The sequence below is a fragment of the Choloepus didactylus genome, chromosome 10 (assembly GCF_015220235.1).
Source record: "Choloepus didactylus isolate mChoDid1 chromosome 10, mChoDid1.pri, whole genome shotgun sequence".
Lineage (NCBI taxonomy): Eukaryota > Metazoa > Chordata > Mammalia > Pilosa > Megalonychidae > Choloepus > Choloepus didactylus.
In genome coordinates, this window is record NC_051316.1 from 22,962,800 (window position 1) to 23,034,888 (window position 72,089).

The following is a 72,089-nucleotide window of genomic DNA, read 5'->3' on the forward strand; positions in this document are numbered from 1 at the left end:
AGCAGAAAGGATTTGTGGAAACTCCTATTGTCTGATGGCTTTGACCTCTGCATGCTTCATGCAAAGCCAACAGAATTTTTGCAAGATCTTTATGGACGGAGCCATTGCCGGTCTGGACTGGAGGAGACAGACAAGGAACAAACTGAAGGAAAAATCTCTCCAAAGACAGAGCCATGGAGGTTGAGGTCTGGAGTCAAGAGGTCTCGGGCTGGGAGAGCAGAGCAGCCCACATGCATGGAAAGGGTGAGTTTGCCCTGGAGGTCGAGGGCGGGCTTTCCGCCTCGATGCTCTGGAAGAGTTTTGCCACCTCAGGTCCCAAAGAGGTTGGAGCACATTCCCAGGGAATTGGGGAGAGCCTGGCTGCCACCACACTGTTCTGAAGGGGTTGAGCGTGTGCCCCGGAGATGGAAGGGAATCCGGGAGCTGCCCTGATGTTTGAGGAGGGTGGGGCCGAGAAGGTGGTCTCCCCAATGTGTGGATATGTTGGAGCACTCACCCAAGCATTTGGAGAGGAAACAGCTGCCAAAAAGGCCCTTGGGAAGGGTTAGGCTCCCACTCTCTCAAGCCCCAAGGATGCAATGTTGTTCTGTAAATGACTCTCAGACTTTGAAATCTAATGGAGTTTGTCCTGCGGGTTTTAGGAACTGTTTTGGTCCTGTTAACCCTGCTTTCCTTACTCTTTCTCCTTATGGCAATGGGAATGTTTATCCTATGAATGTCCCTCCTTTGTATATTGGAAGCATATAACTTGTTCTAAGTCCACAGATCCAAAGCTAAAGGAAAAGTATGCCTTAGGACTGACCACGCCTATATTTGATTTTGATGGGATCTTGTACTTAACTTTTGTTACTGAAATGATTTAAGTTTTTGTGATATTGTGATGGGATGAATGTATTTTGTATTTGGAAAGAATATGTTTTCCTGGGGTCCAGGGGGTGGAATGTGCCGGTTTGAATGTATTATGTCCCCCAGAAAAAAGCCATATTCTTTGGTGCAATCTTGTGGGGCAGACATAATAGTGGGGATTAAGTTGGAACGTTTGAATTAGGTTGTTTGCATGGAGATGCGCCCCACCCAACTGTGGACGATAACTGATGGGATATTTCTGTGGAGGCGTGGCCCCACCCATTCGGGGTGGGCCTTGATCAGTGGAGCCATATAAATGAGCTGGCTCAAGGAGAGGAAAGAGAGTGCAGCTGTGAGTGACGTTTTGAAGAGGAGCAAGCTTGCTAGAGAGGAACGTCCTGGGAGAAAGCCATTTTGAAACCAGAACCTTGGAGCAGACGCCAGCCACGTGCCTTCCCAGCTAACAGAGGTTTTCCGGACGCCATTGGCCATCCTCCAGTGAAGGTACCTGATTACTGATGTGTTACCTTGGACACTTTATGGCCTTAAGACTGTAACTGTATAGCCAAATAAACCCCCTTTTTATAAAAGCCAATCCATCTCTGGTGTTTTGCATTCCGCAGCATTAGCAAACTAGAACAGATGGAAAAAGGATAACCATAAATCCTACAGTGAATTAAAGTGAAGGACCTAAAAGGTCAGAGAAAACTACTGAGAGATGCCATGTTGGCTTGGCTTTGAAGGCTGAGTATCACGTGACTGCACTACTCATTTATTTCTAAACGTGTGATCAATGTTAACATTATATACTTTAACATGTGTCAAATTCCTGACATGACCTAGGAAACATCTCAGAAAAGATCACAACCAGGTAATCTTAATAAGTTTTGGCAAACAAAATTCTTACTTAATGGACAGTTTTAAAGTAATAATAGATATTTATTGAACATCTTTTGGGAAGGTCTGTGGTGTAAGTAAATTAACAATTATCATCCCATTTTAACCTTATCAAAAAATATGTATTAGGTATTGTACTGTTCTGGGTTTGGGTCCTGACATCACCTGTTGGGCCTCATCCATAGCTTCTTGAATAAAGAAAGGGGATAATAATGCAAACTACCCTCTGGGGTATTGTGTGCATTCAATGAAATAATGGGTAAGAAGCACTTAGCACAGGACTGGCACTTAGCATGCATTCAGTAAATGTTAGCTATTGCTATTTTTCTAGCTCATAGCATTATTGTGCTGTATTCCTCAATTTAAATTGCACAGGCTTAAATACCAATAATGAGATAAACCAACATTGGGTGCCTTTTGAAGCGATGCACTGAGGACAAAATGTCACTTCTGTGGGATTCTTGCCAAAATCATGTAACCTAAATCTAATCCTGAAGAAACATCAAAGAAAACCAAATTGAAGGACATTTCACAAAAACAAAACACATAACCTGTACTATTCAAAAATGTCAATTATTAAAGAAAAGGAAAGGGCCAGGAACTGCTTCACATTAAAGAGCACTAAAGGCACATGACAACTAAAGGCAGCATGTAATACTGGATTGAGGCCAGAGTAGGGGTGGACAGGATTAGCATAAAGGACATTATGGAACAATTAATGAAATGTGAATATGGACTGTCGATTACATAAAGAAGTATCGTATCATCTGAAAGATCCTGATTCTAGTAATTGTAACAAGGAACAACTTTGTTTTTAGGGGTTATCATGTTTATAATTCACTCTCAAATGCTTCAGAAAAAAACTATATAGAAATACAGAATAATAATCAAATGAGACAAAATGTTAACAGTTAGTAAATCTGGGTAAAGGGTGGATCAGAGTTCTTTGTATATTTTTGCAGCTTTTTGCACATTTAAAATTCTCTTGAAATAAAAAAAGTTTTTTTAAAATTAAAACAAAATGAAAACCATGCAATTTTAAAAAAAATCTGCTATTCATATAAGAAGTAACGAAGTTTGCTAACTCAGTGTTCATTAACTCCTTTTAACTCTCTTTTGGTATTGATTTCAATGTTCCAGGAAAAGTTTTAAATCTATTATCATTTTGAAAAAATGACAAAGGGGGCTGCTTCCAATTTTCTAGTTATCTTTTGAATAATTTAGCCTCTACACCAAAGTGAATATTCTTCTCTATAATTTTTTAAAGTTCTAAAAGGATGTCTCAAAAAGTAAGATAATACATTGGGGGTCTGTTTTACCATTGTTGTTGATTTGTCATTATCTTTAATGGGACATCAGTGAGTTTATTTGCCTTATTATGCTTATTCCTTAGTGTACTTCTAGTGATTATATCATTCTTTGAAGACTTATATTTGTGTCTCTTCAACAATTGTGAAATTAGGTGTTGTGCTTGAATGCGCTAAATGAATAAAATCTATCATGAGCTCTCTAGAAAGTAATCAGCCAAGAAGTTAACAAAATTCACACTCTTTAATAGTATGTTTTAAGATATGATAAACCCTTTCCAAATAAATAATCAAACACAATTTGTTTTGCTTTTAAAATTAAAGATTTTTAAAGAAATATTTTATAGAATAGAATGTTAGAATATATAAGCACTTTTTAACACTCAACAGTTGTTTAATAAGTAGATTTAATTTCATTGTAAGGCTTTAGGATCATTTAAATTCTGTCTTCTATCTTCTAATTCATATCCTCTTCAAATAAGTAGCATTTAATTAATTCAGAACAATTATACAAACGGTATTCTTATCTAAGGAACTGTTAAATAACTATTTGCTAACATTTGTATGCTTTGTCCACATCCAAATCCCTGTGTTCTGGGCTGTGGGGAATTCTATTTCTAGATGACTTTTCCAGTGAAAAACAGCCATTGACATCATGGTGGCCATGCCAGGTAAATGAGCCTCACAGTCCTCTACTCCAGGAAATGTCACTAACTGAAAGCCCCAACTGTTATGCTCCGAAATTCAAATTTTGTTGCATTTGTGCTGCTGCCGGCCAGTGTGGTGGGGCTACTAGGGCAGACCCGTTTTGGGGAGACACAGTACTCCTTTGTCAGCTGGCTCTGTCCCAAGGACTTCCCCATGTCTAGGATGTTTTTATGATGTCTTCTTTTCTGCTTCACTTGGGGTCAGCCTTGCATTGCAGTGTGACAGCTCTCCCAGCCTTTTCCTATTTCCTATGACACTGAGATTTTCTCTCCTGAAATCCATGCCAATTTAATTCTGTCTTGGCATTGCTTCTCAGACAACCCAGAGTAACACAAAAGTAAATAAAATATTCTTGCACTTGAAATTGGAAGATAATTTTTTTCAGATGTTACTCAACTGAGAATAACACTATATGTTTACAAAAATATTTGTCATAATAGTACATCATTAATTTTTTAATGTATTTATTTAGAAACATGGCTATCTTTAGCTTTAAGTCATTGATATGGAATAGCTAATTTCCTTATATTTTGTATGCCTGAGGCTTTGAGCAGTATTTTGGCTACTTGAATTCCTTAATAAAATTGCTCCTCTGTCTAATATCCACAAGTTTGGTTGTGCTACCTTACCCGAATTCCCTTCTGCAGAATGAAGAAATTTATTCAATATGGAAAAATTTGCTTGGAAAATACTGGTTGAATTTATTAGGAAGTTGGGGTTGGCCTTTTACTTATAGTTTCTAGCACTTTTTTGGTACTCGTAAAAGCCTAAGCATGCTTTTGTTTGTGTTTAAGAAAGCTGATTTAACAACTCCTGACTTAAAAAGTACCCCAAATACACTGACGTTTTGTCCACAGTGAGGCTTATTCACTGCCATCCTTTTTCTTGGCAGTAAGATGAGACTCTGGACCAGTTGCTGTCACTTTGTGACCAAGATAAGGGACTATCCAGCCTTCTGTTTCTTTTTTATCTTCCTTCTTTATCCTCTGTGATCACACACAGGCGGTACTCTTTATTCTTCCTTTTGTGTACCCTCATATATGTCAGCTGTGTCCATCTAAATTAAAACCTTCAGTAAAACGCCAATTTGGGTTTTTTCCTCCTCTCTACCTAACTTTTCTCTATATATCTCAAGAGAATCTCATCTTTCCCCCCTCTGCTTGCTTTCTTCTGTTTGTGAAGTTAATAAAATAAAAGACTCAATCACAGCTTTTCAGTGTTAACTGTTGTTACATAAGAGTCATCATATCATAGAAAAAAAAATCCATCCATTTAGAAAGGTCATTAGACATAATAGAGAATTTTGACATCATCTCTGGACTTAAAATTGTTTTCAGAAGACACTTTGACCATTTACCAAATTTTGCCTCTATTATAGTCAGGATAAAGTAGGCTATGTTTCAGTAACAAATAAGCCCTGAATCTCAATGACTTAGCAACATTAAGGTCTATATTTTTCACTCAAAATTCTTTTGGGGTGTAGGGGATGGACAATCTTTTATATTTTTTGTGGGCATCTAAGTGATGCCACTTTTCTCGAGGTCAATTTAGTCTTAACAGGAGTTATCTGGGTGTTAGTGTTGTGAGCCAGTATCTGTTTTCTTTTTAATCATGTGTTACATATTTTTTTTTCACAAAAACTAATAATTGTTGACAAGTAAGTAAAAATATAAGGAAATACATTCTAGTGACTGTAAAACTGTCTTTATAAAATATATGCATATGTACCCGATTATGCAAGAAAGAGTTAGCAGGCCTGGGCTCACAAATCCTGCATGTAACCACTATTGAAAACTCCTACCTGCAGGCTTCTATTCTCTTTATTTCTCTAAACTGGTCCTTTTGGCTTATGAGGAAATCTCCATTCAAAACACAGAATAACCTTTTCTAAATTTTACCAATTAAAAATTATAAAATTGTAGATTTTGGGGTAAAAATACATCTAAAATAAAACAGTAAATAAAAACAGAAAGCTATAACACTCTAAGTATAAAAGTCCTTATTTCTATAATTTATAATCTATCAAAGTGAAAGACAAGGTCAAATTAAACATGTTATATCCTAAAGATTGTTATGTACTTGGGAATTAATAAAGCAATTAATTCACTTTGAGGACAAATTTAACCTGTTTTCTAAATTTGGGACTCCAGTTTATTAGGAGTCACATATAATCTTAAATCCTATTAATACTCTCATCTAGAAGATGGTTGATCCAGAATTTAAATCTGGCAGAGCTATTTTTAAAAATTCTGTCACATCATAAAATCAGTGTTACTGTTTATAGATTCTATATATTGCTGGTCTGCAGATGAATCTTGATCCAAATGTTTGAATTCATTTTTTTTTCACTTTGTAGTTTAAAGACTCATTCATTTTATACACGCAGTTATTTTTATGTTTCCGTAGTTGATCCCGCTCAGAAAGTGTGCAATGATGAATGCAATATTTACTTGCTACGGTGAAAGAAGCAAGAACTGACTGCTGACTTTTTATTTTATGGTTTTTAGTGTCAACATGTTAGTGTCCTTTATAATCTCCTGACACATGAGATTCATCTCTCTTCCAACCTGGTATATCCCATTAATTGTTATTTCCCCTCTTCTTATTTCAATAAGAAAAACATCCTAATTATGTCAGAGGGAAAGTGGAATGTGGTATCCTCCGAGCTTCTTGGATCTGGGTTTTGGTTCTGTCACTAACTTTTGATATTTCTTGGTTATTCCTTTTCCTTTTCACATTTTGGTTGAATTTGGTTTTCACAGAAAAATGCTTGATTGACAACCCTGAAGATGGGGGCCTCTGTTGACTCAGAAATGGAGATTCCAGAGAGTTCTTTATATTTTTTATCCCTGTACATACACCCCACCTTCCATAACACAACCCCCTCCTGGCCCTCCTGGTAAGGAACAATCTCTGAAGGATGGGAAATAAAGGGAGATGTGACAAGAACTTTACTTGTTTCCTTAGACCAAGGAAAAGGAAAATGTCCTTGAAAAGCTAATAAAGAGAAAAACAGGGCATGCTGACATAAATAATTGCTCATGTAGTGAAGACCGTGGCAAAATGCACAATTTGAATTCCTTTTCATAGACAGTAGAAAATGGACTCAAAGGTGATTGAGTGAGATGGATTGAAAGAAGGCCTTGGTGATGACTTGCTTTATTTCTCTCTTCTGGAATGTGAAACTGGGTGCTATAATTAAATATGGTCTTCAATGTTTCAAAATGTCCTAACTGTACCCAATTCGAGTTCTTTTTGGAGTTTCTTAAATCACATGTGGATTTAAGGTAATGGAAATCTAATGTTAAAATTAAGAAATAAAGTAGGTCAAAAAGCAATAATGTTATCCAAGAGAATACTTACAGATAAGACCTTGAATGAGAAAGTAATCCAAAATTCTTGACTCATTTATTATAATTTTCATAAAGAAATGAGAACTCTTTAAAAGTTATACAGAAATGAGATACTGCAAATTAAATATAAATTTTACAAGTGAGAACATTTATTTAATATATATCCACAGAGTATTCTGGGTAAATCTTAAGAATAAAATTCAATTTTGAAAATGAAAAGACTGTTTCCCCTCTAACTTGGAAAATTGGCCAAGTTTAATATCATCTCCCAATGGGATATGGTTGGATATGTAATTATCACTCCCAAATCTGTGTGACCCATAGTAAATTTTTCCTAAATCTCTTCTTTCACCTCTGCAACCTAGCTAAGGCTGCTAGTCCATCCTCCCTGTTTCCTATATTTAAAACTCCAATGTCACCTTTGACCTTGCCCCCTCTTTTCTGTTAATCATGTCTTCCGTCTCTCACAGACATTCTAACCTACATTTTCCAATGGTCAGTTCCTAATTTAAGCCCTCAAATAACTCTTTCCTGGACTATTGCAAAAAGCCTTCTCCTTTGTGGTGTCATGACACATCAGTTATAATTGCCCATGGCTGCTAGATGTGTGGTTCCGGAACCAGAATGGTATCATGTCACCATTCATTTCAAAAACTTCCACTGGTACCCTAGTACCTAGAGAATGAATGCTACTATCCTCTGCTTGACCTGGAAGGCCCTTCACAATCCAATCCCAAACACTCCACAGCCTTATTTCTTTCTACTCCCCTCAGAACACCACATCCTACATTCCAGGCGAATAGAGTCCTCAGATACCAGGCTAAAGTCGTCAGAAGTCACAGCTAGCATCACTCTTCTGCTGCTGTACCTTTTCTTCTGTGCTCTTCCTTTTGCTTAGAATGGCTTTCCCCTGATTTCCACCTACCCATCCTCTACAGCCTTCCACATACAGTCTGTCATGAAGGTTACTGTTATAATACAGACTGTGGACAAGAAAGATGTAAAATATGAACTAAAGCAATAGTTTCCAAATTAGTACCATGCTGGATTCTCATATCCAGAGATTCTGATAGAGTGCATCTGGAGTAGAGTTAAAGAAGAGACTTAAACAAATGAACAAAAACACAAAAAAACAGAAAGCTTCCTATCTTCTTTGCCAAACTTATGACAAATACCACCTGATGGGTTTGCTTAAACAATGGAATTTATTGGCTCATGGTATTGCAGAGAGGAGATGTCCAAAGTCAGGTGTCCTCCAGGTGATTCTTTCTCACCAAAGGTGGTAATATTCTGGTACTGGCTGCCAAGGATCCTTAAGTTTCTTTTGCTATATCCTTGCCTTGTGTCACATGGCGATGGCCTTTACTTTCTCTTCCTGGCTCCAGTGACTTTCTGGTTCCATTGACTTCCTGGTTCCACTCCTCCCTATGGCTGTCCATCACTCTGGCTTCCAGTTTCTTTTTCTTTATAAGGCCTCCAGCAATCTGGATTAAGACCCAACCTCATTCAGTTGGGCCATAATTTAACTAACTTTAAAAAGAACATCTTCAAGAAATCCTATTTATAATGTGTTCACAACCAAGAGAATGCAGATTAAGATTAAGACCATGTCTAAAGAGGGGTCACATAACTCAGTCTACCATGTTTCTTTAATGACTCTGTGGGCACCATCTCCAGCCTAGCTCAGATCAGACTGGTATTTGGATTACACTAGATTGAAAATAAGAGAACACTGAGAAACAGGTGTGTTTAAGTAAAAAGTTACTCATATATGGGATTTTAATGCTTGAGAGGTAACCTGGCTCATTGGAGTAAAACCTATTTTAAATGGTTAGTTGATGTAGGATATGTAAGATTATTTTAAACAGTTAGGTGACGTAGGATATTTAAGATTTTATTTGTGAAAGTCTGTAGGATTTTATTTGTGATATTCTCAAGGAAGAGCCTGCCCTGTAATAGGGTTGGCTGCCTCATTCTTCATGTGTCAAAAAGGCCCAAGTCCCTTCCTCTCCCAAATTCACTCTATCCTGTGTGGCTGCATCTCTTACGTACTTATCACTTTCCACCTTCTAGTGTGTGCTGATTATTTATCCCTAAATAGGCAGAAAGGCTCATTAAGAACCTGAGAAGCAAATGCTGATGAACTTGTCTGAGATAAAAAGCAGAAACTAAACGACTTTCTAAATAGAGTGTCAGCAATCCCAGATGATGGTCATGGTCTCCTAACTGGTCTCCCAACCCTCCAATGTCTTCCTGAGTCACTTAGAGGAAAAGCCAAAGTCTTTGCAATGGCCTGAAAGATCATCCATGACCTAGACCCTCTCAGAACTCATTTTCTACCATCTTTCACTCCCTCATTTGGTTCCAGCCACAACAGCCTGCTGCTCTTCAAATGCAACTGGTATGTTTCTGCCTCGGGGCCTTTGTGCTTGCCCTTCCCTCTGCCTGGAACACCCGATGTGTGAATGGCTGACTCCCTCACCACCTTCACATCTCTGCTCAAATGTCACTTTGTCAGGGAGGGCTTCCTTGCCCACCCCTGAGGACCCTTTTCCTTTCCTGACTTATTTTTCTCTATAGCACCTCTCCCCATCTGATGCTATATGTTTATTTGTTTAGCTACTGCTTCTCCCACCCCTCATCAGCACTCAGGCTTCTAAAGTCTTACAAAGACTCCTCTGCTCTTTTCTGAGTCCCTGTCCCCATGGGTTGGTGCTGTGCTCCTTGTGTTCAGGCAGAGCCCCTCCAGGGCTGGCACCCAGCGTGTGCTGCAGAGGAGGGAGGGAGGCTGCTTGCAGAGTGGGAAGGGAGAGTTGGCCTGGCAGTGTAGGATGGCTGTCCCCATATGCCCCTGTGTGCTCACAGCAGTTGAACCCACCTGCTCTCCCCTCTGTAATTTGGTAATTAATACCCAGCAAATAGGTATTGATTGCTGTGGGGTACCAGTTCAGTTATGTGTGCTAGAGACATGGCAGCAAACAAAACAGCTCTGTGCCCCTGACCTGTGGGTTTCACAGCAAATATTGGGGACTGAGTAGCATGTTAAATGACATCACAGTGACCCAATTATATAAATCCTGACTGTTGAAAATGACCCAATGTCTTCAACAAATAAATTGAAAGGGAAGAAAAAAGATGAAAGGGGAAGATAAAATATACTTTAGAAACACATCAACCAGTTACAATGTGATTGTGATGAACCTCACCAGGATCCTGAATTTAAATATATATATTTGTGATGGTTAATGTCATGTGTCAGCTTGGCCAGATGATGGTACCCAGTTGTCTGGTCAAGCAAGCATTGGCCTAACCATTACTGCAAGGACATTTGTGGCTGGTTAATAAACCAGAAGGCTGTTTTATTAAATCATCAGTTAATTAACTGCATTTGTGGCTGATTATATCAATGAAGGGAATGTCTTCTGCAATGAGAGAATTCAATCAGCTGGACTTAATCCAATCAGTTGAAGACTTTTTAAGGGAGAAGAGAGTGAACTTTCTTCTTCGGCCAGCCAGCCTCTCCTGGGGGTTCATCAAGGACCGTGTTTCCTTTTGCTATGCTGTATTTTCTAGAATTAATTCGTGTTTGCTGTAGACTAGAAGAAGAAACTAATGATGAAATCCATTGATTTTGATTATATTTACTTGTTGATAGTTTTTATTATTATCATCATTTGTTCAGAAAGATTTTAAAAAATTACTGCAGTTGCGTTTGGTCAGAAAACCATAAATATATATCATAAATGATATCCTGGGAGACAGGCAGCAGAGTCCTTGTGCTTGTTGGAAGAACTGAAATGGAAACCCAGGGGAACAGGGAAAACTCAGGCGATGTAGGATCTTGTGAGGTTTTCCAGTGAAATTCCTTTCTCTAACACCGTTTGGGAAATGCCTATACCCAGAGACATCAGCTCTGAAAATATATTGTGTTCTGAACATATCTTGGAAGATAGTGAACATTGAGGGACATAAATCCTTTCTAGAAATCTAAATTTGATTTCCATACATATTTAATCTTTACCAACCATCAAATAAAAATTTGCACCAGACCATATTAAACAGGCGAGGATGACTTTATTCAAGGGCTGCTATAGGAAGGGAGAGAGACTAAACTCAACTCTGCAGAAACAAAGAATGGCAGGGATTTCAGGGATGGGTGAGCTAGTGGAAAAGAACTTGAGGACATTAAGTGGGGGGTGGATCACTGGAATAGGGGAGTGGTTTACTGTGTTTTTAATTAGGGTCATTTGGTTTGGAATGTTTTATTTTGCAGTGATTAGACCACCTGTCAGGGTCAGGCGAGAGGGATATAAGGGATTCCCTGCTTAGGCTGCCGTCAGGCACCTCATTGGTTTAAGGACGAGGGTAAGAAGGAGATCAGGAACCTGTAGTCAAGGAGAAGCCTCTCTAAAGTTCAGTCAAGATAAAAGGAAGTTAATGCGGTCTTGGCCACAGCAAAAAATAATAATATGTGTATTCACGGCTAACAGCCAGGTACGTAATAGGTATACACATCCTGTAGATAAGGGACTTATATTGGAGGCAGAGACCGAAGGACATTTGAAGTATGAGCCTGCATTTTAATGACTGAGATCAGATCAGACAGAAGTGTGCATGGTTTGCTGATTTTCAGGGAAGGGAGGCGAGTTCAGTTTTGGAAGGTATCTGTTGGGTCTTGTTCTAGTTTGCTAATGCTGCCGGAATGCAAAACACCAGAAATGGACTGGCTTTTATAAAGGGGGTTTATTTGGTTACATGGTTACAGTCTTAAGGCCATAAAGTGTCTAAGGTAACACATTAGCAATCGAATACCTTTGCTGGAGGATGGCCAATGGTGTCCAGAAAACCTCTGTTAGCTGGGAAGGCACATGGCTGGCATCTGCTCCAAAGTTCTGGTTTCAAAATGGCTTTCTCCCAGGGCGTTCCTCTCTAGGCTGCAGTTCCTCAAAAATGTCACTCTTAGTTGCACTTGGGATATTTGTCCTTTCTCAGCTTCTCTGGAGCAAGAGTCTGCTTTCAATGGCTGTCTTCAAACTGTCTCTCATCTGCAGCTCCCGTGCTTTCTTCAAAGTGTCCCTCTTGGCTATAGCTCCTCTTCGAAACATCACTCATAGCTGCACTGAGTTCCCTCTGCCCGTCAGCTCATTTATATGGCTTCACTGATCAAGGCCCACCCTGAATGGGTGGGGCCACGCCTCCATGGAAATATCTCATCAGAGTTATTACCTACAGTTGGGTGGGGCACATTTCCAGGCAAATCTAATCAGCACCAAAATGTCTGCCTCACAAGACTGCATCAAAGAATATGGCTTTTTCTGGGGGACATAATACATTCAAACCAGCACAGGTCTGTTTGGTGTGGTAGTTGTTTGCACCTTGGCCCTGTTGGCAAGTGGTCAGCATCCCACAGATGAATCAGTCCCTGTGTCACTGCTGCCGCTTTGGTGTCCTTGCCCTGATGCCCATAAACTTTTCAGTGCCTCATCGACTGCCATCCAGTGAGTGGACCAGAGGGGAGGATTCATTGCAAACTCTCTTCCAAATGATCAAAGGATGGATCGGATTTGAGAACAGAAAGATCATCTTTTAACGACTGGCATTGGGGGAAGTCCCATAGTTCACCACAAGCAGTTTGAAAGACCAAATGGCACGATAACTCAGTGATATCACATGTTGCTTAATTTTTGCACTCTTTGTGATTCTTTCTTCTATGTTTCAGCCGGTCGAATTGAAATTTTTATTTCTTCCATTTGCAACTGTAGTTTCCTCAAAGACCATTATAAACACTCATTAAGCTGCAAAGATTGATAGTCATAGCCCACTTTTCCATTCCGTGAATAGCCTACCTCACTATCAAATGCCTCTTTATGTGGCCTTATTTCCCATATGAGGTACTATGCTTCAGTGCTTCCTAGAAAGGTTTATTTTCTCTATTAATATTGTGCTAACTTTGGAATAAGTTTCATTTTTCAAAAATAATTTTAGTTGACAGTACTACTGATTAGTTCATCCTATTCTTTTAGGCTTATGATTAGCACTTGATTTATGATTAATATATTTTTCCACCTCTAAACACTGCAAGGAAGAAAAACAATAAAGAAACCCTTAATATGTGGTACAATATACTTCATAAAAGTGGATTCTAGAATCCTGGTATAGCATTCATCACTCATGGCAAGTTAGAGGGATATAAACTGTATGCAGCAGGAGCATTCCACAAATAATAAATAGAAGGAAAATAAAAGCCCTACAAATCTTGCCAAACTGTCTTAATTCACTAGATCTTTGCACGGTATCCTAAATCACTTTTTAAATTCTTGCTTTAAGAATATGAAATTTAAGAGTCTAACGGAACGACTGATGCCTGCATAAAGAATGAGACACAGTATGCTCTTGTTTATAGCAGGGAATTCTCTACACACTGGGACAAATAGTGCTCTGCTTCAGTTTGGAGAAGGACCTGAACTTACTATCCTGAAGAAATGTTGTGGAGGCACTCAAAGGCCTGGGCTAGTTGCAACCTGAGCCATTTGGATGAGCTTTCACAAATAAAAGCATTTCTACCTGGCATTCATCACAGAGAACAACATGAAATAACTCACAACATTCTACATTTGCATAGATCCCGTGAGTATTTTAGCTGGAGGCATTAAAGCAAAGAGGAAAGAACAGAGACTGTGAAACAGAAAACCTGGGAAGTTCCATAGTCTCTGACCAGTGGACACTTGCCCAAGATCTCTGAGCACCAATTTCTTCATCAAGAAATTGGAATAACTTATTTGTGGAGACTGTCAAAATGAGCTCCACAAATAAGTTATTCCAACCACCACACAATATAAATACTTACAATCTTCACATTTTTTCTTATAAAAAGGTATGCAGTATTTTACATAAACATATTTAGCATTACTTTATTATAGTGAAATAAGCAAAATAATCCAAACACATCTAAACTTCTATAAAAATAGTTATGCATCTCATTTTTTCACTCTCTCTATTGTATCTATTTTATCTCCTGACCAGGACCCTTCCTGGCTGGCACGTGAGTGACTCAGGGTTTGTTATCCCTGAATGACTTGAACTGGCTGAATTCACACCCATTTGAGCCCTTTTCTTTGTATATAGGCATGGCTTATCCACAGTGTCAGTTAAGCAGTTCCATCTAGTTTCAGGGTCCTCTGACTCAGACCTGCTGCTGTTGCCTACTCAGAGAGCAGATACTGTACAATCATGGAAAATTCCATAAATGTGTTCATGTTAAAGAATAACATAGCTTCATGTTGCATTTTATTTTAGAAACTGTCAGAAGAATTATTATTTGATTCAAGTTTGTAGTAAAAATGGAGAAGGGAGGCAATTGAGAGCAACTGTCGCAAAGAAAGAAAATACACATTAAAATTATAAAGTGCTGTGGAACAAAATTAGCCTTCTAGTATAAAAGCACTTGTGATACTTTCTTTCTTTGTTCCCTCTGTTATGTTTTCTACCAGATGGGGCTCATTGTCTGGCTTTTTACATTTTTAACTATGTTCCTATGTGGCTGGCTTGCATTATTACCATGTGTTATGCAAAATACTATATAAGTTACTAGGAAGGTGTAAGTCAAAACAAAATGAACACCCATGAACACACCAGCCTGCCTAAGGATTGAAATACAACCCATATTTTTGGAATTCTCAATCCCATTGCTTTTCTTTATACTTTCACCAACACCTATACCTTCACCAATATAAATGCATTGATGAAGAACATATAACAAAGTTGTTTGCACATTTTTAACTTCAGACAAATGGAGTTGTATTGTATATATTTGTCTGCAACTTGCTTTTTTAGTTCAGTAATAGGTTTGTGAGATTCATTCTTATGATGTGTTTTATCTATAGTTTCTTTTCATTGCCTTATAGTATCACATCACAGGATTTTACTACAATGTGCATTCTACCTTATTAGATTAGTGTTGTTATCCAGTGGGTTTTTTGTGTGTTTTTTTTTTTGCTATTAAAAAAGGCAGCTATCATTTTCTTGCATGAGTCTCCTGCACACGAGAGTTGGAGTTTCTCTATTGTACAAACCCAGCAGTGAAACTGCTGTCTCAAAGAGTATGCCCACTGTCAGCGTTAATAGGTTAAAACAAATTGTTTTCCGATGTATACTCCCTCCAAAGTTTCCAGTAGCTCTACATCCTGCCCCAAAACTTATCAGAATTTAACTTGACGCAATTTGGTGGGTGGAAAATGGTTTCTCTTTGGGGTTTTAATCTGCGAGTTTCTCAAGTACTGAATCAGGAAAAGAGTCAAGTAACCAAAGGGGGAAAAGAAGATTATTTTAATGAGTAAGAAGTGCAAGAAGTAAAGCAGGCAAATGTGGTAAACAGTGAGGAGGTGCTACTTCAGACTGATACTCAAAGACGGCCTCTCTCAAGAGTTGAGGTGTGACTGAGGAGAGGGAAAGAGAAAGCAAGGAGCTGAGGGATGGGGACTCCAAGAAGAGGGTGTTGTCTCTGACTCTAAAAAGAGGCAAACTTTCTTTTCTTTTAAATGCTGGAACTAAGTACAGGCAGTGCTGGCTTGGCACAGCTTTGATATACACTCATTTCAGTCAATGCAATTTAGTTAAATAACAACAGACCCCCAACAAAGTGGCTCAAATTTCAATTACCATGGTATATTAACTGTGAGTAACTGCATAAAGTACAAACATTGTTCTTTGCTCTTCAGTTTACAAGTCACTAAGTAGATAACAGATACACATCATTTTCTTTCAAAGTCCGCCTGTGATTGGTCACTGTGCATGTGTATTCAGTTCTTGCACAGATAGTAAAGCTTGTAGCTGTGTTGCCTGCTTGTCTCCCTATGATAAGCCCATGTGACAGTTGTCAAAAATGGATAAACAATAGAGGGAATTGGCTAACAAAGATTAAAGTGCAGTAAGGGAATAAAAAGTGGTAACACTGGAAGTGAAATTCAGATTGAATGTAAATGGAGTTATGGAGGAAATAGCTGAGTGTGGGAATCTTGACACTGTCATTCTTCCGGAGATACTAGATATGGAGTCAGAGGAATTTAATGAAGGTAAATGAATGTCTTGACATAAATGAGGAAAGTAGTTGTGATGCAAAGAATGATTGTGATGAAAAGAATGAAGATGCCCCAAAAGAAGTGACAATGGCCAAAAAAGAAAGAAAGAAAAAGAAAGACATTTTGAATTAGAGTAACACTCAAACATTTCATGACTGAAAGTGCAAAGGATAACATATTGGATACTGTTCTGAATTTATCAGTGGGACAATTGACCAACACATATGGAAAAAAACAATTTGCCAGGTATCATAATTTGTATAACACTATTCCAATTGTGCTTGATAAGTTTTTTACAAATAAATAAAATACTTTATTTCTTAATGTTTTGAATGTTTAAATTGCAGTGTACAAAATAAATACTCATTTTAGTGTTTTTTTCACTTCTCTATACATTTATAATTGATAGTAAGAGTTTTTAATGTTTTGACAAAAGTTTTTTAAAGATTGTAGAAAAATTGCAATTTTCCCATTAATTATTAAGGTTGCTTTACACAGTTACAGCACTACCTTGTCAAGAGAGGGCTGCTTGTGTTCTTATCTTTTAAGAAGGAGGGTAGGGGAAAAGGTTCTTAGTCAGATGTTGGGTACTTAAAGAAATGATGGGAAAGGTAACAACTTTGGATAGGGAGAGTACTCTGTGCGGGAAATTCATTAAATAACAAAATAGCTTGTCCAGCTTAGCCCCAGCTAGAGCTCATTGAGTCACCTAAGAGGTGCCTCCTGGTGTTCTCCAAACTTTCCCATTTGTGGCCCACAAGGATGATTCATTTCCTGGAGTGAAAAACACTCCTTGCTTTCCCTATCTGGAACTTTACAGAGTTGCACTTCAGCATACAATCCTGACAAGTTATCTTCTCTCTATTAATGGATGGAGACTAAAGGAAGTATAGAAATATAAATATGTTGCACCTATATCCATAGCACGCTTGCCATGCTAAAGCTCAGCCTAATAATGAAATGTGATGAATAATTTCTGCTTTCTTAACAATGAGTAGACATATTGTCCATAGTACGTTAGAATGCTCCGGTACTTTACTCAATAATTTTGAAAGGGAAGAGGGAAGTATATATCTGGTTCAAGGTATTATTTTAAAGAAATTGCTTTGTTTATAGGAATAAAAAAGAACAGAAAGATTAGAACCCTTCAAAACTTTTTTTCTTTAAAACATGTACTAAAACTGTAGACACTCTTGGGTATTCTTTAGTTTCCTTTCCTGGCTATGTATTAAGTAGCATTTTTTTGTTTGTTTGTTTTGTTTTGTTTTTTACTACGCAAAACACTCCTGAATTTGTTTCATGTGAACTGGGTTTCTTCCACAAGAATCCTTCTAAATTTTTATTTAGATACTTTTCATACAATGAAAAAACCTCATACATGAGGCCGCCAAACCCCTCAGGAGCATCTTACTGCTCAGTGTCCAGTTGTGCTTAAATATGTAGGGGCACCAGTCGTCCTTCAGGTATTCGACAGTCCCAGAAGGTGGATTTTATGTGATGTTCAGACCTCTCGGGTTTGTTTTCCTATTTGAGTTTTATGCTGTTTCTTATTCTCATATACATGAGATCACAATAAAGCACAAACATGGCAATTTAATCCATCCAAAACGGGCCAAGGTTACCCAAGAGACGTGGGTAGATTTTCCCTTTCTTTGTCTCTAATCTTAGATTTGTCTCATTTACCACAGGGGATTATGTGCAACAGGCCAATTTATTAAGAGAAACAGTAGGTTGGAAAGAAAAATTGACTGGAACATAGGACTCAATCTACTTTCAGTTTGATGTTCTGTAGTAGCAGAAGAGAACGCTGAATCGATGTAAGACGTTTCTCTATTGGAACTCACACTGTCCAAGGCAGGGTATGTTATCAGCATACTAGACGGGGAAGGCATGGATGATAGGCATACAAATCGTTGAAGGAAATGCAGTAATTAGTGTTAAACAAAAGCAGTGTAAGATTCAAAAAGTAAGTTAAAAAATAGAAGTGTAGTTTGTAGATGAACTCCTGAAAATGCATGAGTACTTTTTTCACTAGCACAATTTTTTTTCCAAACAACCCCCAACCCCTGGTCACCTCTCACCTGCTTTCAATCTCTGTGAATTTGCTATTTCTAATCATCTCTTATAAGTGATATCCTGCAAAATTTGTCTTTTGTCTTGCTTATTTCACTAAGCCAAAAGGGTGCATGGTTCTTTCATGCTGCAGCATGTCTCAGAACTTCATTCTTTCTTATGGCCAAATAATATTCTTGTATGTGTATGTACCACATTGTGTTTAGCCATTCATTTGTTGATGGACACTTGGTTTGTCTCCACCTTTTGGTGATTGTGAATAATGCTGCCATAAACATTGAGGTACGGGTATCTATCTGAGGCCCTGTTTTCTTTTTTGAAGAAGTAAAATTGCAGGTAGCATGGTAATTATATATTTAACTTTTTGAGGAACAACCACGTTGCTTTCCACAGTGGTTGTACCATTTTACATTCCCACCAACACGGCACTAGGGTTTCAATTTTTCTGCATCCTCTGCAACCCTTGTTATTTTCCATTTTTAAAATAATATTCATCCTTGTGGGTGTGAATAATCCTCGTGAGTTATTGTGCATTTTCCTTAACTGCTAATTATGTTGAGCATCTTTTCATATACTCGTTAACTATTTGCATATCTTCTTTGAAAAATGCCTATTCAAGTCCTTTGGCCATTTTAATTGGGCTTTTTGACTTTCTGTTGTTTCATTGTACATGTTCTTTATATTTTTGGATATTAATCTGAACAGAAAATTAAGAAAACAATTCCATTTACTATAGTGTCTAAAAGAATTAAATATCTAGGAATAAATTTAACCATATATAAAAAAGACTCATACACTGAAAACTACAAAACACTGCTAAAATAAAATAAAGATGACCTAAATAAATGACAAGACACCCCATATTCATGGATTAGAAGAGTTAATATTATTAAGATGTCAGTATTAACCAAAATGATCCACAGATTCAATGCAGTCCCTATCAAAATTCCAGCAGCTATTTTGCAGAAATGGAAAAACTGATCTCCAACTTCATATGGAACTGAAAGGGACCCCAAATAGCCAAAACAATTTTGAAAAAGAACAAAGTTGGAGGATTCACACTTCCCAATTTCAAATTGTACAACAAAACTACAGTGATCGAAAGAGTGTGGTGTGGACATAAAGATAAACAAATAGCTGAATGAAACAGAATTGAAAGACCAGAAATAGAACCACACATCTATGGCCAACTGATTTTCAACAAAGTTGCTAACTATTTATAATGGAGAGAGAGTCTCTTTGACAAATGGTGTTGGGAAACCTGGCCACTCACATGAAAAAGAACAAAGTTTGATCCCTATCATACCATATGCAAAACTAAACTCAAAATGGGTTAAGAACCTAAATAAAAGAGCAAAAATATAACATTGTTAGAAGATAACTTAAGGGTAAATCTTCATGACCTGCAATTCAGCAATTTATTTCTTAGATATGACAGCAAAATCATGAGAAACAAAAAAAAATGGTAAATTTGATTTCATCAAAATTAAAAACTTGTCATGCTTCAAACAAGATTATCAAGAAAGTGGAAAGACAACATACAGAATGGGAGAAAATAGTTGTAATCCATATACAGACAAGGGTGTGTTTTTTTCTCTTTTTTTAACCCCATTTATTGTTTCTTATGATCAGCTCTAACTATATTTTCAAGAATTTGCATAGCTGCAGTTCATTCATTTTTAGTTCTGTAAAGAATATAAATGAATATTTCATAATTCATCTACCCACTCCAGTACGTTTCCATATTGGTGGACATTTGAATTGTTTCTAGATTTTTCTGTTATGAACATTCTCTTGGTGCACAAATGCAAAATGCAAGAATTTTTCTGGGGCACATATTAGGTTTACTACATGCCACAGGATTGTAGTGGGACCCTGATTCATAGGATACAAGTATTATCACCTTTACAAGGAGGTTTCCAAAGTGGTTGTCCTCTTACTGGCATTGGATGAGTAATCCCATTGTGTCTCGTCTTTGCCAATATTTCACTTTTCCTGATCTTTTAAAATTGCCAGCATGTGTGAAATGGTATCTAATTGTGATTTTAATTTTCATTTCCATGATTATGAATAAGATTGAGCACCTTTTCATATGTCCATGGACAACTAGTGCTAACTTTAATAGGGTAGTTGCCTTTTTTGTTACGGATTTATAGGAGGTCTTTATATATTCTGGTTACTAAACCTTGCTAGGTAAGACGTGTTGCAAATATCTTTGGCAAGTTTTTTCCCCCCACTCCCGCCCCACTATGGTATCTTCTAACGAACAGAAGTTTTAAATTTTGTTGTGGTCAAATTTACTTTTTCCCTTGTGATTTGCTCTTCTTCCTACCCCAAAGTCAAAATATATTTCACCTGTTTTTCTTCTAAAAAATTTTTAAAAGCTATGTTTCACTATTATGACATTAATTAAAACAGATTTTTGTGTTTGGTATATGGGATAAGTATTTAGTTTCTTTCTTTTTTTTTTTTTTTTTTCATATTGAGAGCAATCATCCCAGTGTTATTTCCTGGAAAACACACCATTTTTCCACTTATCTGCAATGGCATCTTGGTCATAAGTCATGTTTCCAAATATGTGTGGGTCTCCTAAAGTCTTCATTTTTCGGCTCAGTTGGTTCCCAGGATTACTAAAGGCTAATTTCCCACCCTGGTGGTTTACAGGCCACCCAAAGCTCATGTGACTGTTGTTTTGTATTTGGTAATTACCACAGGCATTTCTTTTTTCCATATTTTTTTCCTGCTCTACTAGGGGACAAGAACAAGACAAGCATGTCTTTTCCATGTCTTTATGCATATGGGATTTTCCTAGTTTAGGCAGTTGGAATTCTGCCCTTAGAGATCTTGGATTTAGGTGGGAGGCAGAGTAGCCTATATTCTACCCTGCTTGGGCATCATTCTCTGTCTGCTGAATTAGGTGCTATGGCCCTTTAAAACCCAAGCTGTGGGTTCTTACACATTGGGAGACCCCCCTCCTTGCCCGCACCACCCCCCCCCCCCAGCAAATGCCCCAACCTGGGTGCTCACTCACACCTCTGGATTCATCCTTTTTTGTTCTTCCAGGTCTCTGAAGAATTCCCTTATTTTAACTGAGTCTTGCATGAAAATAGATATTTTTGAATATTTTATCAAACATTTTTTAGGGAAGCATTTCTCTGAATAGCTAGTCTTCCAAGCTACATCTTTTATTCTGTTCTTCTTTTGCACACACCTAAGCATTAATCACTCCCTGCCACTTATGTCAATTAGTAAAGAAATTCACTATCCTGTTTATTATTGTGATTTCACTTTGTTCTACGTGGTCCAGACCATTTAAAAAAATATTTAAAATTTCATGCCCTTTACGGATCTATTCTCAAGTACTTTACCATTTCTATTTAGAGAAATGCTCATTTATTCCAGTGTTTTATCTCCACATTATTTCCCCTGTCTTCTCATCAGGCCGCTTTCTGCAATGGTGGTGCCTGTGGGTTCTGGCTTTGTAATGGGAAACGGGAGATTCCCTGAGAGGTCCTACATAACCACCTGGAGCTAGCCATGCTGAGGGACTGGCATCGTGTCTGCTATACTCTTGGATTTCATTTTCTTAGTGTTCCCAAGGTTTCAGAGCCATACTAAAATAGAATTGATCTCATCAGTAATGTGTGTCTCATTTAAAAATATATTGCTCTAGCTAGAAGTTTTTTTTTCCTAGTTCCTTTCTTGCTCTAATGGTAAAGTAAATATTCTCTAAGGAAAGGATTTGCAAGTCATAGCAAAACATATGCTGGACTTCAATGAAAGAAGTCTATTTCCTAAAAGTTAAACAGGTAAAGTTAATTTTGTTCTGCCTAAATTATAAATATATTTTTATGTTTATATTATTTATATTTACATTAACAATTTCACTTCATCTGAAGGTGTTTGAGATGAAGCATTCCTGAGAAATTTTGGAGTGCCATTGTTTGTTAGAATATCATACTTTACAATCGTTGTGTGGACTAAACAATGATTTAAACATGTATTTCCCTGATAATTACTAATTGCCCAGTTCTCTATTGCATATTTCAAAATTATCTTTATTGCCTAAAACTTATTACACAAATGTACTAAGATAATGAAATAGCACAATTGGCTATGTCTATTCAAATATTTTATCCTCATCAGAACTTCTTAAATATCATACAACCATGTGATTAAAAAATGAAGGAAAATTCCTGCTTATCTGTGATATTTCCCTATATTAAAAGGGACAAACATGCTCTTTGAATCTAATGATGATTCTGTTGACAAGGGTTTTCACCATCAGGTATTCATGAATGATAAGGTCAAATGAATAAAATTTCTCCTTTTGAACACTCAGAAACTACAAGTATAGTTCTTTGATGAGATGCCCCAACAATGACTTCTGATGCCAATGACAAAGAAAGGAAAAGGTATTGAGAAACAAATCCAAGGACTTTACTACATTCTGTGCTCTTACATTTTGATATAAATATTTGAGTCATAATATAAATTTTAAAAATTTGAAAATATAAATGTTAATCTCAATTGACTTATTCTCCTGTTGATTACAAGGAGCTCTATGAGAGTGAAAAACTTGCATTTTTATTTTAAATGTTCCTTAGAAAATGTGAAACTCACCATTATTATTTTTTACTCTAAAATTTTTCTTTTTAGGTAAGCAGAACATGGAGCCAAGTGTTGTGTTCTGGCTGATTTATGGATATATTTATGTTTTTCCAAAAATATATAATTTAACAATATGTAACTTCAAGTATCATGAGACATCTGATAACTTGATTAATTTTCATACACCTTTGACTAAAGAAAACCTAATTTTATACCTTTAGGCCACTTTGGACTGTTCCAAGGAGAACTTCAAGTCTGATTTTTTTTTTTTTTTTTTTAATGAGAGCAATACATGTGCATGGAGAAATAATACAACAATTTTAGCAGAAAATGAAAAGAAAATTCTTTTTTTCCTTCCACAGGCCCTGGTCTGGCTCTTCAGAAGTAAGCATTTCATTATACTGTTTTCCTTTTTTATGACATACTATAATGCCATATAAGTCCCTGATTTGTTTTAAGTATTCAGTTTTAAGTAATATTGTCTTAGTTTCCTTGGCTGCTCAAGCAAATTCCTATGCAATGGTTCAGATTAAACAATAAGAATTTATTAGCTCACAGTTTTGAGGCTAAAACAAAGTCCAAATCAAAGTGTCATCCAGGTGATACTTTCTCCCCAAAGACTGTGGCTTTCTGGAGCTGGCTGCCAGCAATCCGTGGTCCTTAATTTATCACATGGGAAGGCACACGGCAGCATCTCCTGGTCTTTCCCTTCTCTTCCAGATTCCATTGATTTCAGTTTCTGGCTGCTCCCTCTGTGACTTTCTCTCTTTGTCTGAATTTCATTCTCTTATAAAGGATTCCAATAATAGGCTTAAGACCCATCCTGATTAGGCCGGGCTATACTTTAATTGAAGCAACCCTGTCAAAAGATCCTACTAACAATGGGTTCACAACAACAGAAATGGATTAAATTTAAGAACATGTTTTTCTGGGGCATGTACCCCTTCAAACCACCATAAATACCTTCTTATCAGTGATAGAGAATATAGCTCATTTCCCACACTTTCTTCTCCTAAAAGTACATTTTTCATTTATTCTATAACCTATAATATTAAGTTTTTGTTTGCATTCTTAAAATAATATATTGTCCATCCAATTTGAACAGTATTTATTTACTCAGTAGTAGAGTGGAGGCTGGTGACGAACTTCCCTCCTTCCTAATACTACCCATCACAGTTTTCAACTTTTAGCAAATATAGCCTTATAGTTATAGTGTCAAGTTTTATATCATGTATTTCTATCTTATAATTTTAATAAAATCATCCATGCTTTGACTATAGGTTTATTTTGATCATGGGATTTCAAATGAATTCACAGCATTATGATTTTATATAGAATATAAATATATTACCACAGGTGCAGGCAACGATTTGATTGGCATGAAGGTCATGAAATCACATTTGAATACACGTAAGCCTCCAAAAGAATATAGCCTCCAAGAATCAAGGTTAAATTAATGACCTTCTTTCTCTCCGTTAATTGTTTGAAATCAGGCCACTTTTCACTCTATGCCGTCAATTTTAAAACACATTTCTGAAAAGGGATGTGACCCACAATTGATGACATTTTAAATTCATAAAAATATGGTAGTTTTCCTCAATTCTTATACACTTATGTCTCATTGTTTTTTATTTTTCAGGAATTTATACTTACCTTTTTTGTGAATGATTAAAAAGAAACATAACATCTTCTTCAGCATACCACTAAAGTATTCTACTTTTTTTTTTCTTCATTTTTATTGAGATTGTTCAGATACCATACAATTATCCAAAGATCCAAAGTGTACAATCACTTGCCCCTGGGTACCCTCATACAGCTGTGCACCCATCACACTTAATTTTTGTTCAATTTTTAGAAACTTTTCATTACTCCAGACAAGAAATAAAGTGAAAGATGAAAAAAGAAAAAAAGAAAAGGAAACTCTAATCCTCCTCTATCCCTAACCACCCCCCCAATTGTTGACTCGTAGTATTGATATAGTACATTTGTTACTGTTTATGAAAAAATGTGGAAATACTACTAACCGTAGTATATAGTTTGTAATAGGTATATAGTTCTTCCTTATATGCCCCTCTATTATTAACTTCTAATTGTATTGTCATACATTTGTTCTGGTTCATGGAAGTGATTTCTAGTATTTGTACAGTTGATCATGGACATTGCCCACCATAGGATTCAGTTTTATACATTCCCATCTTTTGACCTCCAACTTTCCTTCTGGTGACATATATGACTCTGAATTTCCCCTTTCCACCTCATTCACACACCATTCGGCGCTGTTAGTTATTCTCACATCTTGCTACCAACACCCCTGTTCATTTCCAAACATTTAAGTTCATCCTAATTGAACATTCTGCTCATACTAAGCAACCACTCCCCATTCTTAAGCCTCGTCCTGTATCTTGGTACCTTATATTTCATGTCTATGAGTTTACATACTGTAATTAGTTCCTATCAGTGAGACCCTGCAATAATTGTCCTTATGTGTCTGGCTTATTTCACTCAGTATATTGCCCTCGAGGTTTTGTCATCAACCCATTTTTTTTAATATGGTTTTGTTCACTCACCATACATTCCATCCCAAGTAAATAATCGATGGTTTTCTGCATGGTCATACATTTATGTGTTCACCACCTTCACCACTATCTATATAGGAGCATCTACATTTCTTCCACAAGGCAGGAGGGAGAGTCGAAGAAGGTAGAGAGGCAAAAGAAAAAGAAAAAAGAAACAGGAAAAAAAAAATGACAGCTAGGAAGCAGCAAAAGGAAAGATAACCTTAAATCAAAGTAGAATAAAGAATCCGACAATACCACCGATGTCAAGTGTCTAACATGCCTCCCCTATCCCCCCCTCTTATCTGCATTCACCTTGGTATTTCACCTTTGTTACATTAAAGGAAGCATAATACAATGATTCTATTAGTTAGTCTCTAGTTTATGCTGATTGCATCCCTCCCCCAATGCTTCCCCATTTTTAACACCTTGCAAGCTTAACATTTGCTTGTTCTCCCTCATAAAAGAACATATTTGTACATTTTATCACAATTGTTGAATACTCTAGATTTCACCAAGTTACACAGTCCCAGTCTTTATCTTTCCTCCTTTCTTGTGGTGTCTCACATGCTCCCCACCTTGCTCTCTCAACCGTATTCATAGTTACCTTTGTTCAGTGTACTTACATTGTTGTGCTACCGTCTCCCCAAATTGTGTTCCAAACCACGCACTCCTGTCTACTATCACCCTGTAGTGCTCCCTTTAGTATTTCCTGTAGGGCAGGTGTCTTGTTCACAAAGTCACTCATTGTCTGTTTGTCAGAAAATATTTTGAGCTCTCCCTCATATTTGAAGGACAGCTTTGCTAGATACAGGATTCTTGGTTGGCGGTTTTTCTCTTTCAGTATCTTAAATATATCACACCACTTCCTTCTTGCCTCCGTGGTTTCTGCTGAGAGATCTGCACATAGTCTTATGAAGCTTCCTTTGTATGTAATGGATCGCTTTTCTCTTGCTGCTTTCAGGATTCTCTCTTTGTCTTTGACATTTGATAATCTGATTATTGAGTGTCTTGGCGTAGGCCTATTCATATCTCTTCTGTTTGGAGTATGCTGCGCTTCTTGGATCTGTAATTTTATGTCTTTCATAAGAGATGGGAAATTTTCATTAATTATTTCCTCTATTATTGCTTCTGCCCCCTTTCCCTTCTCTTCTCCTTCTGGGACACCAATGATATGTACATTATTGTACTTTGTTTCATCCTTGAGTTCCTGGAGACGTTGCTCATATTTTTTCATTCTTTTCTCCATCTGCTCCTTTGCGTGTAGGCTTTCAGGTGTTTTGTTCTGCAGTTACTGAGTGTTTTCTTCTGCCTCTTGAGATCTGCTGTTGGATGTTTCCATTGTGTCTTTCATCTCTTGTGTTGTGCCTTTCATTTCCATAGATTCTACTAGTTGTTTTTTTGAACTTTTGATTTCTGCCGTATACATGCCCAGTGCTTCCTTTACAGCCTCTATCTCTTCTGCAATATCTTCTCTAAACTTTTTGAACTGATTTAGCATTAGTTGTTTAAATTCCTGTATCTCAGTTGAAGTGTACGTTTGTTCCTTTGACTGGGCCATAACTTTGTTTTTCTTAGTGTAGGTTGTAATTTTCTGTTGTCTAGGCATCGTTTCCTTGGTTATCCAAATCAGGTTTTCCTAGACCAGAACAGGCTCAGGTCCCAGAGGGAAGAAATATTCAGTATCTGGTTTCCCTGTGGGTGTGTCTTAGAAAATTGCTCCACCCTTTGATGCCTCGGGTCACTGTGCTTTTCTGCCCAGCAGGTGATGCCTGTTAGCCTATAATTCTTGACTGGTGTGAGGAGGTATGGCCGGGTTCCCCCAGGCTCTGGGGTCTGGTTCTGAATGGAAAGGGCCCCACCCCTTTCCTCCTAGAGAAGACAGACCCCTCAGGTGGAGGTCATTAGCATTTCAATGGTCTCGCTCTCTGCTTGTGCTGTCTCTACCCTTCCCTGAGTCACAGCCCTGGAAACTGAAAATGACTGGGGCTTTCTCCATTGAGCCAAAAAAGAAACAGATAGTCCCCTTCAGACCCAGTCCAAGGCGACCCTCCGGCTCTCCCAGGTCAGTTGTCACCCAAAGCCTCTGTCTGTTTTTGGGGGATGCGTACCTGTAGTGAGCAGTTCACACCCGCTACTTAAAACCCCAGTTGGAGCTCAGCTGAGCTATATTTGCTTGCTGGGAGAGAGCTTCTCTCTGGCACCATGAGGCTTTGCAGCTTTGGCTATGGGGGAGGGGGTCTGGTGACTTGTTTCCGCAGGTTTTACTTACAGATTTTATGCTGTGTTCTCGGGCATTCCTCCCAATTCAGGTTGGTGTATGATGAGTGGATGGTCTCGTTTGTCCCACCGCAGTTATTCTGGATTATTTACTAGTTGTTTCTGGTTTTTGGTAGTTGTTCCAGGGGGACTACTTAGCTTCCACTCCTCTCTATGCTGCCATCTTTCCCGAGTCTCCAGTATTCTACTTCTTAATCATTATTAAATGATTACTTTTGGACAGACAGGAGGCTAGGCCTGCTGCACAGCTGTTAGCATTGCCTTCCTACATTCGTGTAAGCCTGGGGTCCAATGATGATCTCTTTCATTAAATTTCTTTTTTCTTTTTTTTTCCGGAAGGAGTGCATAGTAATAATGTTTTCTGTATCCTTGCATGTCCTAACAATACTTTAATTCCTTTAATATTGCATTAATATTTTAGTTAAGTTTATAGGTGCAAAATTATTTACCCTGAGAACATTAAAGACTTTAGTCTTTGTTTTCTAACATCCTGTCAAAACAATGAAAGTCAGATCATTCTTTAAGGAAAATTGATTCTGATCGACATGAGGCTTTTACAAGGGCAATATGGGAGACAAGCATACAATGGAGTAATATTTTAAAAGAATAGAAAGGAAAAAATGTAAATCTTGAATTGCATACAGCCAAGGCTTTTTAAATATGAAGGTGCATAAAAAGTTATCAGGAAAATATGACTTCAAAAATCTTATTTCACATACATTCCTTCTGAAAAAATTCCTAGAGGAAATATTCCAATAGGAAGAAAATTAAACTGGGGAAATTGCTGTTAGGTTTGTGGGGAAAGGATTGAATTGGTAATTAAATGATGCTTGTTGTACAAAGCGTATCCCAAACAACTCAGAATTAACCCTCTAGAAAATATTTTCTGGGACTAGAAGTTGTATGAAGGAAAAAGCAAAACCAGAGGGGGTGAGTGGGGGCTACAGTACTTGCTCTACTTGCTGAGATTAATATTAATGCACATAAGAAATTGAGAAGGAAATCAACAAAAATTAATAACGTAACCCCAAGCACAATATTAAAAATTTCCAAATTTCTAACTAACAGAAGAACATTTGCTCTCCAAAGTGGAATGTGCAACAGCAGGAGGGAAAAAAGGAACAATAAGTTACAAAAACAAAGCCTACAATAAGATGGCAGAAACAATTCATAATAGAACAATAATGAAAATAAATGGAAATGAATTAAATGCACCAAACAAAAGGTATAGATTATCAGATATGATTTTTAAATTTAAAAAAAGACCATAGCAAACAAAACACATTGAAAATAAACTAATGCAGATCATACAGTCAAAAAATATGTATAAAAAGAAGACCTGGGTCCAAATTTTGAAAAAAGTTGAAATCAAGGTGACAGTATCACAAAGGAGGAATAAGAGACTGTAGACTGATAAAAGCGATAGTAAATGGAGAAGATATGCTCACAACCATGTGTATCTATGACAATATGGCCAAGCAAACTCAAACACCCTCATTCTCATTCAAGCTGTATAAGAATTGTACGACCAACAAGCAGAGAGGACAAGTTATTTTCCAGTAAATTGACCATGTGAATTCCTAAGTGGATCCCGAGTTCCGGCTGCCAAGGGGATGTAGAATGGTGACCTGGGGAATTTCTATAAGACTCTAAGCTCCCTCTCCAGATACTACAGTCCAGACTTGAGGCTCCAGGGGTCTGAAGGGGACAGGAACGGGAAGGCAAGGCACATTTAGGGAAAGGAATATATCTAGAACACATTAGGGATATCAGAAAAGTCTGCTCAATGAGTCAGACTCAGCTCCATGGCCTTGACCCCCAGTTCCACTTTCCACCCTAAGGAACCTAAGAAACCTAAACTTGCCCTAACCCATTCCTGGGTTCTGGGTGTGGCACACGCTTGGAAACTCTGATGTGAAGAGTGGGGACGTCATTGTGGGCAAAATAAGAATTAATTGGATCAAAATGGCATACTAAAGATTTGTTTAAAAGGAAAAATTGCTTGATTCTGGAATTTGAAAATACTGGATTGGTTTGTGAAAAAGTGCGAGCCTGTGTGTATAAAAGTCTTTGTGCAGTTTGAGCTTTACTAACTCCAGAATTAAAAATGCTACAAACTTACAAAAAAACATATTTGAAAGTTTAATTACATATAATGTTAGCAGTATACTTAGCTTTATGAATTTTGAATAATGAATTATTTTAATTTTTTAGTGTCAGTCACTCTGATTGAAGAAAACCAGACAAAAAATAAAAGCCTGCTATTGGAAATTCACAAAACTAAATAAGTGTAAAAGAAATTTAAGTTCTGTGCCTGGGATGATACAAGACCAACACACTATGTGAGGACAGCTGGAGCTGGAGGGTAACCTTCCCTGGGTAATTGCCAAAATTCCTGGGACTGGACTACAAAAGGCTATGAAATTGGTGGATCTCAAACCAAGATCTCCAAGGGATAAGGGCATCAAGTAATATCTGGGTTACAGGTGGGAGGGACAGAAAAGTGGACTAGGGCCTATGTATGACAGGACGCTAGGGTATAGTTGGAAAGGAGGGTGGGAGGCTCTCCTGAGGGTGGGGAGGGGCTGTGGGGTCATCCTCCTCCTTTTGTCCCCTCCCCACCCTCAGGAGCCCTTTGTGATGAGTCCATAGCTCTGTGATGCCGGCCTGGAACTCTAGACTGGAGCATGCTCTAAGTGGCAGCTGGAAGTTCCTCTTTCATCAGCCCTGATGTGCAGGACAGCGGGGCCTCCCAGGCCCACAGGTCAAGCTCCCTCCTTCCTGGAAGACCAGCTCCAAGGGCAGCAATGGAATTCAGACGATGCAGAATCATCTCTTTCCTCTGAGAAGCATTAGTACCCCTAAATGTATATGGCTGAGCTCCACTTCACTTCCTGGCTTATTAATTCCATCCTCGCCCTCCTGTGTGGAGTGGGGCTCTACTTCCTGTTACTCCCCCACCTCCAGAGTATCCCATCTTTACCGCCACCTGAGAAATACAGGTACATCAAGAAGGTGAAGAACCCTTGGCCCAGCCCCAACAGAGGTTGATTCTCTTTCTCTGTTCTGTTTTCCACTTTTCTAAACTAACTAGAGAGACTGTGAGGTGGGAAATCTCAGGAAAGAAGAGAATTTCATCCTTCTAGGGTCCAGCCAGGCAGGGCAAGGTTTAGAGTGAGCACTAAGGTTTCTACCTGAAGAGATCAGCCCATCTGTCTGGGTTGGGAGAGGCTCCAAACACGGGGACTCAGAAGACGATGATGGGATCTCAGAGAGAGTTCTGGATCTCTGCTGGAACACAGAGCCCTCAGCACTGGTGCATCTGTCACCTCCCCTTAACCAGGTGTCTCTGGGGCTTTCCTTAGTGTTGACACTGATCTAGAGAATGCTGTTGAGCCCATGAGAGCCTCTGATCAGAGGCTGGAGCCGAGCTCTAGCCCTGGGAGGCAGAATCCTATCGGACAGAGCACAGATATGCTTTTGAATCCTAGAGTATGTCCCCTTCTTGAGCACAGGTATTAGTGACTGAAGAAATCCACTATGGATCTCACATATGGAATCCTCCTTTGCATTTTTCAGAGAATGAAAACAGAAAATATTTTTACCCACTGTAGAAAAAAAATAAACAGAAAAAAATAGAGCTCCATTTTAATTAAATGTATAAAGCCATATTATTCATTAATACTGAATGTCTGCAGCGTGTCTTGACAGAGGAGAGAACTGGGTCCCAGCCCCTCATTCTTTTCTGATCTTTCAGTGTCAAGGGAAGACAAGGGGGAGGAGCAGGAGGTGACGGAAAAGTGGAGCTTTAAAAGGTAAGGTTCTGCCCCTCAATGATGCACACCCCCAAGCGTTGACTTCAGTTTCTCCTGTCCCTGAGGGCCCATGGTCATGCAGGGTGTTGGGTGCTAGAGCATGTCCATTTGAGGAAACAGAAACCTCAAGGGAGGCTCTTGGGAGGGAAATTCAAGCCCAGGATCCTTGTCAGCTTCCCTGCTGGGACTTTTCACGGGAATGAAGGAGTGATGGGCCTGGGCAATGGGTGCTGCCCATTAGAGGACAGTGTGGGATTTAATGGACAGAAAACTGGCTGGATTTGGAGTAGGAACATCCAGGTCCAACTGTGGACAAGTGGTTTAACTTCCCTAAGGCTCAGATTCCTCCTTGAGATGTTGCAGTGGATAATGGATATTGGTGCACTTTGTAAATGATACAGCCCTACCCACACATGAACCTACTCTTGCATCAGGGATCATGTGACCTTGGGCACAGATGCTTGGCTCCAGAGTCTAAACTCCCAATGGTTTCCCCTAAGGGATATTCCACTCAGCTTCCGTAGGCCCCTACCTTCATCATCCATAACCCAACCCCTTGGTTTCCAGCTTGCAAAGGTGGCCTGGGAAAATTAGAAGAGGCTCAGTGCCTTTCCCTTACTCTCTATTGTTCACCTTCCTACTAAGCCCTATGCAATTCCAGGGGAAGGGGACCCCATGGGGACAGATGAGACAGAAAGCCCTGGGGTGAGGGAGGGCAGGAGTGTGGTGAGGTTGGGTGTGGGGTGCAGAGGGACTGTGTGCCTCAGATTCTCCCATCTCTGCCAGGCTCTCCTGTCTCCGTTCTGCTCCTGGCTGCAGCTTGTGCCTCCTATCTCCTGCAGCCACCTGGGTCAGCTCCCTGACAAGGGCAACTTTCATCAGCTCTTATGTCAAGACCCCTCTGCTGAGGTGTGCAAAAAGCACCTGCTGAAGCCCATCTGCCACGTGAGGAACCCGTAGACAACGCTGCTCCCGCTGTGTTCCCTTTGGCTTCCACAGCTCCCCTGACCGAGCCCCATCTACCTCTGGCCTCTATCCTCTTACTGGGTCTGCCAATTCCTGTTTCTGTTGTTTCACACTCACCTTTGAGTGCATCTTGGCCACCAGAGACTTTTCTACTTCTAGACCATCTCTCACCCCGTCTACGCACGCTTTCTCTTCCCCCACCATATCTCCCTGTTTCATTTGCCACTAACAGCCTTCTCTGCTCCACCGTGGCCAGACTCCACATTGACTTTTTCTCAGTGTGACCTGATGGCACTCCCACTGAGCACGTCTCCAGATGACAACTCTTGGTTAGCTTCTTCTGACCCAGCAACCTCAGACCTTGACCACTCAAGGCATCCCATTTTAACCCTCTCCTGGTGGCAGACAGCTGCCAAAGCTTTGCTTTTCCCTAACTCAAAACAGTGTGAGTCTCCAAAACAGCAACTTTCCCAACACCCACAAGAGGCTTCTTTCTGGGGAGGCCCCATGGAGGCTAGCGGTCCCTATTTCTTCAGCCCTGATGTCGAGAAGCCCCTGGAGATACAAGTCACAAAGAGAGTTGAGTTCAAGATTTGGGAGGAGAATGAAAAGGATGGATCATTTCTAAAGCCAATGAGCCCAGACTACCAACTGAACTCTCTGGAGAATATGATGAAGTCACTTGGAGACCAACAGGATATCACAGTCCCCCAACCCTTCTGGAACAGCAAAGACAAACCAGAGCAACTCCTCAGTCCACAGCAACTCTCATATCACACAGTCTGGCAGGACAGTTTGAAACAGAAATATAACCAGCTTTTTTGGGGGCTCCCCTCTCTGCACAGTGAATCCCTTGTGGCTACTGCCTGGGTCTCTGGGAGCTCTGCCCCACTACAGTGTACTTCTTTCTTATTCAATAGAATCTCTAATTCCTGCCCAGTTCAAATGCAGACCAAACTACCTTCCCTGCTTCCTCAACATCAGTCCCGTTCAGAGCCCCATTCCCAACACTTGATTCCAAATATGCCCCAACCCCAGCCTGCATTTCTGTCCCAAAGGCATTCTCAGTTCTCATCTGTGGCTCATGTCCAGACCCGGGCCCATCTCCAATCCTCTCTCCCAGTCCTACCACCTTCTTCTACAACCCAGATTAGGGCCTCTGGAGAATCTTGCTCTATATCCCAGAATGAGACACAATCTGTTATCGCAACTGAAAGTCAACATCTAAAATGCCCCATGTTGCAGAAGCAAGTAGGAAGTGGATGCAGTGTATCCTCTCTGGCCGAGAAATCTCAGGAAACCTTCAGTTCTCTGACTTGCAACATTTCCCAGGACAGCTGCACCTCCTGGGCCAAAAGCTCAATCTCCACCATTTCTGAGCATGTTCCATTCAGCCCTTCTCTCCAGAAGGAACTGGAGCAACACCTTCAACAAAGGCTCACCCAACACCACTGGGGCCTGCCCCAAAGGATCCAACAGTCTTCAGGACTGATGCAGCCTCAGGGAAAATCACCAGGGGCATGCCTTACAAAGGACAACCACAGACCCTCATGGGCTGCTGTGTTTACAGGTCAAGGCAGCAAGGATGTTAAGAAAATGGGATTCAGGCACCCAGAAAGCACTCATGCGGAGGGCTCAGAGAAGTTCCAGCTAGGAAAGAACCTGGGGAAGGGGCCGTGGCAAAATCTGAGAAGATTTCCAATAAATAATCCACCCAGGGGACCAGAGAGCTCTTCAGTGAAGGTTCTGAGGAAAGAACCTGAGAAAAAGTTTAAAAGTATCTTGAGGAGACACTTGGAAAATTACTTTCCAAAGCTCTCAGACCAGAAACATCGAGAAAATGCCTTTATAGATCATTTGGGCATGAAGTTGGGGCAGATCAGTGACGGTAATATCCCCATGAGAGTGCAACGCTCCAGGCTTGATGCCTACCCCAAATTTACCAAGTCTGACACGCACGTGGAAACCAGAAATCTAGCCTCCTCAAAGGGTTATAAACGTCATGTGAACACCTCCCAGGAGCTTCCCTTCCTCAATCCAGGCACACAACAGGCACTAGAAGCACATAGTAAAAGGTTTTGGGTGAAGCACAAGTGGGACATAGCCCTCAAGGCCCTTGAACCCATAAAACTCTTTAAACTGAGAAAGGACCAAGCCTCGCCCCTTCAGCAGTTTGTCTTTCCCACACCAGCCACCCATGAATCTTGTGCCAAGATAGCCAAGGTTGGCAAGCTTCTGGGAGAAAAATTCCAGATGTATCAGCAAGAGAAGGCGGTAACAACAAAGTCAGCCTCCATCCTAGAGCGTCCTCTCCCTGCCCCCTTCCCTGTGATTGAGGAAGTCCAGAGGGTTCGGATACGTTCCCCACCTGAAGGTGACCATCGACTCTCAGAGGCTGCTCTGACTGAACAGGAGGGCAGGCAGTCTCCTCAGCCCCTCACCCCCGGCATCGTGAGCAGACCCAGACAGAGTGAGACTGTCCTGGAGACCCAGAGAGGCAGCCTGGAGCCCACCTCAAGTCAAGTCATGGGAGAGAATGGGCCAAGGGAGGAGAGTGGGAGTAATAATACCCCAGGAGCCCCCAGCCCTGGTGAATCAGTATTGGAGATGGATGTAGAATCCCAATCTTCAAAGGTTATAGAGAGCAGCGAGGGGTCCCCTGCTCTTCAACCCCAGCATAGCGACATCTTGAGAGCCAGTGAGCAGGCAGACTCCCCAGTCATAAGGGCGGATCTGAGTGGTTTAGGGTCTCCTAAATGCTCCACAACCTCTACAGCATCTGCTTCCCAGACTCCAGAACAACCATGCCCTAAAGTGCAGGTTGTTAATGAGCTTGAGATCAAAACTCAGGTCAAACCAGAGAATGAGCCTCGAGATGTCCGCACTGATGTGCCTCTTGCCACAGGCATCTCGGTTTCTCCAGTGCCCCAGTGCCATCCCCGGAGCTTGACTAGTGGGAACAGACCAGCTCTCCACATGTCAGATAGCATCATGGTGAATACAAGGCGCAGCCTGTGGCAGCAGGATCGCAGGGGCCCACGGTTCCAGGTCCTATTGAAGAGCCAGGGTGAGATGTCGGCTTCCACTGAGAGAGAGGACCGTAGGAGGCCCAAGTTGCAGGAGACTGATGAAGGGTTTGTAAGATTTGTGACCTCCCAAACCAGCAGGATAAGCCAACTTGCCCAAGTCAGAGGAGAAGTAGACACCATTGGAAGCAACTACCTCCATATCCTGCCAGAGAAAGGACAGGCTCCTCCAGAAAGCCACTTCAAAAGAGGAATGAGACGCTTAATTCAGTGGATACTCCCCAATAGAAAACGCAAAAGGCAAGAAGGTAAGTCAACATCAGCCTCTGCCCGGAGCCGACGACAACGCAGATGCACCTTTACAGACAATGGGGCTGCTGAAGCTGAAGCACTGATGATGGCTGTTGGTGAGATGCTAGAGAAGAAAATGGCACGTTGTGCCTCGGAGTTAAGCCAGCACAAACAGAGAGCCCAGGCTCGGGCTGTTGAGTGTTCCTGCTACCTCTTACCCAAGGATCCCTTCTATCCAGAGCGAGTGATGTGTTTTCCATCCTGCAGTTACCACGCCATCCCTGAAGGCCAGAGTTCCCCTAACAGGGAAAGGCTGGTCTGTGAAAAACACTCCTCGAAAATTGTAAGATTCGATGATAATCACCAGGGTCTGAGGCAAATCCCACCTTCCCACCTCATGGGGCTTGCATCTCAAGGGGGTCCCCACTACCATTGTTCCTGGGTGCCGGGTGCCCCAGGCTGCCCTCACCACTGCCCACAGCACTGTCTCTGGGGAGGTATCCTTTCTGTTCCACCAGAAAGTGTTTCTTCAGGCTCTTCTAGTAGCAAAGCTTCTCTCTAAGAAAACATTCATTTCATGTAGAGAAAACTTAATGTTTCTCATGTTCTAACCATCCTCTGTGGGCTCAGCTTTACTTAACCAAGATATTTATTGATCCCCAATATATATGCTTTTTCTCATAAGAGAGTAAGTGGTGTCTGTCTGTGGTGCGCTGAGAGGTTGGGAAGGGGTCAACATCCTGAGTGCCTGCTTTGGCTTCTAGAAGGGACGGGGGCATGGAGGGAGGTTGACAATGGCGTTGCATGCCCACCCCCATCCCAGCTTCTTTCATTGAACTGGCTCGGATGCCCTAGTTTAAAGACCTTTGTTTATCTAATACTGTTATTACAAAAATAATTTTAAAAAGCCACTCTGAAGACATGCAGGGCTTGTCAAGATGACAAACATCTATGAGGATACCACCCCAGGATCTGGCTCAAACTGTCCTTCCCCTGCCCTTCATTTCACCTTGAGCTCCATGCATCTGTAAGGGGGATGGGTTTACACAGGTATCCTAACCACCTCCTCCCCTGTACACAGACCTCCTACAGAGGTCTCCCACAGATATCCAAGCAGACAGCCCCCACAGGGACCCACACACAGACCTCCTGCAGGGTCTTCACATTTATCTTTAAGAAACAGAGCAGCCACCCATGGACAGGTTCTTCTAGCAAACGGGCAGCACAGGACTATTAGCAGCCATACACTCTACAGAAAGTACTCGTGTATTTTTCTTCCTTTACAATATTATTCAGAAAAAAATCACTGATTCCATACATGAGCCTGCAAAAACCTTTCCTTCTCCAGTTTTCATTAGCTTGAGGTCTGACCACAGTTTAGAGAATCACAGTCTTTGAATATGAGTAAAACGCTGCCAGCCTCTAATAAAGGAAATGCCTTATTTGTCCAATGTTAGTTAGCATCCAGTCAAATGATATCAATGTCACAATTTTAATTTTGCTGGGGCATGATCAAGTCCTACAACAAATGGAGTCCAGGAGTGAAATGAACCAGCAAAGATGCATCTCAATTTGCATTCGCTCCAGGAGGCTGTGTGGCTTGTACATGCTTGTGTCAGGTTTGTAGTGTGTATTTCATTTTTAACTGAAGCAAGCTACATTTTCAAATGTGAAGATTTTTCACAAATGAGACATATTTCCTGCAATATTTCTATTATATCCTTGGGGAAAATTGTACTTACTGCTTATTAATAATGTTTGTTTCCTAAAATGTCATAATATCCTCCAAATGACATTATACCTGTATTTCCAGGATATGACAAAGTCTTCATATATAGCTAACATAGGCTAACCTTATGGATTTAGAAGGAGTCATTCCTTAAAAAATTCTAAGAAATGCTCATTTTCCAAAACTCCAGCAGTTGGACTCCTGTTTTATATATTGCAGGGTTATAAAAAAACACACCTTACTTAAAATAATTCTAAAATATTAAAAAATGTCTCACTTACTCTTGAGATATACATCTGTCCCAATACAGTTGCTGGGTGGGGAAGTGACATTTTAACATCTGAACTGAAGAAAAGTGTACATTAACTCAATGTTTGTATTTTAATGATCAGCAAAGTTCTCATTATACAACTGACGCTGTCCAGAGGGCATGCTAAGATAAGACTCCATACTTCTCATTGTCCTTAAACAGCCTGTTTTCCTGGCCTGGTAAAATCTAGATTGCTAATCGATGTCAAGTTTGTGTGTCAGGTTAAGTCTCTCAGACCACGCATCAGATTGACAGTGTCAGGGGCCCTTCCTTAAGGAAAGCAATGAGAGCTGACACTAGAACAACAGAAGTTTATGCATTTTTGACTGTGTGTGCGCATAATTTTTTTGGATTTTTTTTTTTATTAGAGAAGCTGTAGGTTTATAGAAAAATCATACCTAAAATAAAGGATTCCCACCTACCACCCTATTATTAACACCTTGCATTGGAGTGGTACATTTGTTACAATTGACGAAAGCACATTTTTATAATTGTACTATTGACTATAGTCCATGGTTTGATTAAGCGTTCACTGTTTAGTGCATTTCCATGGATTTAAAAAAATTATTCTATTACCTTATATAGAATAAAATATATTCGGCCCATAAAATACTTTAAAAATGTGTACCTATTAATTTTTAGTAGTTTGCCTCCCCCAGGGAGATTTCCTCAGCACGGTATTGAATCACAGAAATTCAGAAGGGAGCTGTGGATGCTCTCTAAGGTCCCATCAAAGTATTTTGATAATCAGAATAACTTATAGCTTCCCTGAGGACAAGATTCCAAGCTTTTCATGTTAACATCATCCCACAGCTGTGGAAATGACACTTCCTTCTTGGCAGTAAAAGCCCATATTCCAAAGCCACTCCCTTAAATAGGATGAAACTAAATTTCAGAAAGAGGTACACAATGATGCAACAGGGAAAAATAAGCGAGGATTTAGAAGATGCTAGTATCTTCCATTGGAAAACATGATTGCCTCATCTCATTCTGGTAACAAGAAAAGTGGTGACAGGGCTACTTGTTTCCAAGCATTCCTATCATTTAGCTGACTTTACCTTCATTGTAATGTTCAAGTTCCTTCCTCCTCTGAGCTTAATTGTTCCCTGTGGTTTTCAAATGTCTGCCATTTGTTGTCAATGCCCACTGCAACTCAAACAGCCATCTCTCAGCTCAGGTATGATTCTCAAACTTCAGGAGCAACACCACCAGCCTTTTCCATTTCTTCCATAATTTTATTCTGATAACACTTTACATACCTATTTACAATGAAAATAAATAGATTTTGTAGAGTGGAGTCCATGAAGTCAGATAAACTCACAATCTACCAGGTCTGAGTTGGGAAAGTTATCATGTATGGCCTACATTTATATATTTTACAAAATTGCATTACATTATTTTATAAAATTTTGTCACTTTACTACTTTATAAAATTTGTAAATCTAGGGATTTAGGCTATGATTTGTTATTTAAAAAATATTACTGTTTTCGCCAGTTTCCTTCCTTACATCAAAAATATGTTATGAAGTTAGCCATGAAGATACCAATATTTCTGTGTTTTTTTTCCACTTTGTTTATTTTTATAGTAAAATCTCTATTATTGCAGAGCAAAGAAGAAAATTGGATCCTCGGAGACAAAAATTGGACTTAAGGACTTACTAGGCTAGAGCTTAGCATCGTAGATCTCTGAGTAATAGTGATTTTTTTAAAAGATGTTTTTCATGGATTGGTAAATAAGCCCTAAAAATTAGGAAAGTAAACAAATTGAGAATTAAAAGTCAAATCACAGAAATGAATGTTTGCCCCCTGTGATGGTTGGGTTCATGTGTCAACTTGGCTAGGTGGCCTAGCTGTCTGGTCAAGCGGGCACTGGCCTGACGATTCCTGTGAGGCTATTTGAGGCTGGTTGGTTTGTCGGATCATCAGTCAATTGACTGCAGCTGACTGATGATTCATCAAGGGGCGTGCTTCCACAGTGAGAGAATGCAATTGGCTGGATTTGGTCCGGGTGATCAGTTGGAGGCTTATAAGCCGGACGGTTAGAGAACCTTCACTTCTTCTTCAGCTGCTCAATGAAGCTTTTCCTGGGGAGCTCGTCGAAGTTGCCAGTTCGTTTCCTGAGGAGTTCGTCAAAGTTGTCGGTTCGTTTCCTGAGTTCTTCAAAGTTGCCGGTTCGTTTCCTGAGGAGTTCGTCAAAGTTGTCGGTTCGTTTCCCGAGGAGTTCGTCGGACGTCTTCCTTGGAGTTGACAGCTTGTTGACGGCTCTGCAGAATTTGGACTCGTGCGCTCCCGCAGTTGCGTGAGTCACTTTTACAATTTGATAATAAGAGACATCTCTCATTGATTCTGTTTCCAAGGAGAACCCTAACTAATACACCCCCTAAAAGTGGCCTACTTTTGTTTTCTAGTGAACTTAGTCTGTAGCAGTGGTTAGACCAGAAGTCACAGTGACAGTAAAGAACAAAGTGATGACAGCTAGTGGCTACTCTTTCCCACTGAGGAGCAAAGCCCCTGCTGGCTTGGTGAGGCTCAGAGGTTGCTCCTCATAGCTTTGACCCATCTCACTGAATGATGGGATTTAAGACCCCCTCATCCAATCTGAAGGGCCTTTGAAAGGAAACTCTTATATCTTAACCCCCCAATATAACCAACTTTTTTGACATCGTTCTCATGATAACGAAAGTCTCATCTGAAAATGGCTTCAAAGTAGAATCATATTATGAAAGCAGTAAGATTTGTCTATAACTAATGCCACTTGCACACTCTCTAGAATCCAAAAATATGTTCATCCATTCTCTTTACTCTGCTGTAGACCCTCCATCTTAGAATGTTCTCTCTGTTGACAGGCCACACTACTCCAGCAATGCCGGGTCACAATTCTGTGGAGTGGTCTCTCTCAAAGTGGGCAATTAACACTTTTATAAAAAGGTTCTGTGGGCAAAGAAGTTTGGAAGACTGGGTTAAACAAAGCAAAAAGTTTGTTTTATTCATTTTTTTTTTAGTGTAGAAATTATCAGAGGCTTTATGAGGCTGCTAGATGGACACATTTGTGGTAATATTTCCTAAGCCTGTCTGAGTTTCAACATAGGCGTTTCCTTTTTGTGGGGAAATTCTAAGAATTTGGGGAACATTTTTAAAAAGAGATTTGGAGATTAATAAACAAGACAACAAATAATAAAAATATGCTCACTAAATATAGACAAAACTATACACACTATTTTTAGTCAACCTTATTAAAGAAGACTCCAATGATTTGGGTGGCATAAAATGTTTTTTTCTTCAGTAACAAAATGCATGTGATCTTTTTCATGGAAACTCAGAAAAGTTCTTATGCCCTAGTGTTCGTCTCCTGTTGTATTTTTAATGTAGGAGAAAGTATCTAGTATCTTCTCAGGAATACATTGTAATGTAAAAATAAATTCTCTTACCGTAATTCTCTCATCTGTGGAATAAGTCAAACAGCTTGAAAAGAAGCAGAGTCCCTGTGTTAGCAGTGATTCGCCACCATTGTCACAATTATCCCATCATCAATGCCACTACTGGGCTGAATGCACAAGAAAGAGAACCATGGAAATGTGGCTTCTGACCCTTTTAATTTATAGTCCAAAGCTGCAAAGAGCTACTTTTTATTTAGTGCCTGCTTTGTATAAGACAGTAATGCTGGTACATTTTCAAATTACACCAAGAATAGAAAAGAAACATTTATGAAATATGACCCTTGAACTGTAGTAAGACATTAAAATTTCCCCTAGGAGACAATTCTCATTCTTTATGGTTGTAAGGCAAAGACACGTAGCTCATTAGGAAGAAGATAAAGAGAAGTTGCAGGGTGGTAAGTCTAAGTTGAGAAAACAGGGAACATAGTACACCGAGCTCGAGGCATTCCTCTCAGAAAATACTGTTAGGTCCTCTGCATTATTTCTGTCTGTCTGTCTCTCTGTTTCTGTTTCTCACACACATATGCGTGTGCACACACACACACACAAACTACATTGAGGAGATGCTATGTACCTGGAACTATGCCAGAACTGGGGATACAACGGTGAGTTAAGAGAGAAATAATTTGCCTACTCTCTTGATGTTTATCGTCCAGAATGGAGAATGCACACACTAATCAAAGACCCACATGCACAACTATAAAATTGCATTTACAACTAGCAACTATAACCACTGGGTTAAGCTAAGCTAGTCACTGCACACGGATTCCTTTTGCACAGAAACATAACCCTCAGTAACGTGTGATAAAGGTAAAGGCTTGAAGCAAGTCATATTCTGCTGGGGAGTTCAAGAGACTCTCAGTCTTGCACACCTGGAATCGTGCAGTTTGGAATATCAGGAACACCTGTGGGAGAAAGAACATTTATCTTGGAGAGGGAGACATCAACCACTGTCTGTCTCTCCAGGGCAATAACCTAATTGAACTAATTGCCCTTTATCCCCCCCTCTTCCCCTCTGGCCTATTCACAGAGCTGCCAAAGTGATCCCTTCAATGCAAGCAAGATCGTGCCATTCCATAGCCCAAATTACCAAATGGCATGCCATCTAACTATAATCAATCCAAAGTAATTGCCTGTTCCTCAAAGTCCTGCGTGATCTGCTACCCCGCCCTTCAACGTGCCTCATTTGGCCTCTTTCCTACCATTCTCCTCTGGGTTTGCTACAATCCAGCCAATCTTGCTTTTCCTCCCAACATCTATAAAACGGTTTTAGAAAGAGATGTGATAAAAGAAAATGGAATACAAATATACATGACATGAGTTAATCTCAAAACATTACGCTGACTGAAAGAAAACAGGCATCGAGTACATTTATATAAAATTTGGGAACAGGAAAACTATAGTGACTGACAAGGAAACCTGGTCGCAAGGGGTTCTGGGTTCTGGAGAGGGGTGGCAGCAGGACCCGGATGTGCCTCCTGGGAGGGGCCGTCGGGTTTCCGGGCTCCAGGGTTGCTCTCCTGACTTCCGGGAGGCTGCCTGTGAGGACTGCAGGGAGGCCTCGGGGGCGGGCGTTGGGTGTCGGGTTTATGACGCAATCAGCCAAGGCCCGGCGGCCCCTGAGAGCTGACACCCCGCCACCCCCAGCCCTCCTCGGTCCTCACCGCCCCTCTCGCACGTCCGGGGCCTTAGAGGTGGCTGGGACCATCCATTGCTTGTCTGTGTTGGGAAGACCCGGGGCAGAGCCCAGCAATCCCCACCGGGCCCCAGCCCCCGCCACCAGGGCGGCGGTCCCTTCGCAGAGCCACTCCCGGCAACGGCCAGCCGAGCGCCGCGGCGCCCGCAGAGCTGGCGATCCTGTCCAGTCATTCTCACCTGGCACCAAAGTCAAGCCAGACACGTGTTCTCAGACTCCTTCCATGGATGAGGCTTTTGCTCTATTTTTTTTCGTATCTCATCCTGCAAATGCTCCAGTTTCTTAGGAGTCTTTGACCGTCTCTTGCAATGTATGCCAATTAATAAAGTATTTCTATATCCTATTCATTATCATTGCACATTGTACTTCAGGATCCAATTTTTTTTAATAGTTCTAGAAATCCAGAACCTGCAAAGATTCATCCCCAACGACTCTATTGCTAACTTTTTCCGTCTAGAGAACCGCCTGCAGATTCCAGTCATTTTATTCTCCCCAGACCCTGTCCTTGCCTCCTGGGGCACAGTCAGTGATGCGCCACCTGGTCACCTGTGTGTTGAGTGTGTGACCCTCTGGTTGGAGGGCTCTCCTGGGTGGGCCCAGCATCACTGCCACGCTGAATGGGACCCCTGGGTGGAAGGAGAGGCTGGGCCAGAGCAGATGCCCCTTATCAACACTGGGACACAGGACCCCCTGTGGCATATTTTTCTTGCACATTCCCTCATGCAGTATTAAACTAAAAACAGCCTAGAAATGCAAAACAATGGATTTATGCTTGGATTGCATATGTCAGTGCCTTTAGTATATTAACACAGCACACTAAAATCAGCTAAGTACCATCAGTAACTTGCATTCTATGAAAATTCTGATTCCTACTCTCTCCCAAACTTACAGAAGGAAGGAATTTCTGAGGAAGGAATTTCAAAATCATAGTGCAACATATAAATTCTGAGAGGTCTTTCTCTTGTCAGCGTTCCCAAAAAGTTTATGAATAAAATGAAAATGTGGACAATATAAAAATCAAAATCTATTTTGATTTCCCATTTTAACATCATCTTTCTCTATATGTCAATGGAACTCAACTCTTGGCTCCTGATTACTTATTTTTTTTTTCCCAAAAGTTTTCCCTAAATGATTACCACTAATTTGTATATGTAACATAGAAGATATTCTTAGTTTTAGTTTTGTCTTCAAATTCGGGCTAAATAACTCAAGTTCCCAGAAACAAATGGACCTCCTGAATTCGGTTTGACTAATAAAGGTAAGACAAGTTTTCTAAGGGTGGAGATCATTGAAAAATCAAATGAATACTTTTTAGTTAGTGAAAAGTGCAAAACAAAAGCCTACTACCATGAAATGTGAAAAATCTATTATACATCCCAATAATGGTTGTCCATTGACTTCAGGTTCCACAGCCACAATGTAGAATCTAACTTTTAAAAATAACAGATTTATTTTCTTCTTCTCTGTTACATATGTATTATTGTAAAGGACAAATATTTTAAATGCTTGAAATGTTTAAAATAGCTATGGTTAATTTGCTCGCTTTCTTCTCTTTGGACAAAAATTGGCTTTAGTGTTTAATTCATTTAAAAAATGAAACAGTATACATGCATTCCAATAAGGAAGAAATAAAGCATTTCTTTTATCTATAATATATATGAATATATGTGGTATATGAACCCTTGATAAAGGTTGCCTTAATTCTTTATTTTACAGATATATATTACAAAGCCTTCTTGCCCTATCTCTCATTTGCCCAGAACATGAGAGATACAACAATGTAAAAAATTATTAGCAAATAAAAATTCAACCAAACTCTGATCTGAGAGAAACACATGCAGCTATAAATGTAAGAAAGAAGAGAGTGAGAAAGAATAGGAGAAGGAAACATCATTCGACTAGAGTCTGAGATCATGTACCTAAAATAGTTTTCAAAGTTAATAAAAGTAAATATGAATCAGAAAAGGAGAGAAATAACCCCAATTTCACAACAGTGTAAAGTCAGCAGTATAACAACTGGAGCACAGCCACAGAAATGTGTCTTGAATGATAATGATTTTTTAAGAAAACACATTTGAGAAAAGTTTACTCTGTACTTTTTAACAGAGCCACAGATTTCAGATTTTCTTAACACTCAAAAAGTGTCTATTTTTCCTGTCAAAGATGAGGTATTTCAATTAGTGGGAGACATGTGCTGTGTATTGGGTTGGGGGGACAAGGTGGCTGGGGTGGGGTGAGGGGCGGAGATGGTGGCTGTAAGAGCTGTTGTCACCTATTGAGCCCACAGTGGACCATGCACTGCCCTGTTTATATTATATTATCAAATATAATCTCTTCCCTATCTCCTCTAATTTTCCTAAAATGTAACAGATCCAAAATGGGCTCTATGATCTCTGGTAACATATTGAAGTTGTAGAGAGAGTTGTTGCTTTTTCTAGCAAAAGCAGCCAGACCACTAGCTGGCCCCTTGTTGCCCTACATTGCCTGAAAATTTTATTAAACAATCGGAGTAAAATTGGCTTCTTGAGAACTAGAGATGATGGTGAATGGAATTGTCCACAATCATCTGTCTATTACGTCAAGAATCAATAATAACAATGGCATATCCATAAGTCTTATTTACATTGTATGTTTATATATGTAATACAATTCTGCAAAATGAATGTTAACTTATATTCATGCTTTCTCTCCAGTAAAAATCACCTGGGGCTAAATTACTGCAAGTGTTCAATGGTGCTTGAAAATATATTGATTATCTTTTTTTACTAAAGGTAAAATTGCATCAATATTTTAACCAAATGAATCCCTTGAGGTATTTTTTATTAATTGATAAAGATATATTGATCTGGAGTGGACATACTATCACAACTATAATTGAGTAGGGAATATAATTAAAATATTGCCTTTACAGGTAAGGTACAAGACTAAATCATCTTGATAAAACTCACAAATTATTTCTTCAGCCTAAGGGAACAGCTTACCACCCTTATGTTGCCCAAGTCAGTTTACAAGTAGTGCAATAAAGGAAATTCTCACCCTGTACTTGTTCTTATTCACCTTAAAGTGTATGAGATTGGCCAAATAGCTATTCCCCACTCTAGAGATGCATAAGATCCTAAAGTATTTATTTCTTTTAAATCTTGTTTATTCTCCTTTCAAAGTAAATTTATATGCATTTTCCTTTTTTGTAACATCTATTCTTCTGCAACATTTCAGGAGAAAAGCATTATTAGGCTTAGATATTCATAATTTTTCTCATATCTTCACCAAATGGTAAGATAATACAGAATGACACTCATTTTTTTTCAACAGTATAGACAAGGCATAAAGTCTTTTCAAGCTGATCATTATTGTTGTTGAGGGGCGGAGGTGGTGGCTAACTTAGAGGTGCAATGAATGTTTAAACATTTTGTCTCCAGTCCTGATCATCTTTAAGAATATTGATTTTTATCACTAACATCTTTTGGGGTACTGCAAATATAAGACTGGTTCATATGGACAAACGAAATTAGCATTAGTATTATCAGTTAATTAAACAACTTTTGGTTGGTTATAGATTTTCATTTGTTGCATGGATTAGTATTTTGCATGTAATATTCCATGTTTATCAACTTCCAATTATGTATACAAAACTAATAGCATTCATTAAACACCAACTACTTAGTCTCAGAGACAGCAGGTTAACGTTGAAATTTTCTCAACCCAGAGCTTCCCCAGCTTCGGGCCACCCAGTCCTACTCTGCTAGCTTCCCCTGAGGGGGATAAGAGTGTCAGAACACCCTTGCTTTCAAAATTGCTTTTTGAGTTCCATGGCTCTACCTAGATACACAATCAAAACCTCCATCCTCATCCCTTTACAAGAAACCAGAAGAGAGAGAATGGACACTGCCCTTCTGCTACAGCTCCAATGGGTCTGAAGCCCCAGAGTTGGGCTCATTATGTGACTCCATCTGTGTTCCTCATAGGATTAGGTCCTGTTCTCATTATTCTAAAATTTCTGATTAACTCGAGCTTAGCTCTAAACCATTTTAAAACGGAATGTCAGGGTGGCTACAGATATAAAAGCAGAGATGATATTCAAAACATTTAACCACCAGAATTACACAGGCAACAACCGTTCTGAAGACCAGTGTTTTCTCAGAGACTGTTATTTGTTGCCTTTCCAAGGCTCATACAAAGAGGAAAAGGACTGTATTTAAAATTTAAATGTTGCATCAGTCTGGAAGCACATGGCACATGCAGAGTGGTTTCCTGAAGAACCTCTAAAGAAAGGATTACTGACAGAGGTGTGGGGAAGGTGAAGGGAACCAAGGAGGGGCAGGAGGTACCCCAGGAAGTACCCCAGGAAGGGGTAGTAAGAAGACATTCACCTCTGATCTTACAGGGCAGGGGAGGGAATGTGTTAGTGGAGCTTGAGCAGCATCTGCTGCGAAAGAGCCCCTGCCTCACCAGAGCTGTGGCTGTAGAGGAACTCAACTGCTGCCAGAGCATCCAAGCAAGGAAACGGAGGCTGGGGAGTAAATACCCTGGCCTCTCTCTGCTCCCGCCCTCCTATTCCCAACAGTGTCTCCCATTGGTGGAACCTGAATGGTGGCCATAGGCCAAGGGAGCCTGGGTGATGTAGTCCACAGAGGCCAACTCCTGAGGGTGATGACGGACATGGTGGCTGAGGGGTGGAGCATGTGGAAAATAACCAGATATTTCCTGGAGAAATATCACAGAGTTCTGAATGTCATATGTATGGATACAATGATCTCCTGATGACTTTTCAAAATGCTTCCAACGTAACCAACACTTCAGGGCCTCTTAAGAAGGAAGGTGCTTAACAACTCTGCTGGGCTTTGCTCTCCTTAATACAAAGCCTTGCCAGTTTTCTTCTGTTGAGAGTGCATTTCTATGTTTAGAGCATTGCCACATTCAGATAATCTGTTTGAGAGAGTCAGTGAGATGAAAACAAAAACAAACAAACCAAATCAAAACAAAACACTAAGCAACTACAGGTAGCATCTGATGTGGAGGTATCACATATGAAAATATGGAAACAAAGAAAAATAAGCAAATTGTGCATCAAAAAGAGCAGACTTCCTAGCAGATTGAGAAGATAAGGGTGAATTGTTTATTAACAAAGTCACTGGCAAGAGTTAAAAAAGGAAGAAAAAAGATGAGAAATGCAAAACGGATTCTTAATGACAAAGGCAACTGCATGGATAAAGTAACGAGAACAATTAGCAAGTGGGAGGTCTTTGGAATATCTGACAAACGTAAACATGAGATCAATAAACTGCCTTTATTGAAGACAAGTCATAGCTAGCGGGTGAAATACCACTCAGCCATCTTAAGCACTGGTAGATCTGAAACACCTGTTCTGCTATTATATTACTATCGAGGTGATAAGGTTTTAAGGCACCCAGGTGAGATGTGTTTAATCAATAATCAAGTTGTTGGTGAAGGCAGCATCTTTAGCTGTCAGCACTTGCCAGAATGAAAGATGATGTGTGAAGAACAAGTCGAGATATATGACTCATTTAATTTTGATGCTAAAATCAATCTGCTTTGAACATAGAAATGGATTGAAATAAGAATTGGCACTGTTTGAGCCACTGCACACTGTCTGCACTACCCAGTCTTCCTCTGCAGGAGACATGTCATTATTTCCCACACTGTGTGATCACCAGCATGGAGGGATGGTCAGATAATCTTGTCAAGGTGAAATGAGATGTCAGTAAAAGACTCAGCAAAGGTGCAAAAATCTTGCAGTGTGCCATCAGAGATATGACCATCACAAATGAAAAATTACATTGGACCATGTACTATCCTTCTTGATGCATCAGTAAGTGAGGGGATGATGGCAAAGACCACGAACTAGAAGCTTCAATAGGGTTTAGTGCCCTTGCACATGGTAGGTTCTCAGTAAATGCTCAAGAAAAACTGAGTTAAATAAAACACCTTTTTTTCTCCAACTATGTGTATAAACATGTGCCCTCCATGATTAAAGTTCTTGAAAAAGTAAAGTAAAAATACTAAAATGTAAAGTGGCCAATGCCTACATGATAGAACAGAATTTTCTCAGGAACTGTTATTTTTAAAAGACACCTCTGGGGCAGTCCCCAAAAGATGCCTTTTCAAGATTCGTAGCAGAAAAAAAGAGAACTGCATTTAAAGTTACTGATTTAATATCTGTATGGTATTGTTTGAGAAAAAGATGGCACATGCAAAATGGTTTCCTGAAAAACCTATAATGAAGAGACCATTTACAGAGGTTAAGGAAGGCCAAGAATCCAGTAAGCACAAAAGCTGGGAGAGGAGAAAGGGAAGTTTACTAATTTAAATAGTGTATGCTATATGCTGTATATTAAGTGGTATGTTATCACATGAAGGTAAACTGTGGTATATGCTGTATATTAAGTGGTATGTTATCACATGAAGGTAAACTATGATAAATTAAAAATGTATACTATAAACCCCAAAATCCCCCACTAAATAAAGAGCTATGGCTAATAGGCCAACAAAGGAGATAAATGGAATCATTAAAAAATGCTCAGTTAAGCCAAAAGAAGGCAGCAAGAGAAAATGAAACAGTAGAAAAAAACATCAAGTTGATAGATTTAAACCCAACTAAATCAATAAAAACATCTTGTAACAGGCAAAGGAGATGTCAAAGCAGAAAATACTAAAAGGGATAATAGGGTCAATTCCTAAATTAAAGGGCCACTTCATCCAGCAGATACAATACTGATAAATGTTTATGCACCTAACAACAGAGCTTCAAAATACCTCTAGAGAAAACTGATAGAATCGGAAGGAAAAGTAGATGAATTCACAATTATAGACAGAGATTCTAGCACCCATCTCCTAATAAGATGGAACATGTAGACAGAAATTCAAAATGAACATGAAGACTTGAATACTATCAACCAACTTGATCTAATTTATATTAATAGAACACATCCCCAAACAGCAGAATACACATTCTTTGTAAGTGCACAGGGAATATTTAACTATTCTAGGCCATAAAACAACTCTCAATAAACTTAAAATGATTCAATTCATACAATGTTTGCTCTCTGACAATAATGAAAATAAATTAGAAGTTAATAACAGATATCTGGAATTCCCTCACATATTTGGAAGTGAAATAAAACACTTCTAAATAACTCATGGGTCAAAATAAAACTAAGAAAATTTAAAATTATTTTGAACTGAATGAAAAACACAAAACCTCAACATTAGTAGGCTCTCCCTCAAGGAGTAATTGGAAATTTACAGCACTAAAAGCTTATATTCAAAAAGAAGAAAGGTCTTAAATCAACGACCTTAAGAAACTTCTACCTTAGGAAACTAGAAAAAGAAGAACAAATAAATCCCAAAATAATAATAAGAAAGGAAATAGTAACTATTAGTGTGGAAGTCAATAAAATAGAAAAAAATACAGAAAATTAATGAAACCTCCTCCAACCTCACTGACTGTTGGCGAACTCAGGTCCTTGTAGTTGTAGGACTGAAGCCCTTAGATCTTAAAGTCTTCCCATCACACCTGGCCACAGATCCTCTCCACAACCTTGTAGTTTGCATCCTCATGACCATCAGGAAATTGTCTCTGCGGCTTCAAGTTTCTCTCTTCAGGAAGGGCTCAGTCCCTTTTAAGAGCTCACGTAATTAGGGTAAGCCCCACCTAGGATAATCTCAATTTTTACTAACTCAAAGTCAAGTCATTTTAGTTACATCTGTAAAATCCCTTCACCTTTGTAACCTAATCATGAGAGTGAAATCTATGGTATTCACAGTTCCAACCACCCTCTAGGGCATGGGATTAGAAAGGGCATGCATATCAGGACACCGGTATTGTGGGGTCAGCTCAGAATTCTGCCATTCACAGTAGATAAAGGGGATCTTTTTTCTCTCAATGCTACTTCTGAAATTCAAGGTAAATATCATAGATTCTGAGGGGAGGAGGTGGACCACTCAAAGATAAACATCAAAATTACACCAAATTTGGCTCCTGGAGACACTTTTCCTGCTTTGTTCCCCTATATCATAAGCTTGCGTGAACATAGGGAAGCTTCATTGACAGTGTTCAAACCAGGGGTGAGATGAACAAGGCAGAACACTGAGCACCAGAAGAAAAAATGGAAACTTCAATTTATATTTCTTTTATCTTATCAGTTTAAATTGTTCATATTTGCATAATCTTTAATGCATATAAAATTGTAGAACAGTACCAAAGTACATAATTTACAATTAAATAAATGCACACACATCGGAGATGCAGGCTCAACGACGAACAATGACAGGTCTTTTCAAAGGTACAAACCTAGAACCCACCATGACATGGGCTCTGGCTGGCTCCTTCACTAGGCAAACCACACCTGGGGTCTGTCTAGAGAGAGTGAAGTTCATAAATACAACCTGCAAGAACGGTTCCAGCCAACTCTGAAACTCACTGGCATCCCTTCAGCCCAGTTCTGCATTATAATCCTGTTTGTGTTAATGCACACCAACTCTGACACCGGGCAGCTTGCAACACAAAGGGATCATAAGTCACTGGGAGATGGCTGGGTCGGGGAGCAGAGAGAAAGATCAGATTGGGTTAACATAGATAGAATGCAGGGACCACAGAGTTTGTGATGTCTGCAGAGTGCAGGGTGCAGGGGCTTCAACAGGGGGCTGCCTGCCGCCTCCTGTTGAAGACTGAAGACTGCTATACCCCAGCATGCACCGAGCGGTATTGGGTTGCTGCATTGCCTGGCAGAACAGCACGGACCCTGTGGAGATGCAACGCGGGAGTGGAGATGCGTGGAGAGCGCGGCGGTGCGGACAGGGCGGCTGTGCGCAGAGAGGAGGCGAGTCCTATCTGGAGATTCCTAGGGTGAGTTTTTGAGGTGATGCAGATTCACGGTTGTGCATGTGGCAGCTACTAATAAAATTTAATCTTCAAGTTACAGTGATCTAGCCTCTTCATATGGTCTGGTACAGTCTGGGCATATTGAGGGCAAATATCAATTCCTACAGCAGGGTTTGATTCCAAAAGCCACAACTGAGAGGTAGTGCTATTAGGTTTTTGTGTTTACCTCAAATTTATGGGTATGCCACTGGATTAACCAATTACTGGGTAGAGTGTAATGTGGCATTCTTCATTGGTGGTTTGGCTACTACCACAGATTTCAATTTATTCCCAAATTTCTTCATGATAATTTCTAGGGAAAAGTAAGAGAGTGCTCCTGAAACACTTTTCAGGAATAAAGGAATATTTATATAAGTGATTTCAGACAATAGGCTCCACATTATAAGCCTCATAAAAAATGAGAACTGTAGCTTAAAAATGCAATAGTTTGCATTGTTACAGAAATTCAAACCTTTTCATTGCTATCAAAATAAATGGGAAAATCTGAAGGTAGTAGCTTTATTTATTAATTTTTAAAACAACTTCATATTTACACATGAGGAATAGTCACTGGAAAATGTTATTTGTTTTTGATAATGTAGAACAGTTCCGACAATGGCAAATAATAAAGCAGCTTCTTATTGATCTAGTCATCTGTATGGATGTAGTGAATACACTAATAAGTGGAGGGGAGGGTGAAAATTTGTTGATAAAATTAAACACCAGATCAATATGCTTGGGGTGCAGAACCATTGATTGTGCTCACAAGCTGATTTATTGAAAAGGAGTTCCAGCTACCAGGCAGACCAATTACAGTGAGCCAGTGAAAGCTCCGGAACACCTGCAACTCCTTTATGCCATTATATTACAACAGGGGTTTTAAGATTTTAGGGTATCCAAGTGTGGGCTGTTTAATTGATAGGCGGTAGTTTGTATTGAAGCAGCATCTTTAGTTATCAGCATGTATAATAACAAAGGAAGATGTGCAAAGATCAAGTTGAGACAGAGGAGTATTTGAATTTTGAGGCCAAATTAATCACTTTGAGGCATATGACCAGACATAGATAATGGTTGAACCAATGTACATTGTACCACCCCACAATTTCCTATAGTAGACATGTCATTATTTCACACACTCCTTGATCATTAACACACTGTGGTAGTCAGATACACTTGCCAGCCTTCCCCTACATGTCAGTAAAAGAGTCAGTGAGGGTTTGAAAACCCTGCAACTTGCTCTCAGAGACAGTGCCAACAGATATGAAAAATTCCACCAACCCATGGCTCTATTTTCATTGATGTGTCAATACATGAAGGGATGCTGGAAAGTTGTGTTCCTTTTAATTCCTCTTCCAGATACCTGCCCACTCTGAGCCCAGAGCCCTTTTCATACCTGTGAAAGACAGCTCCGAAGACATTGTAGCCTTTCCCTGTGAGTACTCTTAGTTGTGGTTTTTAAAGCAAAGTGAATACATCTGCCATTTTTCTTCCCAAATTGCTGGTGACTATCCTGTCTTCTCTCCATGCCTCTCTGCTCCTATGGTGCTTTTGTACTTATCTGCTGTTAATTCAATGGGATTCTGTGAGGTGGGCATGGGGAGGTAAATCAATATCCTTAGTCAACTGTCTTGAAAGGAAATCACTAGTATTGATTGAGATTGTAATCTTAAGACAAAGGATGCAACAGTTTTTGAATGAGAAAATATTTGGGTGATGCTGAGAGAATCAAACTCTGACTACGCTCTCAAAATCAATAGTACAAACACAGTTGCTTGGTTCCAGCACAACATTTTGGTTCTTTAATAATATCAAAATAATATCAAAAACAAACACCATTAAATTTGAGAGTAGAATCTTCTTTTACTGTGACAGCCAGCACATAACGTTGAAACTGTTTCTCCAGATAACGTTGAAAATTCCTGGAATCTCCAGGTAGATGCCATGTGGGCAGGTTATATTCCCAATACCTTGTATGATGTCTATTATGGACATGTTTAAGAAATAGATACTCATTATAACTATCCACACATAAATAATAGAATTAATAAATATTCTGTAATCAACCTTGCATTTAAATTGTACCAGTATGATCACAGAGATTTCAACACTTTCAAGTAACCCAACGGGAACAATCTGTTTAAGTAAAATAGAAAAGGGAATAAAATTTAAATGATGTAAAGAAACTGCCAAATCATTAAATTTTATGGGTCAAATATGAGTATACTTATGGCATTTGAAAATCTTAATTGCAAAATTTAGCTATTCATAAAATACAAAGTAAAAAGCAATTCTACTTCAAAATACTAGCTTGATTGTGTCAAAATTTATTTTTAAAAATCTAGAACCAAAGATAGTTGCATTTCTAGTACCTAAGAAGTTAAAAATTTATAAAAGTTACAAATTGTGACAGCTCTCTTTAAAATTTGAAGTAATGAAATATTACAATATAAGTAATAGTGTTGTGGGAAATAATTCTGCATGTAGTTTTTTCTGTTTGAAATGTTTTTATCCTTTGGAAAATACATATAAGAGAGGGTATATAAATGCTGTATGTTTACTGCTTAATAATTTTAACTTTAAATTATAAATCTATATTTTAACATTCTCAAATATTTACTTTTTTTCAATAAATGACACGTCCTGAACATACTGATGCCAAATGTAGACAATTTCAATCTCCCACATATCATGATTCCCCAAAGACCTCATCAAGATTAAACAGTAGATTTGAAGACCAAGTAGCTGTGACAGCCAGGTCTGTAATCATCTTGCATTTGGGGAATTTCTGCTGTGATCTGTATTGTCCCTGTCAGCATCTCCACTCCACTCCCCTGCCAACCAGGTCCCTAAGCTTCATGGAAATGAGAGGTTTCTTTTCAGAAAGATATTGAACAGATCTTCTACCTATCAACTATGGGTTTATAATAAATAGTAACTCCATCTGATTTGATAAGAAAACAGAAAGACAAACTGAATATATTTCCTTGTTCCTCCAAATAGTGAAGATACATATCAATCTATTACTGACAGAATAAAAAGCAATTAAATTAATGTAGATTACAAGGGATGACATTGTGATTGTGAAAACCTTGTGGATCACACCCCCTTTATCTAGTGTATGGATGGATGAGTAGAAAAATGGGGATAAAAACAAAATGACAAATAGGGTGGGATGGGGGGATGGTTTGGGTGTTCTTTTTTCACTTTTATTTTTTATTCTTGTTCTGATTCTTTCTGATGTAAGGAAAATGTTCAGAAATAGGTGATGAACGCATAACTATGTGATCATACTGTGGACAGTTGATTGTAGACCACGGATGATTGTATGGTATGTGAATATATTTCAGTAAAACTGAACTTAAAAAAAAAAACAACAAAAAACAAACAATTAAATAATGATTTTGCAGGTTAAAGAGTAATGATTACTCATTAAAATCATTCAACATGCCAAGATTTATTATTTAATTTTGACTAAGGTTGTAATTGGGCTTTTAGGTCTATGTCATATAATACAATATAGTACAGTATAGTATAATATTGTATAGATTTCATATTGTAAGTTACCAAGAAAAATGTAATTAATATATGTTGAAATAAGCTTTGCCCTCCTCTGTCAAAATAATATTTAAGGTCTTACAAATGAATACGCTTGTTTAAAATTTTGTACCAGGAAGACTTATTCTAAAGATAGTAACTAGACATCCTTAAGATACCAATTGGAAAGAAAAATGGATCATTACTACCAGAAAAAAAGAAAAGCACTTTTAATGACGAATTTTGATCTGATTATCCAAGAAAATTAATGAATTGGTCTGATAAAAATAATCAGTGTTAATAGACTCAATTTATCAAGAGGGGAAAACAATTTTTATCAGTATATTATCAGGACTTTAGCATAACCTATGGTGCATATCAAAGAAGCTTCATCTTTGAAAAATAGTTCCAGTAACATTTCAGAAATTTGAAGAATTAAAGTAAGAAAAGGAAGAACTAAATTAGGAACAACAATATCTAGATATGAAAAAATAAAGCAAAACTGAAGATTATTTTTGTTTGAAGAAATTTATTATTTTCCCATAAATAAATTAATGGTAATCTATGCATTAAATGTTTAAAACAATTTTTAAAAATCTAGTTTGTACAAGCTTACTCAACAAATTTGAGAAAAAATTTTTGTCAACTGCATTTATTACTATTATATATAAGTACAATTTATCATGTTGTAGTGGTGAATCTGAGTTTCTAATCTTCATATGGCTGAGGAGCGCCTGAGTCTCAAACCCCTCTAGCTCCTGAACGGAAGAAAAGTTCAGAAGCCTGCAATTTTAATTAACTGAACTTTTTTTTTTTTTTTTTAAACTATTACCTTAATATACTTTTTTTACATGCAGTAAAATTTACACTTTGGGTGTATAGTACCTATGAATTTGAGGAAAGCACACAGTTGTGTAAGCATTGCCACAAACAAAATACGGATCGGTTTTATCACTCCTCAAATCCTATTGCGCTGTCCATTTGTAGTGAATTCCTCACCTTTCATCCCCAACTGGTAGTGACCACTGATCTGTAATCTGTTCCTATCATTTTGCCTTTTCCTATGGTATAGTAATGAAATCATACAGTATACAGTCTTTGAGTACAGTTTCTTTCAACAGTATTTGAGATGCATCTTATTGTTGCAGGGATAAGTAGTTTGTTCCTTATATTGATGAGTGGTATTTTGTTGTATAGACATACCACTCACCAATTAAAGGACATTGGGTTGTGTCCAGTTTGGGGCAAATATTAATAAACACTAATACTCATTATTCAGTTCCTCCCACAGACTGTAACTAGAATGTCCTTAAATTACTATCACTATGCAATTCCTCAACTTAAATTCCTCTTATAGTTCTTTATATTCTCCTCTTTAAAGTCTAACCCCCTTGGTCCAGGGGCTTCTAAACCTGTCCTTGGGAGCAGGCTGCTGTAGCTTGGTCTTGAAGCAGCAGAACAGCTTCTTCTAAGAAGGTATAGCTAGGCAAAGAGAATTTATAGTCATTAGTTTCTGTCCAGCTTCAGAGCACATGAGTTCAGTCTGCTTCAGACCTCTAGGGAGGATATGGGTTCTGGATTTTAATGGCTTTTAATTGCCCAGGTGGCAATTAGGTCTATTGCTCTAATTTTTATTGTGCATAGGACTGAAAATGTCTAGTTAAGTGCTGTTTTAGTTTCCTAGCTGCTAAAACAAATACCATACAGTAAGTTGGCTTAAATAATGAGAATTTTTTGGCTTATGATTTTGAGGCTAAAATTCCAAAGTCAGGCATCAGCAAGGTGATACTTTCTCCATGAAGACTTTGGCGTTCTAGGGCTGGCTGCTGGTGATCCTTGGTCCTTGGCTTTTCTGTCACATAGCAGTGTATGAGGCAGCATCTTCTCCTTTCTCTTCTGGGTTCAGTTGACTTCCAGCATCTGGCTGCTCACACTGTGGCTTCTCTTTCTGTGCTTGATTTCCTTTGCTTATAAGTAAGGACTTTGGGCATATTAGATTAAGATTCACCTCCCTCATTCAGGATGGGCACTCCTTAACTCACAACATCTTCAGAAGGCCTATTCACAAATGGGTTCACACCCACAGGAACAAGGGTTGGAAGCTGAACATGCCTTTTGTGGGGGGACCTGATTTAATCCCCAACAAGTACTAACATTCCAAAAGGAGAAATAGAAATTCAGAGGTTTGAATTGGAAGGAAGTTGGAGCTGCCACTGTACCATGTTTTAAACGTGCAAGAGAAAGTCAGTGATGGCTCAGTTGTCACCCAACTGCCCAATAAGGCAACTTCATTGTGTCAAAATCAACCTCTTGTTAGACGTATCTAATTGGGGTTGAGGATGAGTACACAAATTCTGGGTTCTGGCCAAATAGTGCAGACAGGAGTCCTGGCAAGGTTAAAACCAAGAAGAGTCTCTCCATCACCCTCCTTCAGTAAGATTCATTGACTCCCTGATGTAATCATTAGCCACACTTCATAACAGGTTTGGAGAAGAAAACTGTGCCTGGTTTAATTCTTCCAGGTTCAGGCAGTTGGGCAGTTTCCAAAATTTGGTGTGCACAGGGCCAGAGAACTTGTGGTATTTTTTTTCCTATTAACTCTCTGGACCCCTTAAAAGTGTGGCTCTTAACAGCCACATCTTTGTATTAGTATAACTTCTAAGACTTGAAGAGTCTCAACCCATTCTAGGTAGACAGGGGTCGTGCTTCTACTGCTAAATGTGTCTTCTAATGCCTTCTAGTCATCAGGAACTTCTGTAAGTGCGAGTAAAATTAGAAGGGCAAAATTAATTGTGTACCTTAATTGCTTTTAACTTTAACTTAAGAAAGTAAGAGATTTTGTTTTCTAAATTTAATTCCTTTGCCCTTTATCATCGCTGAACTATAACTAGCAGAAGGATGTATTTTAGGCTTTATCTCCAGAATCTGATAGTGGCAAAGGAAAGTACAGAGCCTAGTTGAGCTGTCCTAGCAAGACCAAATTTTATATTTTGGCCACTTCAAATTCTCTACCATCACTCTATCCTTTTAAAAACGCACTTCAACTTTCAAATGAGTTGAATTGTGATTGCCAAACCCTCTATTTGAAAGATGCGAGCAATTTTAATTACTTGTGGTTACCTTCATGGGCTCTGTGGTCCGATGGTGAACATGCTGGGTCCATTGCATCCTGGTGAAGGGAACTGGGCCTGCTGGAGAGGAGGAGGGAAAAGTAAGAGGCTAAGAGCAACCTGGACTGAACTTCCCCATCAGCTCTGCTAGGAAATTACATGGAAGACCGTCCAATGGTAGACTGTATTGAGCGATCCCAACAGGATAAAGCAGAGACTTCTGAGAATCCAGGAGCCTCCATCCCCATCCACCCAGCCCCACCCCAGCACACAGCTCCAATTGTATTCATCTGTTTCTGTCACTATCCTATCGATGTTAACAAGTCCTGTCCTTTGTGACCAAAGCAGCCTGGAAAAACAGTCATTTAAAATTAACTATTTTTTTATATGTAAGATTTTATTTAAAAAAATCACTGAATGTGCTTAAGTAAAACAAGCTTTCCATTTAAAGAGGTAAATTAGTTATGTAGAAATATATAACTTACATGCAACACGTCAGTTCTCAAGGGTGTCAAATTATAAAGGGATCCATCAGTCCCCTGAATTTTTACAGGTTTATATATTTTTCTTACTTTTTTAAAAAAATTTATTGTTACCGTATATACAATCACTTACCCTTTAATCACATTCAGATATGTAATTAATTCAGTGTTACTTCATGTTTATTTATTTATTTTTTTAATTAGAGAAGTTGTAGGTTTACAGAATAGTCATGTAAAAATACGTTTCCATATACTCCCCTATGGTTGACACTTTGTATTAGTACGGTACCTTTGTTACAATTGATCAATGAATCTTAAAATATTACTGTTAACTGTAGTTCATAGTTTATATTTGGGGTATTTTCCCTATATACCACCCTATTATTAACACCTTGTAATAGTGCACACATTCGTTATAATTCATGAAAAACATCCTTATATATATACTATTAATCACAGTCCATTGTCCACAAAAGGGTTCACTGTGTTATACAGTCCCACGTTTTTGTCTTCTAACTTTCCTTCTAGTAACATATATGACTCAAAACTTCCCCTTTCAACCACGTTCACACACGTTTTAGCACAGTTCATTATAATCACAATAATGTGCTACTATCAACCCTAATGTTAGTTCCAAATATTGAAATTATCTTTGGAAATAACAGTTGCTTTTGAGCTGCTTTAATCCATGTCACATAAGATACTCTGAATATATTTTCACCAAGTTAGCCATGGATGTTTCTTTAAAAAGCAACCTAATTAATAATTATATGAATGGGAAAATACTTTATGCTTATTTAAAAGAAAGTTTAGGTTAAAATCATCACAGTTTTTCCTGGATCATAACGTTTTTTTTTTTTCATTTCTATGAGTTGAAAGCTGATATTAAATGCACAATTAACATCGTTATTTGTTATTGGAAAAATTGGTCTAATTTTTATACACTAAACCAAAACTATATTTTAGAGGTTTAAAATTAAGCAATTAAATAATTAAGTTTCAATTCCACTTGCAATAGATACAACTTTGATTCCTGATCATGACTTTTAACCTTTCTTTCTCATATTTTGTAACTATTTTGTAACATGTAATAAAAAGAAAAAATGCTTTGGTTGCTTTAATTAATATGTGTGAAATTAACATTGGTCCATAAGTTGTGCACTATAGCTCAAGGGATTCTACAATATATTTTTATCACTTATGCCATGCACTTTGCAAGCAAATGCATCGATTTGTAATGGAAAACAATCGCATTAATGGTAATTTCGTGAAACTAGTTTACCATTCATTTGATGTTCTTTAGCTTCCCCTGTTCAGCTGTCTAATGACTTAATTCAGATGAATTAAACACACATTTTTTGGCATATTGTTAAAAGAAAGTATGTGGAATAAATTCTGTTTTGTGGAAAACATTCTCTCAATACCATACCGTAAATATGTTTTAACTGCATCTGATGGTGCTCCAACAGGTTCTGCTATTACAGATCCATTATTGATACATATTCACCAATGCATGAAGAAGAAATCTGTACATTTGTCAAATCTGGTCCCTAATTGCTCTGTGATTCTGTTCTGTGATTCTACCACAGATAACACTGAAACATCACACTGGGTTAGAGCAAAGCCTATCCAATAATTCTTTTGCCAAGTATCCAAGGATGGAATAAAGTCCAAAGCACATCTGCACCAAGGCAGGTACATATAAATGGTCCTTTGTATTGCTATGGATAAGCTACCATAAAGAAATAATCTTTATTTTTAATAAATACAGTTTTCAGCACTAAAATGAAGCTTATCCTCTAAAGAAGACACTGCATGGCACATATAATATAAAAAGAAATTTCAACCTAACTAATAATTCAAAAAATGTAAAGTAAAATGAAACAGAGATACTATTTTCCATAAAGTGAATTAATATGTAAAAAACAAATAAAAAATAAAGTTTATGCCTGGTGTTAGAGATAGCTTGATGCAGAACTCATTCTAGCCTCTATATGGAGAGAATGTAACAGCTTTCAGGAGGTCAATTTGACAATATTATCCACATTTTTGAAATGTGCACATTGTTGAAGAGTTTCAGTGGATTTTGAGTCCATTTGTTAAAATATACAAATGCAATTCTTTCCAATTAGTTTGTAAGAGCCACTGATGGGCATAAAGGAAGACAGACATTTACCAGCTTAATTTCAGTAAAAAGCCTTTAATTAGTGGATGGCATTGAAAATGAATATCATGCAGCTGATGACGCATTTCTCCTCTTGGAAACAGCTAAGGCAGCTGTTAAAAATAAACTAGAACCAGAAAAAAAATGCACACAATGTTTTATCAAGAATTTCCATTCCAAGTGGTTTATCCCTAAGGAAGCAATCTTCAATTTACAAACATATATAGTTACTAGGACATTCATGTTTATAATAGTGAAAACTTGAAAACAACCTAAAAGCTAATACATCCATACAATAAAATGATATTATGCCATTAAAAATATTTTGAAGTAAGTTTAATGATACATAAAATAATCATGATTATGCAAAACACACATATGCATAGAAAAGTCTTTCTGCTTTTCTTGAATTTCTAAATTAACTAAAATATACATGGATTACTTTAAAATCAGAAAAATATGTAACTATAATTTAAATGAAAAGCATCATTCTGAACAATAAAGTTTACTGTAAAATTAGATCACATTTACTTAAGCAAACCCTCAAATAATTTTTGTCAACATACATTATTGGGATCCTTACTTCATCTGTCCCTTGAATTTTCCTCATCATGTCTGGATCTACACAGAAGGGTTTGGATTGGTTGATCCATGGATTATATGTGTAAACAACTATGGTTAAGAATTTAGTTTTTAAAGCAAAGAAAAAGGGAACATTCTTTCCTGCCATCCTCTTGGTATCAAAATTGCTGTTTGGTTTCTCTTTAATACATGTCAGTTTTGGCATCATATTAGAAGTAATATTGTTTTAGTTTGCTAATGCTGCCAAAATGCAAAACACCAGAGATGGATTGGCTTTTATAAAATGGGGTTTATTTGGTTACACAGTTACAGTCTTAAGGCCATAAAGTGTCCAAGGTAACACATCAGCAATTGGGTACCTTCACTGGAGGATGACCAATGGTGTCTGGAAAACCTTTGTTAGCTGGGAAGGCATGTGGCTGGCGTCTGCTCCAAAGTTCTGGTTTCAAAATGGCTTTCTCCCAGGACGTTCCTCTCTAGGCTGCAGTTCCTCAAAAATGTCACTCTTAGTTGCACTTAGGGTATTTGTCCTCTCTTAGCTTCTCCAGAGCAAGAGTCTGCTTTCAACGGCCGCTTCAAACTGTCTCCCATCTGCAGCTCCTGTGCTTTCTTCAAAGTGTCCCTCTTGACTGTAGCAACTTGCTCCTTCTGTCTGATCTTATATAGTACTCCAGTAATTTAATTCAGATCCACCCTGAATAGGTGGGCCAACACCTCCATGGAAATTATCCAATCAGTCATCACCCACAGTTGGGTGGGGCACATCTCCATGGAAACACTCAAAGAATTACATTCTGATTAACACTGATAGGTCTGCCCACACAAGATTACATCAAAGATAATGGCATTGGGGGGGGATGTAATACATTCAAACTGGCACAAATATGCATAGCAAAGGACAAAAGGTATGAATAGTGAATGTATACTGGTAGAGGGTTAGATCCACCGACGATGAGGTGTGTTCCAGAAGGGGTCTATTGCTCTATGAAGACAATATGTTGTTGTTAATCACCAGGCTGGTGACCCTGAGCAGCAAATCTACGTCTGCAGAGCTCAGTATCTCTACCAGTAAAGCGGGGATAATGAAAATCAATCACCTGGTTGGAGCTTCAGAAATATTTCTTCAGCAAGATGCTTGGGGTGATTGATTAAAAGAAATAGTAATAATCAAAGAAACAGTTCCTGGCCCTGCAGAATTATAATGCACACTGGGACAGGAAAGAGTTAGGAACACCTACAAAGCAGCTTCCAAGCATGCAGCTGCAGGATGTGATAATGAAAGACAATGGTGCCCTAATGTGTTGTAAAGGTACTGTCACACGATGAGAGATGATACACCACAGAGGCCCATTGAAAGCTGCTGGAAAAATCCACTCGTCCTAACTGAACCTAACTGTCTTGCATACTGAGTACAAGCAAGACCTCAAGTGCTGCACCCATCCTTTACAAGGCATCACAACCAACCTCCAAATATTTCTGCAAGCTCTTGTCAGTTCATCCCTAGAGACAGAGCCATCACTATTAGTGAGATCTGCCAATTGACAAAAGGCGATGCCATTGCAGTATCTCATGACTGCAAAACAATGTAAGATTGCCCCAAATCCTTAACAATATGGAACATCATTAGGAGAAAAAATAACTAGAATAAGTGTAAAATAAATACCAGAGGAAAGGAGTCAAAATTAACAACTGCTCATGCCTAATGACACGAACTGGCCCTATTGATGACCATAGACTATTGAAGCCTGTGTCTCTATCACTAGACAGAATTGAAGCTGAAATAGTTTTCCAATGAGATTTTGCAGGTCTGACTTGGAGGTTTTTACATAGGAAAAAACCCTCAGCCCCAGTGTGGAGCTGATTCCATAAACATCCCACTGTTAACGCAGGTGGATATGGGAAAGAATCAAAACTCCAAAGAGATCCTGGGATGGTGGGATTCACATAAGGGCAGTTGTACCCAGGTAATCAGCAATTTGTTTTCCTACTGGACTATGGTTCTTTTGCTCGGGAATCTCCACACCTAGCTTACTGTGTATCAGGGAGCCCTTCCCCTTGAAGACACCTACCTGCTCCCTGACACAGTAATCATGAGTTTGGACCAGGACAGTGCAAGAGAGAAGGTGTAGACATCAGCAGCTGACACAGCAGCTCTGACGTGCATATGTAATGGCTTGTCCTTCACTGAGGCACTGGAGTAAGTTGCCTAGCAACTGGCACCTTTCTCTCTTGTATGCACACCCCCTTCCATTCTTTTTCCCTTCAGATTTGCTCATTTTATTTAGAATTTCCCCGTGTTAAATTTGGGGCAATGATTTGTTAGAGGTTTAGGAACATGAATGGGTCATGCTTGTAGGAGTCCCCATCCCAATTCCTGGCCACCAGCCTCCTTCAGGACCCTTATCTCACCTGGACCCTATAGTATCCTTCCAGCTCGTCATCCCACATCCACCTGTATTCCTCTTCAAGTCCTTTTGCAAGCAACTAGAGTGATTTGTTTTGATCATGCCATTTCCCAAGTTTAAATTCCATCCCTCTGCCTTCGGAATAAAATTCTGGCACTTGGAGTGGTCTGGAAGATTCTGCATGATCCAGCCCCTGCCTCCTTTGCAGCCTCACCTCTCCCCACTGGTCTCGCCTCTGTCCCTCTGATGCAGATCACTGACTTACCCCCTTCCCGGGGCCTTCACACATGATATTTCCACCACCTGTGTGCCAGTTTGAATGTATTATGTCCCCCCAAATGCCATTATCTTTGATGTAATTTTGTGTGGGCAGACCTATCAGTGTTAATTAGATTGTACTTCTTTGAGTGTTTCCATGGAAATGCATCCCACCCAACTGTGGGTGATGACTCTGATTGGATAATTTTCATGGAGGTGTTACTCCACCCATTCAGGGTGGGTCTAAATTAAATTACTGGAGCCATATAAATGAGCTGACAAACAGAAGGAACTCAGTGCAGCTGAGAGTGACATTTTGAAGAGGAGCTACAGCCAAGAGGGACACTTTGAAGAATGCACAGGAGCTGAGAGAGCATCTGCAGATGAGAGACAGTTTGAAGATAGCCATTGAAAGCAGACTTTTGCTCTGGAGAAGCTAAGAGAGGACAAATGCCCCAAGAGCAACTGAGAGTGACATTTTTGAGGAACTGCAGCCTAGAGAGGAACGTCCTGGGAGAAAGCCATTTTGAACCCAGAACTTTGGAGCAGATGCCAGCCACATGCCTTCCCAGCTAACAGAGGTTTTCCGGACACCATCGACCATCCTCCAGTGAAGGTACCCAATTGCTGATGTGTTACCTTGGACACTTTATGGCCTTAAGACTGTAACTGTGTAACCAAATAAACCCCCTTTATAAAAGCTGATCCATGTCTGGTGTTTTGCATTCCAGCAGCATTAGCAAACTAGAACAACCTGGAATAACCTTGGCCCTCTCTTCACCTGGATGTTCAATAGTGTGGAAAATATGAAACTGTGAGGAAATAAATGAATCAAACAGCTTGGATAGAAAAATCAGGAGACTTGACTTTTACTTAATTACCCATTTTTACCTTACCAAGTACGTAACTTCAAAGAAGTTATTTCAAATAAGAAAAATATAGTGTTTGAAGTGCATTCCTCGCTAAGGTTTATTTCACTTCATCCTATTATTCTCAGTCTCGTACTGAACAGGAAATGCTCTAGACCAGCCATATGTACTTGGCCCTAGAAGACAACTGATTTTCCTCGTGCTAGGGAAGAATCTGTGAGGGACCGTACTCTTTCAGTTACCACTCAAGCTTCCCTAGCTTCTCATAAATGTAACAGACACCTCAGCCACAGAGCCTCTTGGTTATAAATGACTTTTACTATATACCCACAAGTCCTGCCTCTGAAAAAAAAAAAGAAACCACAATTTGAGCAAGTGAAACCTATAACACATTCAAAATCTAAAAAATGATTGCATGCACCACCGCTCACAGGAAGGCTTTCTTGCCCCAGAGCTCATGATCCCTCAGATCTCTACAACTTTGCCTCTTCAGCCTACCCTTGAGAGTTCCCCCTGCTCATCAATAGCAGAATGTGGCTTGCCAAGGAGGAGTTCAGGAGCACTCAGATCAAGATAGGGAAAAAGGAGAGTAGAGGAACTAGGAAAATGAAGGTGGTGATAGCATTTTAAAAATTTGAAACATTAAATTAATTGCAGAAAGTAACACAGGGATGACAGAACCTCCCCCTCATTATTGGGCATGTCATCTTTCCTCAACACACGGTGGTCTGACAGGAGGAGTATGCAATATTTACGCAAGTAAATTTCATCTCTAGGAACGAGGAAGAAAACTGTCTCCACTAACTCTGTTATGTATTTAAAAAATATTTTTTAAACTACTTCAGTGCTTTACCCCTCATACCCTCGGGCATTGGCTGAAAAGTGATGAGTGTTTTGATATGGTTATTAATTGGTTTGGGATCTTTAATTTTTTCAACAAACTGAATATTTGCTTGAATCATCCAAAAGACTCTTTTGGAGACATCTTAGTCAAATGCAGATTTTCTTTATTCCTCACAAAAGGATAAAATGAAGACAGTTTTTAATATTGGTTCTGGCTTCAGTTAAGGCAGGGCCCTAATGAATTAGGTTGGGTTTTAATCTGGATTCCTGGAGTCCTTTATAATCAGAGTGAACATCAGTCAGAAGTCAGGAGAGGTCACCATGTGCATTGCCATGTGATGGAAAAGCCAAGGACTGAGCCCTGGAATGCCACGGTCTTTGGAAGAAAGCATTTCCTTGCTGACACCTCGATTTTGGACTACTCTTTGCCTCAAGTCCAGAAGCCAACAAATTCCAATTGTTTAAGCCAATCCTTTGTATGGTATTTGTCTTAGCACACAAAAACTAAGCAACAACAATCTGGAAAAGACAAAACTACAGGGACACAAGTCAGATCAGTGGTTGCCAAGGGCTAGTGGTAGAGAAAAGGGATTGACCATAGAGGACAGAAGAGAACTTTGCAGGGGGTCGGGGAGTGGTACAGAAATATTCCAAATCTCAGTTGTGGTGATAGTTGCTTGACTATATACATTTGTCAAAACTAATTGAACTGTACACATAAAAAGGATGAATTTTACTATGTAAATTATACCTCAAGGGGTGGTTGTGGCAATTTCTTAAAATAAGACAATAATGAAGTTTGCCACATCAATTGACTGTTTCTTTCCTGAAAGATTTCTCTATAGCATGGGATGCTGTTTGATAGCATTTTACCCACAGTAGTACTTCTTTCAAAATTGGAGTCAATCCTCTCAAACAGTGTTGCTGCTTTTTCAACTAAATTTTATGTAATATTGTAAACCCTTTGTTGCCATTTCAACAATGATCACAGCAACTTCACTAGGAATAGAGTCCAAGAAACCACTGTTTGCTTATCTATAAGAAGGAACTCCTTAGCTGTTAAAGTGTTTTTAAATTTATTTATTTTCTGTTAAAGTTTTATCATGAGATTGAAGCAATTCAGTCACATCTTCAAGCTCCACTTCTAATTCGAGTTCTCTTGCTATTTCCACTGCCTCTGCAGTTACTTTACTTCTTCCATTGAAGTCTTGAATCCCTCAAAGTCATCCACAAGTGTTGGAACCAGCTTCTTCCTAACTCTTGTTAATGTTGATATTTTGTCCTCCCATGAATCACGAATATTCTCAATGGCATCTGGAGTGGTGGATCCTTTCCAGAAGGTTTCCAAATTATTTTGCCCAGATCCATCAGAGAAATCACTATCTATGACAGGTATAGCCTTATGAAATGAATTTCTTAAATAAGACTTGAAAGTCAAAATTACTCCTTGATCCATGGGCTGCAGAATGGATGTTGTGTTAACAGGCATGAAACAACATCTTGTTGCACATCTCCATCAGAGCTTCTGGGTGACCAGGTATATTGTCAATGAGCAATAAAATTTTGAAAAGAGTATTTTTTTCTTAACAGTGCTTGACATATTCAGTATGCCATGTTGTAAACAGATGTGCCACCATCCAGGACTTGTTGTTCCATTTATAGAGCACAGGCAGAGTAGATTTAGGGCCCTAGGATTTGCAGAATGGTAAATGAGCATTGGTTTCAATTTAAAGTCACCAGCTGCATTAGCTCCTAACAAGAGAGTCAGCCTGTCCTTTCAAGCCTTGAAGACAGGCAATGTCTCCTCTTCTATAGCAATGAAAGTCTTCGATGACATCTTCTTCCAATAGAAGGCTGTTTCATCTACATTGAAAATCTATTTTTTAGTATAGCCACCTTCATCGATTATCTTAGTTGTATCTTCTGGATAACTTGCTACAGCGTCTACGTCTGCACTTGCTGCTTCACCTTGCACTTAATTGGCTTCTTTCCTTAAACCTCATGAATCAACCTCTGCTAGCTTCAAACTTCTCTTTACCTTCAAAGACCTAATGAGAATTCGGGCCTTACTCTGGATTAGGCTTCATCTTAAGGGAATGTGGTGGCTGGTTTGATCTTCTATCCAGACCACTAAAATTTTCTCCAAACAGCAATAACACTGTTTGTCTTTCTTATCATTCATGTGTTCACTGGAATAGCACTTTTAATTTCCTTCAAGAACTTCTCCTTTGCATTCACAGCTTGGCCAACAAAAGGCCTAACTCAACTTTCAACATGCCTTCCTCACTAAGCTTAATCATTTCTAGCTTTTAATTTAAAGTGAGAGATATGGGGGTCTTCCTTCACTTGAACACTTAGAGGTCATTGTAGGAGAATTAATTGACCTAATTTCAACACTGTTGTGTCTCTGGGAATAGGGAGGCCTCAGGAGAGGGAGAGAGATGGGGAAATGGCTGGTCAGTGGAGCAGTCAGAGCACACACAACATTTATCAATTAAGTCCATTCTCTTATATGGGTATGGTTCGTGGCACCCCCCAAAAATTACAACAATAACATCAAAGATCACTGATCACAGATCACAACATACATAATAATAAAGAAAAAGTTTAAAATATTGCAAGAATTTCCAGAATGTGACACACAGATATGAAATGAGCCATATACTGTTGGAAAAATGGCACTGACAGACTTGCTCCACACGAGACTGCCACAAACCCTCGATTTTTAAAAAATGCAGTATCTGTGAAGCATGAGTAAATGAGGTATGCTTGCACTGGCCTTTTGCCACCCCCAGGAAATATAAATACTCACATTCATCACTGTGTTTGGAAGGAGATATGGCTCTAGCAATTTTAGATCAGAGAGCATAAAGTTTATGCTCAAAACCCAAACTTGAGACATTACCAGATCTCTCTGGAACTTTAACGATGGCCATGCCTTTTGTTTGCTACTCGTTTTAGGAACTGGGATTGGACCAACTGTTCTGAATAGTGGTATCATCGACAGTTTTAGTCAGTCTTCTCTTGTCTTTCCCTCTCAGATGTTTTGAGTCTGTGCAGTACTGGATAAAGAAAAAGCAGAGCCCAGGTTGGGATTTGTTAGACGGATGCACATAATTCTATGAGAAGCCCTTGAGGACGTGCCAATGCAGGGGATCTCCCAGGGAGTTTGCAGGTCTGCACTTGAGGACCAAGGTGGGAATGATCCCATGGTTCTACAGATGCATTCTGCAGAACAAAGAGTGGTAATCATCAAAAATGAAAATGATAACTGTTTCTTATAAAGAGGACCTGAGAGATGGCTTCCCTTGAGTTCTAGAAAACAAAGTGTGAAAACACAGCCCGTCAGAGGGCAGTAGACTTGTCCATTTGTTGAAAATCTGAGCACCCCCAGTGGCAACCCTGAGTGAACCACTCTTGTTCCCTTGCCTCAGAAGCAAAGGTACCAGTTAGCCAGACCCTGTCAGGGAGGAATTTGCTAAATGGTATTTCCTCAGCATTAAAGAGCTAATGCAACAAGTGAAATGCTTAAGCTACTCTTAGAATTGCATTCACCAACTAATTGTACTTCATTTTATTTTTGCAGAAATTTGATAAAAGAAGCAATCTGAAAGTGCAGTGAAGATGGCCTCCTCCGTATATTCCACCTCTGGCACGAGCACAGAACTACGTCACCCAGTTGTACCACCACACATCTGTTTATTGGCTCAGAGTCTTCATCAGAAACGTTCAGTCTTCTATCTGTGGCTTGGTGAAAGCTTTAGGGCCTTCATTAAAATGCTGAGAAAGGAGCTTAAGAATCCCTGAGGTGGTTGTATGAATTTATAGCCCTCACCAAAAGAAAAATATGTTTTTTTTATTGCCATATGTGTAGGTGGACACATATCAATTTTAAAATTAACCAGGGTGACCAAGGGACCTGCCTGGCACAGGCTTCTGACAGTTATGCCTGCCAAGTTTTGTCTCAATATGCTGAGATCTGAGGCTGCATCCAAACCCTCTGAAGGAGGGTGTGTCTCTGAAATGGACTTTTATATATTTATACTATAAATTCTGTTCCCAATACCCATTCATTTTTTTTTTTTGAGAAATTCACTTTCAGCTTATGAAATAAACTAGACTAGAACAGTTCCCAGCAGGTGATAACTAGAGGGTAAAACTATGACATCATGAGGTCCCATCCAGCTCTCAATTTGATGGGGTTGTTTTCATCAGCACATCTTCAGTTTGCCAGGATCTAGGCCCTAAAAATGAGCTGCATTTTGTGGTGAAATGACACTTAATTAAAGTTTAATTCCTAGATTCCATTCCCATCCAACAGCAACAGAGAAACCTATATACTGAACTCTTTAACATGTCCTTGTGTGCACCATTTCACTGTTGATGCTCACCCTGCAGGGTACAGCACAGGCAAATGCACCCAAACAACACTCACGATAGAAATGTCACGGACAAGGCAAAGGCAAGAAAAAGTCTAGAAGGGCCAAACCAGAGGGCCCAGGAAAATGGGGAATCATTGGTGGAGCAGGAGGCCCCACAATTATTGTACCATTTGGTGCCAAGCAGGCCCTACTTGACAAAACAGATCCAGGCAATAAAAAGCAATTGAATAATCTGAAGAAATGAAGGTAGAAAGGAAGGTGAAGGATTCAAACAGCATCTCCTCCAAATATTTATTCTTCTAACATTGATTTTATTTTCCTTGCTACTATGTTGTTACTGTTATAAAGCCCTCCCAGACATTGTGCTGCTGTAATGGCATAACTGGAAAGTAATGTGTGTTTGTTTTTAATGTTCTGCCTTGGATATCACCAATCCAGGTAACTACCAAAATGTCGAGAGGGCATGTTGCATTGCAAAATTAGGAATAGTTCAAGACATCTAAATGATATTTCCAGTTCTGCAGTTGGTTCTCCAGCCTTGAGCAAACACTTATCTATCTTTGCCTAATTTATGCATCTGTAAAGGATCTGCAGTCAATGAATTCTAAATGTTCTTCCTATGATTTGAGTCATTAGATTGGAGTGAGCCTTACTTTAATCTCACACATGTAAAAAATAAAATAAAATAAAACCTATCCAGAGTTCAAATCATATACTTCCTGGTAAAAAGGTAGATAGGGGCTGATTTTCAGAACTCACTTGGAGGCTCAGCCCTCACCTGCCCTGTAGGAACCAGGCACTGCTTGGACTCCACAGGTATTCTGTGGGTGAGAGGAAAACCTGAGAGGGGCCAACTGTCCACCTCCCTGCAGCATCGCTCCAGGGGTATGTTAACTCAATCCAACCAGCATTTGTTAACTCAAATACAACCCATCCATAGGAAACTGGTGATGTGCCCACTGCCTTCTCATCAAATCTGCCTCGTTCCCAGCTTCCCTTCATTGTAAGTGTGGGTACCACCAACTGACCAGTTGCCCAGGTGTCATCCTTATCCCCTTCCTTTCCGTCACACCCTTTATGTAGTTTATCAGAAAATCCTCTTGGCTCTGTCCTCAAAATGTGGGCTAACGATGACCATCTCCAGCTCCATCCATAGTACAAGCCTCCATCGTTTCTCACCCAGACTTCTGAAATAACCTCTTACCTGGTGTCTATATCCCCTAGAGTCAACTCCAGGTGAGCCAGAGTAATCTTTTAAAAATGAAATTCAAATCAGATTAAATGTTAAGTAGAAGGGAACTTCCACAACCTGATAAGGGATATTTATAAAATATCTGTAGCTAATTCCAGATGGCCACACTATGCCAAGCCCAAATCCACAGTAGTTCCGAAACTCATAAAGAACACCCAGGTCCCTACCTAAGACTCTATAAAAGTTTCACTCATTAAGTTCATTTTTCAGAAATGTAAATCCTCCAGAGTGCTCCTATCCCAAAACCAGAGTCAACAGCCTCTTCAAGAACATCAACCAGATGCATCCTCCTTCCCCATAATGTCAACACCCCTTTTCAATATGAACAAGTTAGGGTGGTCACTGCCCAG

General features: G+C 39.2%; 1 protein-coding gene across 1 annotated transcript; it reads left to right on the plus strand.

The window, feature by feature from the left end:
- The first annotated feature begins 30,572 nt into the window (after positions 1-30,572).
- Positions 30,573-36,367, plus strand: LOC119545127 (spermatogenesis-associated protein 31A1-like). Its single transcript, XM_037850727.1, has 3 exons — positions 30,573-30,722; positions 32,309-32,467; positions 32,648-36,367. The coding sequence occupies exons 1-3, from the start codon at positions 30,573-30,575 to the stop codon at positions 36,365-36,367; spliced, it is 4,029 nt and encodes a 1,342-aa protein (XP_037706655.1).
- The last annotated feature ends 35,722 nt before the right edge of the window (positions 36,368-72,089 follow it).

Bases quoted from the DNA above. Each gene is read 5' to 3' on its own strand.
- LOC119545127 (XM_037850727.1), top strand. From the start codon at position 30,573: ATGTATATGGCTGAGCTCCACTTCACTTCCTGGCTTATTAATTCCATC. The intron at 30,723-32,308 runs GTGAAGAACCCT...CATCTCTGCCAG, and splicing joins AATACAGGTACATCAAGAAG to GCTCTCCTGTCTCCGTTCTG. The intron at 32,468-32,647 runs GTGAGGAACCCG...TTCTACTTCTAG, and splicing joins TGCTGAAGCCCATCTGCCAC to ACCATCTCTCACCCCGTCTA.